The sequence below is a fragment of the Arvicola amphibius genome, chromosome 2 (genome assembly GCF_903992535.2).
Source record: "Arvicola amphibius chromosome 2, mArvAmp1.2, whole genome shotgun sequence".
NCBI lineage: Eukaryota > Metazoa > Chordata > Mammalia > Rodentia > Cricetidae > Arvicola > Arvicola amphibius.
The window spans coordinates 26,274,205-26,346,293 of record NC_052048.2 but is presented as its reverse complement, the minus strand read 5'-3'; the positions used below and the strand labels follow the sequence as shown (position 1 = coordinate 26,346,293).

The window sequence follows — 72,089 nt, the reverse complement described above, 5'->3', positions numbered from 1 at the left end:
CATGTATCTTGTCAGTGGTTGAGGCATGCGCAGTTCCTTTCCCAAAGGCCAGTTTTGCCAAGACGAAAACAAGCTCCAAGTGGAGTGTCTTTGGTGCTCAACATTCTCCTGGGAATAGATCAGTGCTGCCAGGAGCAATTGTGTCTCACTTCAATAGAACCCTAAGTTATTTAAATGCCATATTCTATAGCTCTTTGAAATGGTTGAAGATTACCTATCTATGCAGAATACAATCTTTATGTATCTAAAGAACCTGATTAGTCTATAATTATGACAAACATAGATGACTATTGATCTACAATTCTTAATACCTATATAACTGTAAGACTTCATATTAGAATATTATATAATAAACAACTATGCAACAAGTGAGGACAATGACCTCAAAATGTAAACAATGTATAAGTATCTTGATTAGAGGTATTAATGTACATTGCAATATGATAAATATATATCAACATATAAAAATATTTTAAGCAGAGGTAGAAGCATGTATGCATATAATATTCAATATAATTTAACTTTGATCAATATATAAGAATCTATCAATGTAATTGCCTATAAATAATAACTCACAAGTATTTACTCTATTACTCACTATTATTATTAGTGTGAGTAAGCTCACACTAATCTATTATCCCATTCAATTCCCCCTTTTTTAGAGATCCCTGAGCCTATAAAATTTCTCCCCCAATCCCCACCCTATACTAATTATAATCAACTCCTAAATGATGTCCCTAATCCTGAGGACAAACTTTGTTTGTCTTCTAGAATTACTTCCATCTGTTCTTTTTATGGGATCCTGTGAAAGTAAAATGATGGCTAAGTTCCAAGATTGCTGTCTGGTATTATTGAAAATAGTCTCTGAGTATTTGGTAGGGTTTTTCTGAGGTTTCTATTTTGAAGTCTGTACAGAATGTTGTAAAACAGCACTCCATTTCAGCTAACCAAGTTGGAACCATCTTGAGAAGCTGGCACCCAAAAACAGGTCTTATAGTAATGCTATCAGCATCATGACATCATATCAACCAGTTGGAGTTGTCATTGTGGGACCCCATCTTCTTCCTGGAAACTTCAAAAATTACTGTAGGAAAATTTATTCTTCATTGTGGAAAACTTAAACATTTTTTATACAGACATATATTCAATGAAAGGTACAATGGAGGCAAAAATAGGTACAAAAAGTAAAATTTTTCTAAATTCTTTCTTCTTTCTGATCTTTAAGTATAGTACCTTATAATATTGTTCTCAGAAATATGAGCTTCTGAGATTGCAGGAATGTTACTCATATTTGTATAGCCTTAGTTAATCTTTGTAAATAGTCACTAAAGGGTTCTCTCTGACCCTGTGTAACCCTAATATATGATTCAATTCTCTTTCCTAGTTCCTGAACCCTCTCCCAAGCATTTAAAGCTGCTGTGCTACATAGGGACAAGATGTGTTCATTATAAAGAACCTGACCCTGAGGATCAGAGTAATATCCCTCTCATAGAATTTGATGTTGGGAAATCTCAAGACCTTTTGATTTACCCTATTGTTCTAAAATTTTTGCTTCTTTCTTCTAATAACATTTCCAAAGAAGCTGTGGTCCATTTTCTAGGACAGCTGAGATTAATTGAAGTCAATCTTGTGGTCTTGCTTTGTTGCTTGAAGCCCATGTTTTGACCATTTCCCTAAGAAAGGATGAATGTATTCTGTAATTAACTATTGCTTGTTTCATTTCCTTTAGATCATCCATACATATGGGTTCCCATATATATTCTTTGACTACCTTAGGGTACTTGGTGCCAGATGGTATTTCTGATAATATCACTGGATAGGCAGATAGAACTCTAGGTAAGCTATACTGGAGTTCTGTATGCACTGATGAGGCTATGTCTTTGTACCTTTTGTCTCTGGTCATCAAATTTGATAAATTTCTCAATCTTTTTAGAAATTTTTACCACTGCAGTTCGTAAAGTCTGGATCTCTTGCTCAGTGTTCTGTTCTAATGTCCTCATTGGGGATTCCAAGGTGTGAAGTCTGTCCAGTAAAGATAATGTCTCATCCTTGAATGTAATTTTTATAGCATACATATTACCTTCTTGGAGAGACAGTCTATCCGTCAGTCAATCATAACCATTTGACAGATTCTGATTAATACATTCAACAGTACGAATTCTCTCAGACAATGTCTCAGCACCCTCTGTCATTGACTGGGTTTTGTTCATCAAATTGGTTGTATCCTTCTCCAGAGTGCTGAATTTCCCTTTTAGTTGGTCATTACCACTCTGTAAAGACTGTATCATTTTTAAAAAGTGCCTCATTCTTGGCCCTATTATCAAACAATGTTTTTAAGGAGAAAATATGAAGGACAAAGCTAATCCCTAGAATCAAATAGAGGTATGTAGGAGGGAAATCATACAAACCTTGCATAATATCATACATGGTATAGTAAAAATAAACTTGAATTCTGGTATTGTTAAATTGTCTGTCATCTTGCCCTTTAAATTTTTTAATTTATGACTTTAATTTTAAATTATAAATCTTACCTGTGGTTGAGTTTGAGTAGGTGCAATAACCATAACCTGCCAATAGGTATTGTGGTGCACTTGTAGCCACATGGCTGGCTTTAACCTTATTTTAGTGTTAAATACTGAAAGATATGCTCAAATTAAAAACAGTAATTCAGTGTAAATCACAGACTATGTGCTCAGCGGAGGACCCTGATTGGTCAGCAGCCACAGGAGCACAAGGATAGTAAGGCAGCACCGCCAGCAGAGATACCTGGGGAAGCCCGTGTACAGCCTGAACTTCTGCAGTGCACAAAAGTAGAAGCCAGCTGTGAACCTGGTGCTGCTCCGAGATGTTTAATGAGAAAATATGAAGGATCGTGGGCACGGAAATCCTGCACCCAAATGCACTGCATGGAGCCTGACAACGGCAGGCTAGAGCCACTGGAGACCCGAGCCCCACAATTTGGCGCCAACTGTTGAACTAACCCAGTCAGGAAATAACCAGGCTAGCTTAAAGATAAAACAATTATATTTTTATTTTATTATAAGGGGGAAAATTCATAAAGCAGGAACAAGAGGTCCAAGCTCAGCTGTGCTGTAAGGGAACCACACACAGAGAGAGCACCATTTTTCTCTGGGCCCCAGAAAGCCACACCCTAACTTGGTCCCACCTCTTAAAGATAACTGATTGAGCCGGGCGGTGGTGGCGCACGCCTTTAATCCCAGCACTAGGGAGGCAGAGGCAGGCGGATCTCTGAGTTCGAGGCCAGCCTGGTCTACAAGAGCTAGTTCCAGGACAGGCTCTAGAAACTACAGGGAAACCATGTCTCGAAAAACCAAAAAAAAAAAAAAGATAATTGATTGACAAAGATTCCCCATTGGGGGCGAAAATGTGCACGAGCTTGGGAAATTTCCAAGTCACCATGCTTAGCTCCGCTGTTGTGGGGTTTTACAAAAAAAACACTTAGTAAGTGAAAGCAAGCTAAGCAGGCATGGGTGGGAGACCCTCTGGGCCCTGAACCATTTGGGCCTTTTAGACCAGTCCACTCAGTAGGTGTGGAGTTGGGATCCACGTGGGGTGTCAGATGAAGACGGACTAATGGCTGAAAGATTTCCTACAGAACAGTAGGTGCTATAAAAGCCTGTGTGAGGCACCTTTTCTTGATACTTTGAAAAACAGCTGTAGTTGTGAAATAGTATATATTTCACCTTAGAACTCAATACATAGAATGGCCAAACTGTCTTATAATAATAAATCATTTCAGAGAGTCATAAGCATAGTCAAACAAACTTTCTAGAATTCGTTCTCTGAGATATTGTTAGGGAAATGGTCAAAATGGACTCAAGCAACAAAGCAATGCCACAAGATTGTTAGAAGGGAGGCTATTCTGCCCTTCCTAACAGACAGAGCTATAAAGAAGATTGACAAAATGGCACAGAAAGGTGCCCTCTATATGGAAGCTGCAGAGGCTAAAACTTGAAGCCAGAACTGAACATTCTGCCAGCAAGTCCCTGTAGATTGTAATGGAAAGGGGGAGAAGAACAGAAAGTGATTCAATTTGTTAAGTGAAAGTGTCTAAGAATCCAACTGCTGGACATGGGAAAGGGTGAGTCACCAAGTTAATTCACTCAGTGGCCTTTAGGGAGTTTTCCAAGTTCAGAATCCAGGATCCCCCAGCCTAGGCAGCCAGTCACTTACCACAGTGCCAAAATAGACCCAGTGGGGGCGCCAAGACATGCAAGTGGAATAGTGGCTCTTCCTTTGCCTGACAGAAAATCAATAAGCAGAAGCAGAAGTTTGAACTTTTAAGTTGTGTTTTGTTCATAGGGCCGACAACTGTGGAGGGCTGTGCTAGCCTCTGAGACAAACACTTCAACACCTCACCCAACACTGCTGGTTTATAGACCATGACGAAGGCCAACTAGTCATTAGTGATCTGGCTCACCTTTCTCCCCAGTGGGTGGTTACTACACTGGACCTGTTATCTCCCTTCCAGGCATCTGAATCCCTCTGTCACACGGTATCTGGGTAATATCAGAAGGTATCAGCTTTGCACTCCACCAGGCTCCACTGGGGCTGGAGAGTTAACTCAGAACAAATAAGCCATTAAAAATGTACATATGCATATTTAACTCAAACAAATGTTGCTGGAGGTCATAGGCATATTTCATTCTACAGTGTGCCCTGCAAATGACCTGCCCTTCTCCTCCCCTGTGCAGTTTTTGTAGACAGTTCTCCCTGGTCTTTCAGTTGTTCTTGATGCATCTAGTGAGAAATGAACCAGGTACTGGGGATGAGTGGCTTTTCTTCCCAATGTCCCCTTTTCTCTGTGTTTATAGTCTACCTCAATCAGACCGGAGTGTGTGTATGTTTAAAATGAAGTGAAAATAAATAGGGAAACTGAGGAAAGAAGCCATGCATGAAAAATAATTCTCACCTCAAAGGGAAGAGAGAGATAGAGAGTGACCGTGGCTTGGGAACACAGATTCCAATTATCTTAAGCAACGTACTCTAGGGGTAGAGAGATGGCCCAGCCAATGAAGGCTAGGCTTACAACCAAAATGTCAAATAACATGTTCTAATGAAAAAAAACTATTTTATGAAGTTTTTATAGTTAAACAACAAAAGAAAGATAAAATTAAGGAATCTTTTCCTCAAATGCATAATTGTAAATATGAAGAAAATGGGTTATACCAAATCAAGAAAATTCATATTTTGGATTTTAGATGCTATCTGATGACTTTTTTTTTTTTGCTTTGACATTGATGGAAACTTGAAGCCTCTTAAGTTAAAGCATTCCAAAAGGTTCTGCTTGATAGTCACAAGGATACTAGGTCAGACACAGAGGTGAACAATAAATGGTTGTTAAGGGGACTAAAGCTAGCTCAAGATTATTTGGTTCGGACCTACAACATTCCAGTTCTCTGCATTCATGAAGTTCTAAACAGTCCATCACCGTGTAGGATCTTGCACAGGTGTGACTCTTTTCTGGTGGTGTTGGCAAGGCTCAGGGCTGGGATCTGATAGAGATGAGAATGAATAGGTAGGAAAGCATCCTCCATAAGGGAAATGGTAGTCATGAAGGAAGAAATCCCTGGGTTGCATCAACTGCACTAACCACAGTGATCCAGATCTACTTTCTTTATCTGACATGCATCTACATAAAACATCCATGATGATTCATGTTTGCCTTCTGTCACTGAAATAAGATTTATAGGTAGTATATAATAATAGAAATACCATATCCAAAATTAAATCAGTCAAGAATATAGTATCATCTAAAGAAGTAAAGATGGCAGATGAGGGAAATGGGCATTTTAACTACACGCGACATCACTTTAACCAGACTGACTTTGTGTTTTCAACTGTGTCTACATGTGGTATTACTCCAGAAATAGTTTATGTTTAGGATGTTTGAAATAATTTATCTTTTAATTTTACTTTGTATGCAGTAGTTAATCTTAGAGCTACAACCTCACACAGAGTGATTAATTACAGTTTTAGTAAAGATTAGTCTTAAATAGTTAAAGTTTCATCATTTTAATTTGTTATTAATAATTTAATTTGTCTTCCTATTTTGGTGTTGTATCATTTTCTACTTTGGGGAAAAAAAGTGGATTATGAAATTATCGATAAAATATAGTATCACTTTAAAATTTAAAAATACAGTTGTATTTTTCCCCTTGTTAATGGCAGCGATAAAAACAAGAGGCCAGACTTGGGATTCCCTAAATATTTTTTATATTTTAGAAGTTCATATATGAGCACTTCATATATGAGCACTATGTCACACCCACCCTTCCCTATTCCCCCTCTAATCCCTCCTGCACTCTACTGAGTCCATTTAACATTGCTGGTATGGATTGGACAACTTATGTAGGAGCTGGCCCCCCATAGAATATAGATTCTCTCTCTGTATCTCTGTCTCCCCTTTGATAGTCTGTAGCTCTTCTTCTTTTCCCCCTTCTTCTTCTAGTTCTATTTTTTGAGGCAGAGTTTCTCCGCATAACCCTGGGTGTCCTGGAATTTCTTTGTAGACCAGACAGGCCTTGAACTCAGAGATCTGTCTGACTCTGCCTCCTGACTGCTGGGATTAAAGGTGTGTACCATCCAAACTGTAACTCTTCTAAATGTAGGACCTTGTGCAATTTTCCTTACCCATGTTGACATGTCAGCTGGCAGTGTCACTATATAGGTCTTGTTCAGGTGACCAAATTTTTGAGATTTCCTGGGTGTCATGTCCTCACCATGTCTAGAGGACTCTAGCAGCAGGTGTCATGGTTCTACAGCTCTTAAAAACTCTCTTCCTGTTCATACCCACCTCTGTAGCAAGAAGCCCAGTGAGGTCTCCCTTTTCCTTTTAGATCCCATCCCCCATGAATCACGAAGATATTCTCCCCAATCTTCTTTCTCCCAATTCATCCCCTTATCCAAGTCTCCAACACCAGCAGGCCTTCCCCGAGAACACACCAGCTTAGCAGGACAGGAAAACAGGCCACACACAGCCATCACATACTCAGAAAACCCAGAGGGGAAACAGAATCCCAAGCGGAAAAAAAACACCCACTCAACAAAGACAAATTCAGAAATCATCATCTAGACCTCTGATCATCCCAAACCCAGATGCCTTGATGCCAGCATAAAAACACAATCAACTACAGCCTGGGCAATACGTCTCCATTAGACCCAGCTACTCTACCACAGCAGACCCTGAATATTCCAACATAGATGAAGCGTAAGAAAAAGACCTTGAAACCAACTACGTGAAGATGATCGAGTCCTTAAAAAGAAAATGAATAAATCCCTTAAAGGAAGTCAAGGAAACACAAACAGATGAAGGAATTGAATGAAAGTGCGCACGACCTGAAATGGAAATAGAAGCAATAAGAAAGTACAAACGAGGGGAATTCTGGAAATTAAAAATTTAGGAATTTGAACAGGATCTACAGAGGCAAGCTACACCAACAAAATACAAGGTATGGCAGAGAGAATCTCAAGCATTGAAGATACAATAAAAGAAATAGATGCATTAGTCAAAGAAAATGCTAAATTTAAAATAAACTCCTACTTGATTGTAATGGATAATTTTTTAAATGTGTTCTTGGATTCTGTTTGCCAGAATTTTATTGAGATTTTTTGCATCTATGTTCATGAGTGAGATTGGTCTGTAATTCTCTTTCTTGGTTGCGTCTTTGTGTGGTTTTGGAATCAGGGTGACTGTAGCTTCGTAAAAAGAGTTTGGCAATGACTCTTCTGTTTCTATTATCTGAAGCACATTAAGGAGAACAGGTATCAGCTCTTCTTGGAAGTTCTGATAAAATTCTGCATTAAAACCATCAGGTCCTGGGCTTTTTTTTTTTTTTTTTTTTTTTGGTTAGGAGGCTTTTTATGACAGCTTCTATTTCCTCACGACTTATAGGTCTATTTAATTGTTCACCTGGACTTGATTTAATTTTGGTAAATGGTACTTATCTAAGAACAAGTCCATTTCTTTTACATTTTCCAACTTTGTGGCATATAAGGTTTTGTAGTAAGACCTAATGATTCTCTGGATTTCCTCAGTGTCTGTTGTTATGTCCCTTTTTTCATTTCTGATCTTGTTAATTTGCATGTTCTCTCTCTGCCTTTTGATTGATTTGGATAAAGGTTTGTCAGTCTTGTTAGCTTTCTCAAAGAACCAGCTCTTTGTTTCATTGATTCTTTGGATTGTTTTCTGTGTTTCTATTTTGTTGATTTCAGCCCTCAGTTGATTATTTCCAATCTTCTACTCCTCCTGGGTGCTTCTGCTTCTTTTTTTTTCTAGAACTTTCAACTGTGCTGTTAAGTCTCTAATGTGAGCTTTCTCCGTTTTCTTAATGTGGGCACTCAGAGCTATGAACTTTCCTCTTAGCACTGCTTTCATAGTGCCCCATAAGTTTGGGTATGTTATGTCTTTATTTTTGTTGAATTCAAGGAAGACTTTAATTTCTTTATTTCTTCCCTGACCCAGGGGTGGCTCAGTAGTTGACTGTTCAGCTACCGAGAGTTCATAGGCTTTCTGGGGGTAGAGTTATTGTTAAATTCTAACTTTATTCCATGGTGATCCAGTAAGACACAGGTGGTCACACACTGATTTGACATGTACAAGGTCAAGGAACTGGCAGGAACCAGAGTTTCATACTGCCAATTCAGTGACAGCATATGCCCAAGGGTGTGTTTGTGTTTGTCCTGACCTGTTTATCTTCTGAATATCAGTGCCTGCCAGGCAAAGGGCCAACAAAGATTTTCCCCTCTTGACTGTTTCTGTTCTGTTCTGTAGTGTTTCAACTGAGCTGAGGGCCACCTGGTTGGCCCATACTACCAGATTACTGCTGACGCATGTTAGACCCTAGAAATGGAGTTCTGAGTGCTCCTACATAGCCCAGCCGTGCTGACCTCTGCCATCACATCCTCCCTCCTTTCCACTCATGCTGGTTGGTCTCTTTGCTTCTCAAGCACATACTTCCTGCTACTTTGTTTGTTTGTTTGTTTTTTGAGACAGGGTTTCTCTGTGTAGCTTTGGAGACTGTCCTTTAACTCTCTCTGTAGACCAGACTGGCCTTGAACCCACAGAACTTGCCTTTGCCCCCCCCAAGTGCTGAGATTAAAGGCATGCACCACCACTGCCCGGCCACATTCATTTTTTTTTCACCTCTACTTTAAATCTGTGTAATCTGCTTTCTCCCTCTCTGGAAGGCTGAAAAGTCCTGTCACCGGAATTCTGAACACACAGCTCAGACCAGGACCCCTCTGTATTGTTTGAGAACATTTAGTACGTTCACAAGAAAAAACAAGCATCTTTTCAGTCAGAATTTATTGTCACGTGAAATCACCTTATTTTTTGTCTGCATAGCTTGGCTTGTATTTTTCCACAGGAATGTAAGTGTCCCCGTAGCAGAGACTGACATGGCCTTTGTGCAACACAGAACAGAACTGGGTACACAATGTGCACAAAAATGTTTGTGCACTGACAGGGCAGCATCCTCTGGTTTTGCTCGACTGCTTTGACGGCAACAAACCTTCCAGGTCCTAATGCAGAGCCTCATTTTTGTAGATTCTTGAAAGCTGACTGGGTCACGATATACTTCAGCATCTTGAAATTCTGAATGGGTCCAACTCCTTACTATATACCTCTAAGGGATATCCCCCAGATAAGCCTAGAGTCTGTACATCTAAGAGTCTTCCTCCTCGAATTTGTTAACAAGACCATGCATTCATTTCAGTTAAAACCCGGAAGACATCTCTAACACAGGAAAGAAATATGCACATCTATCTTATGAAGTTTTGAGCACATGAAGTAAAATGAGCCAGACAAAATGCTAATCACAAATGTTTGTCATTTGGGTCAAATGACAGTATCCATAAATATTAACTACCCCAGTATTAGCTTATTCTAAAACCAAAAAAGAAAAAAAAAGATCTCGTCTTTGAAGTCAGGGTATGTTTTACCACCAATATATGCTCATTTATTTAGATGAGACTTTTCTTCTTTCAATAGAACATTAGATAATTGTGTCTTTTATGTTGATTTTATCTTAGGTGTGCCAGAATCATAATTTCTTCTCAAATATATTATTAATGCTGAAATGTTAAGTCATGTCAACTATATTAAAAGTCTGTATTTTTAGCCCCTTCATAATGTAGCTGTAGGTTTGAATCACATTTTCTCACACCTGAACACGCCTCACTCCTCCATGGCCCTTCACTAACACGTATGCCATAGTCTTGCCAGAACAACCATGCTTCTCCCATGCACTAGCTACAAAATTGCCTGAAAAATTAAATCTGAATTATTACTTATGCAGTTCAGGCTCTGGTTCTCTCTTGCTTTATCTCCAAGCCCCAGTCAAGCTTAATCTCCTTTATTCGCAGTTTATCTAACACCTCGTGTTATTTCATAATCCCATCCCTTTGGCCACATTGCCTTATAGCCAGAAATTTCACGTGTGTCTGAGAGTTAACCAGGAATTCTTCTGGCAGCAGACAACAGGAAAGCCACTGCTAGCTGCCTAAACAGACAGAGGTCCATAGACTGATGCTTCAAGGCTGACAGGTTGATGCAATTGCTCAAGGGTGCTAAGGAGGAGTTGGGCCATTGCTGTCTTTTATACGTGCTTAGCGAACAGAACTTTTTGTTCTCATGCTGCTGCTTGAAGTTTTCAAGACAGTTACTGAATTACAGACAGACATCCACTTGCCGTGGAGGAAGCATAAAGAAGGCCGACGTGCACAGTGGGATTCGTGTGTGTGTGTGTGTGTGTGTGTGTGTGTGTGTGTGTGTTTAGAAAGCATAAAGTCCCTGTCCATAAGCCCCACCTAGCAGTTTTCTGGGCCTTGTGTTGGTCCCTGTGCTGGCTAGTTTTATGTCAACAAGACGCAAGCTAGAGTCATTTGGGAAGAATGACTCTCAGTTGAGAAAATACCCTGTGAAAACTGGCCTGAAGGCAGCTTGTGTAGTACATTTTCTCATTTGATGATTGATGTGGAGGCACTCGGTCCATTGTGGGTGGGGCCACCCAGGGGTGGTAGTCCTGGTTCTATAAGAAAGCAGGCTGAGAAAGCCATGGGTAAGCAAGCCAGTAAGCAGCATCCTTCCGTGGCCTCTGCTTCACTTCCTGCCTCCAGGTCCCTGCCTTGAGTTCCTGACCTGATGTTTCTGCATGATGGACTACAAGCAGTAAAATAAAACAAACGCTTTCCTTCCCAAGCTGTCTTTGGTCATACTGTTTATCACAGCAATGGACACCCTAAGACAAACCTCACTGACTAGACTATATCAAATAGTTATAACTAGTTGGAAGGAGGCCAGAGAAAGGATTACTCTCTGAGCATTGGAAAACTATGGGGCATTGGGAAACAACTGAGAAAATGATTTTTTTTCATTTTCTGATGATCATATCAGAAGTTATATCATATATATACTATATTTATAAACTATATATTTCTCTTTCATCATCACATGCATATTTAACAAGCACCTCATGCACAATACATACCACTGAAGGATTCTCACTGAAGTCATAAGGAGAAGAACAAGAAGTGATTGTCTATACATGACTTATTAATTATAATGAAACTATTCACAATAATATATTCTTTTAAAGTAGGTATTTTTATTACACCAGAACTTATCTTCAAAACACATTTAAATAAAAACAGAGAAAACTGTACAATAAAATATTACTTTGAAAATAAAAATCAATTTAGTTTCATGTGGTATCTCAAGGGACCCTACGCAGCCAATTTTGTTCTTTGGAAACAGCTCATACTTCTAAACTTTGCATTATTACAGATGCAGTCATGGAAACAGAGCCATACTGGAATAAAGATGGCTAAATAACTCAGTGGGTACAATACAGTCCAAAAATATACCCTTCCACTATTGCCAAAGGTGCTTTAAAAAGTTCCAAGACTACTAAATAGGGGCAGACATTTCCACAAAAGGAATTTGGAAAAAAAATTAAATATTTAAATTCAAAGAAATAGAGCTAGGCCTTCATGTTATACCAGTTTTAAAATGGAATTAAAAAGTTAAATTTTAAAACAAGACCTAAGTTTATGGAACTTGTAGAAGGAAGCAGTGAAAAGTCCATGGTGTTGGTCTTGGCCATGATTTGTAGGGTCCAGGTGACAAGGTGACTCAAATGCAAAACGTTTACACTCTATTATCTACCTTTCTTCTGGCCTTTCTGCCGCTTGTGCAAAACCACCATGACCAAAGATAACTTCAGAAGAAGTGTATTTGGGCTACAGTTTCAGTGAGAGGATCCACAATGGCAGAGGGGTATGGTGACTGGGGCCAGGGCAAAGCTGAGCGATTACATCAACAACCACAAGTATGAAGCAGAGGGAATGAACCGCTAGCTGGGTGAGCTTGTGAACTCTAAAACCCACCCCCAGCGGCACACGTCCTTCAGCAAAGCCGCACCTTGTAACGATTCTATAACAACTCACAAACAGCACCCGCAACAAGATGCTAATTGCTCAGGTGCCTGAGCCTATGTGGTAACATTTCTCCCCCCAAACACCAGACATTAAATTCAAAAGCAATATGGAATATGAAAAAAATGCTTGCAATATCTAACAAGAGACTAGTATACATACTATATAAAGAACTCCTAGAAATGGACAACAGAAACCAGCCTGAGTTAATTAGTCGACAAGTGTCTTGGATGACACTTCCTCCAGAGATGAGGGTCCATATAACTATGAAGCCTGTGGACAGACCTTAACATTGCTACTTAACAGAGAAATGCAAACCATAGCCACAGTGGGATAACACACCATATCTGGTGAGGGTCAGAGTTTTAAAATGACACAGGAATTAAGAGAGGGGGATGAAAATGCAGGGAAATGGCTCTTGTGCACTGTTTGTTGGGATTATAGAAGTCAGTTCTTGAAAAGAAAATGAAATTTTCTAAAAGAAAAAGAAAAGGGATGTCATGTTTCTTCATTCCCACTTGTAGGTAGACCATCCTTCCCCTGCATCTGTGAGAGCATGATTTTAGGATACCTTCGCCTTCAGACACCAAAGCCCACAGATGGTCAAGTCCTTTATGTAAAATGTTATAGTGTTTGTATATGATCTATGTACACTGTCCTGTACACTAAAAATCACTGTAATCTTAATTAGGTATATATAATACCTAATAACAGAGTTACTGAAGCAGAAGGCAGGTGGTGCTACTGGAAGTTATGGGGAGGGGAAGTAAAAAAAAATTATTGATTAATGAATATAAAAATTTCAAAATCTGAGTGTTAGAGAATTAAGGTTTGGACCTCCCAGCTGCGGCGGCTGCAACACATCAACCAGTCCGGACAGTGAGTGGCTTCAGCTGAGAGGCGACCCACAGCAGCAGCACATGGAGGGACACAAGCAGGTTACCCCAACACACACACACACACACGCACACGCACACACACGCACGCACACACACACACGCACACGCACACACACACACACGCAACCGCACACACACAAACACACACACGCACGCACACGCGTGCGCAACTTCACCATGGTGGACTGTTGTGTATGAACTGCCTGCAGCCAATGTACATCCCTCCATTGTATGCTGACCTTGGCAAAGCTGTCAGAGATATTCTCAACATGGATTTGGATTTGGGTTGGTGAAGCAGGATGTGACAACAATGTCACGCAGTGGTGTGGAACTGTCAACAGCCAGTTCATCCAATACAGACCTGGGAAAGTTCCTGGGACCTTGGAGACCAAGTACAAATGGTGTGAGTGTTGTCTGACTTTTATAGAAAAATGGAACGTCGCTAACACTCTGGGGACAGAGAGTGCCGCTGGAGACCAGGCTTGTTTGAGACTGACATGTGTTGTGATCTGTGCACCTAACACATGTGCAAACCTTGGCTGTGATGTCGACTTTCATTTTGCTGGACCTGCAAATCCCTGCTTCAGCCTGTCTCTGGTTAGTGCTGGGTACTAGCTGACCTATGACAGTGCCCAGTCAAAGCTGACAAGGGGTGACTCTGCAGTAGCTACAGGGACGGGGAACTTCCAGTTACACACTAATGCCAACGATGGAACAGAATTTGGAGAATGAGCTTATCAGACAGTATGTGAAGGTTTTTTTCACACCAGTAAAACTTTGCTTGGACATCGGGTGCTAACAGAACTCATTTTGGCATTGCTGCTAAGATCCCACTGGCTCCTCCTGCTTCCATTGCTGTGAAGGTCAATAACTCTAGTCTAGTCAGAATGGGCTATGCTGTGACTCTGAGGCTTGGAGTGAAACTTACACTGTCTGCTCTGGTAGACTAGAAGAGTTTTAATGCTGGAGGCCACAAATTTGGACTTGCCTTGGAATTGGAGGCTTAATCTAGCTGGAAGAACCTCTGGGAATGGATATCGGAAGGTTAGACCTCAATATAGTTCCATGTGTTCAGCTCCCTCGACTACATCCTCCTAGAAGGTGATCAAATCAAAGGTTGATTAAACAAGAGCTGTATTTAAAATATTTAGACAGGTCCCTATTGGCTGGTGGTCTAGTTATCAATGCTGCAATCATGAAGCCACCTCTACATTATTTAAATGTATTCAACTGTTAAATGTGCTACTCGACAATAACAAAATAGACATTTATAAGAACTGTGCGGAAAAATTAAACATTTCACAACAGTGTTAAATATATGTAACACCACTGAACTCTGTACTTAAAATCATTATGAGTAGGGAAAAAAGAAAAATCCATATGTTCAACATATGGGTGATATTTATAGTTGGAAAATACTTGGGGTAACTCATATCTTATGTTCTGTCAGTAGTCATTTTCTGTAACACTAGCATACATGACTTACTGTTATAACCTAAGTACTATTTGAAAAAGCTAAAAAATATTCGAGTTCTTTTCTTCTCAAAATCTTAGCAGAATTAGGCACACATTTTCAAAAGATTTTTGAAAATATGGCAGAATACAACATATACTATAAAGAACAAAGAAGAGATGAGAAGAAGGGTCGGAGGGGCAGAAGCTTAGTGCGACCGAGAGTGGCCTCTGGCAGTGCCCAGAAATGCCATTCAAGGGCATGTATTAGTTATTCTGACATTTCAAAAGTCTAATGCCTTTTTCCAGCATTACATGTTGCTGATGAGAATAGCTGGGCAAATGGGCACAGTAAATTAGGTCCACCTCTGTCTAGAAAGGGGAAGCAGAAGTAAGCCGAAAGTAAGCTGTGTTAACACGTTGCAAGGATCCACCAGCTGATAGACAAAGCATGGGGCTGTGTTTCATCCTGTGTTGCAGACATGAAGATGGAGCAGGCTGGTACTGATGGGGAATTCCCACATTTGAAGCACTGGGCAGTTTAACAGCCCAGTTTTATATGAAACCTACAGAGCACTTTCTCAGGGGATCTGAATCTCCATGTGGAATAAATCCATACTTGGTAGTCAGATGGCCTCTAGTAAGTTCCTTGTTCTTCTGCAAAAATTAAGAAGCCTATACTGGGACTTCCACTTGGTTCAGAAAGGAGGACCAATAGAGGAAGACTTGAGTATCCATCTCAGAATGTCCTGTCCCATGGGACTGCTCCACAGACTAGATTGTGTCTCAAATGTCAGCTCTAAAGCTATTAATGCACTGAAATGGAGTCCCAGGAGAACATCATATTCTTACATAACATTTGAATGTTTAGTGAACACTTACCAAGTCTGAACTTAAAGCGCTCACAAAATAAGTATAAGTAGTTCACCATTCTTGAAAATGAAATGAGTGAAAATTCTAGGAATGAGTGATTATGGTCAGACAGATTCCAATCCCTTGCGACTTACACTAGAAGCCCAGCCTCTCTCTAAATTACTGTGCGGCTTTCACAACTCGTACACCGATTGTCTCATTGTAACTCTCATCTGTGTTAGTAATAAATGAACTGACCGAATAGAAACACGAAAAAGGATCTCTGTCTTTATATAAAATGGAAGTCCAAAGTCTTAGGAAGGCTCAACAGAAAAGAATCCTCTGAAAATGTTACTGGGGCAAGGGCCAGTGAAATGGCTCAGTGACTAAAGGCACTTCCACCACACCTAATCCCAGGACCAACATGGTAGAAGTCGAGAGCTGGCTCCCGCCTGCAATTTATCCTCTAATCTCCACATGAGTAGTGGTATTGTGTGCATACATGCACACACATGTGCGCATGTGTGCGCACGGGCACACACAGTGAAAATGTCATTAAAATGTTGTTGAAGTCATTCTATCATGTATGCACATTTTAAGTAATGTGCTTTAGACTATATATGTAACAGGAAGGCTGCTTGTTTGTCCCGGCTACCCTGAACCGAAATAATCACACAGAAACCATAATCATTAAAACACTGCTTAGCCCATTAGCTCTAGTTTCTTATTGGCTAACTGTTATTTAACCTATTTCTATTAATCTGTATATCACCACGTGGCAATGGCTTACTGGGTAAAGTTCCCAGGATCTGTCTCCTGTAGCTCCATGGCTTCTTCCTCCAACTCTGCCCTTCCTTCTCCCAGCAATCGGTTCTGTCTTCCCTGCCTACCTAAGTTCTGCCCTATCAACAGGCCAAGGCAGTTTCTTTATTCATTAACCAAGACAGAAGGTTAATTTATTCATTAACCAAGACCTCCCACATCATATTATATATATATATATATAGTATATATTATATACTGTACATATTGATTTATAATTGTCAATTACAATACTAAATTAGAGTGATCTGGAGAGATGACTCAGTAGTTAAGAGCACTTGCTGGCTCTTGCAAAAGACCTAGTCTCCATTCCCAGTACTCAATGGTTTCAACAGGCAGCTAACGCCAGTTCCAGGGCATCAGATACCCTCTTCTGGCCTCTATGGAACCAGGCACACATGCAGTGTGTATATGTATGAGCAGTCAAAACACACACATAAAATAAAATAAATGTCTTTAAAAATAAAGTCAGGCAGGGAGGCACATGCCTATAATTCAACCACACAGGAAGATGAGGCAGGAAACTTAGTTTAAGGACTAGCCTGGGCTATATAGTTTAGACGTACCTAAAAAAATACACAATTTAGATAAATAAATGAATGAATAAAGTGGCCAAGTAGAGTCTTTAGTAGTTATCAGGAGTTCATGAATTTAAACATACTAAATGTATTTAAAAATTAATTGCTCTTCTTCTCTTCATTATGTTTTCAGTGTCTCATCTTTGCAGGTGTAAACCTCCAAAGCTGTCAGTGCAGTCATATTAACACAATCCTAGTAACCATCGAAGCACCCTCTAGCATCATCCTTTGCCATACCCTTTATCAGCATCCTTTAGGAGCATCTTCTCACAGCATCCTCTAGCATCATCCTTTGGCATACCCTTTAGCAGTGTTCTTTAACAGCATCCTGTTTATTTAGTAGAATATGAGGTTCATTTTGCAGTTCCTACAAAAAATGCCCTTGAATTAGGCCTAGAATAAATAGCTACCCATTTTAAGACAAGGTGTAAAATATCTATGAAAGTCTTTATTCCAGTTCCTGCACAGCAAGAAAAACTCAAGTTCTAGAAAATGTCACTGTATTGAGCATATGTTTCATATAAGAAAACACCATACCAGGCTAAATGATAAAGCTTAAAAGCTATTATAAAGTTACAGGTTATGCCAACAAGAAACATTTAAATTATTTCCCCCAATAAACATTTTCTCTTTGACACAAAATTAAAATGCATTAACTTTAAAAAGACATTATAATGTTTAACCAATTAATGGAATTATTTCTTATTATAGCCTCAGAGGATGATGCATGACATATGCCTCATGTTCATCTGCTTTATAAATAACTCGTAATTTCCTTCACATGGCACACCGCTATTTTCAAGTTTTATAAGCATACTTAATTATAATTTGCTATAAAAATACATGAAGTATGTGAATTATGCCATTTATTTTTGACAGATTCATCTTAACATACCCTTCTCCTCTGATTAGGAAGAAGGACTTTCTAATAAGAAAATAAAATCTAAGTCAAGCTAAGCCATAAGTGGCAGACATGGCTCCTGGAAGTGGCAATGATACCAAGCAGCTCAGAGACCACAGACTTCAAAGGGAAGAGTATGTGCCCTGCCCTTCCATAAACTGATTACATTTTTAAAGATTACTTGTCTTTTATACAGCTGACAGGAGAGAGATTATATTCTGAATAGATGACATGAAAGTGTGTGTAAGATATTTTACAAGACTCTACTTTTAGCAAACATTATACAAACACATTAACTAAAATCTGTCCGCAGGGTCCTGGAGAGATGACTCAGTGGTTAAGATCTCTGACTGCCCTTCCAAAGGCCCTAAGTTGATTTCCAGCTCCCACATGGCAGCTGAGAACCATCTGAAATCCACTCCAAGGGATCTGTTATCTTCCCTTGACCTTTGCAGGGTACCAGGTGTGCAATAGTGCACAGAAGATACATGCGGGCCCAACATGCACACTCATAAAAGTAATAAAACAAATATAAAATCAGAGCAAAAAACACATCTGCAAGACTTCCAAAATGTGTGTAGTGTGGTGGCGGAGATGGGGGGGGGTGGAATTTATTGCTCATATTAAATTGGTTTGTCTGGTCACTAATTCCTCCATATCTCAGTAGTGGTGTCTGGCTGTGGGTGCCAGTTGTCTCAGAAACCTAAGGGAGCAATAGAATTTAGTGAGCAGGCAAAAACGTTCTAAACTTTTGCTACCCTTGGGAACATTCACAGCAAGGACTTTGTTATAGAAATGTCTGGGAACTGTTCTGCTTTATCTCACTGAAGTTGGGGGAGGCCTGAGATCACAAAAACAAAATGTGCTTAGTCCTGAGAGCCTCATCGTGGACACGTGCTGCCCTGGCCTTCCTGGCTCCAGGCCTGCACGATTTCTGAACTGGCAAATGTGGCTTGACACCTACTAACGTCCTCGTTTGAAGGTGGTTAATGTATAAACGGCTGAAATAGTCTCACCATTGCAGGGACAGAAGACACACCTGTTTCCCACGTTCTCCTGTCTTGGGTAATGTTAGCTAGTGCACACTGAGCCCAGACACAGAACTTTCTAGTCCCTATTAAGTACTTTTGCAAGGTGAGGGAACGTTTTTCTTACTAATGTTTATTAGAGGCCTGTCTCCTAATCTTGCTTTTCCCCCCTAACTCCCAAATTACCCCTTGGTGTTATGCAGTCCTTTCTTTCTGTTCCATGACTGCTTTCTTATTTCTCTCTTTCTATCTGTAAACACTCGCTACATTCTTCCAAGATGTGTAAAACCCATCCAGGCTGTGTGCTCCCTTTCCCATGAGGCATTGTCTATGCAGGTAAAGCAACTTGTGTTTTTTTCCTGGAAGTAGTGTTGGACACTGTTCCCATGGTGAAACCCACAAAAGATATAAACAATCTCTTTTCAGACATGAAGATTTAAAATGTAGAGATTAATTTTTGCTAGTGTGATAAGGTTTGCAGCTTGAAGATTATAGTATCTGGTCTACATTAATTCCATTCATCTGACAGCACAGATGTTGGTGCTTCCAACTCACTGGCAAGGCAGCTGAGGTGCAGAGCAGTTACCCAGCTGGCCGTGACCGACCTCATGGTTCATTCAGAACCGAGACTACGGTGACCTAGAGACTGACTGCTCCACCCACCTGTCAACTTTTTCTTCTCAAGTTCTTCACCCCAAGTGAAATGGGTTTGGAAAACGTTTCCTCTTTGTAAATGAGTATGTGGCAATGGGATATATGGGGAGAATGAACTTCCACCAGGAGGTGACGAATCTCTCTATATATAGCCTTTACTTTTTTAGTCAGCATTCCCACTCATGCACACAGTGTGCACAGATCAATTCCAACTTCCCCTTGTCCTTCTCAGCTCTAGTATTTATAGTTCTACTCCCTTTGACTTCTGTGGTCTTCTGGTGTCTGGCTTGTTTCCCTTAGCACAGTATTCTGGAGTTCCATCATAGACTGCAAAGGACAGCATTTCATTACGGTTTACAACTGAATGCTGCTCCACTGGGATGCACATTTATAGTACATCGGCTCGTCGTGTCCTCGGAGTGTCCCTGTGCGATGATTCCTTCTCTACACAAGTGGAAGATTCTTAGCCGTGGCCATGGCAAAACCAGCCTAAAGGAGAACATTCATTCTGGCTCGACGTTTAGGTGTACAACATGGTGGGAAATTCAAAGCAGTTGGATACATCATATCTACAGTCAAAGTCGACCATGAGTGTGAACTAAGCATGCAGACCAGTGTTCCGTTGGCTTCCTTCATTTTCACACTGTCCAAGGAATTGTACCGCCCACAAGAGGTGGGTCTTCCAACCTCAGCCAAGGTAACCAAGATAATGGGGGATGTCCAGAGGCCCATGCCCTAGGTCATTCTCAGTTCTGACAAGTTGACATTCACTGTAGCCATCAGACAGATGTTCCAGACCTCTGCTCTTCCTTTCCTTCTGCATCTCTAACAGACATACACTGTAGCTATCAGCAGATGTTCCAGACTCCCCCCAGCTCTTCCTTTCCTTCTGCATCTCTGGCAGACATACACTGTAGCCATCAGACAGATGTTCCAGACTCCTCCCCATCCTTTCCTTCTGCATCTGTAGCAGACATTCACTGTAGCCATCAGACAGATGTTCCAGGCTCCCCCCCCCCCAGCCCTTCCTTTCCTTCTGCATCTCTAGCAGACATTCACTGACATTTTCTCACTCTTAGATCAACTACAAATGTCTCTCCTGTTTATCATGTTCCCTCCATGTCTGTGCAAAGCTTCTGCCCCACACAAACACGGAGACAGATGGTTCTCAAGGCTGTCATTCCTAATCTAGATGAATAGTTGTCATTCTATAATTTAATGTCACAGTGACATAACTTGCCAGTAGTGACCTTCACTGTTTAACTTCACAATTTACGATGAGAGAGCAAGTAAATTTTATTAACTTTTGTCCATCCTGTCTTAAGAAATCATCCTTGGAAATGTTTGTTTCTAGCATCCAAAAAAAGTCTCAAATTCTGTTACAGATTGAATCAAGGTATTATAAAGTAAGTCCTTTGTATTTTTAATTTTGAATGCTATTGTTACAGATGCCTTGGCATAAGTTCACAATCACGCTAATCTAGTAAATTACTTTTTCGGTAGAAGGGTCCTTTTCTTGAGACTCAGAGACCCCCTCACTCTCCTGAGATTCCTGATTTTGCTCTATTTGACTGCCTCTGCCTCTCACTTAGACAAGTGTTTCTTGGGCCCTTGTCTTGGGCTCTTGACTTTTTCATCAGCATCTTCTGAGCATTGGCATTTGTTCCCATCGCCTGCACAAGCAGGTGAATCTAGGGACCTCCGGTATCCAGGCAGTTTAACTTTAGCATAAGGTGAGAAATAGTGTATTTTCATGATGCTGCCCACAATGAAATAATATAATCCCAGTTTCGTATTATGACCCAGGACATGGACAGTTAAGGATAGAGGTGATTCACACATAAGTAATGGCACACAAGGATGGGGCACAGACTTTACTCCTAGAACAAAGAGACCAAGGACAGAAAGAATACTTGGATGCCACACCCAAACTGCCTAAAACTATGTGTTCTTTCAGCTCAACCCTCTGTCCTTGCCTCTGCTCCTGCCTGTCTGTTCTCTGTCTTTCTCAGTCAAAGGCGGCTTAATTCACTCACCGACTAGCTAGGAAATTAAAACAAACAAGGCTTTTTATTCCCTGTAATCTTATCTCTCAAACACGCTGTCACTCGGCAACCTCTTTCCAGTTCCATCGTGAGTGCCCTGGTGTAGAACCCACTCCGCTCACTCCGCCCAAGGATTGTTTCCTTGTCCGCTCCATATTTCAGTAAGATTGAGCTTCTCAAGGAACAGATCTGAACTTTAATGTTGCCAAGGTTCTTCTCTGATTTAAAGCCAACTATCTTCGCCACCCTTCTAATCGGTCAGCCATTTCTTTCAGGACAAATACATTTATTTTGTTTTATCAAGAGCATCATTACTGCTCTCCCCTCCTGAGCATATGTATGTCATTCAAAAGCTTAGGATGTACCTCCCCCACCCCCTTCCTCGGGCTAACCACTACTCACACTTCACAGCCTACTTTCAGACATTTGCTTCCTCTCAAATTGTTTCCAAGAGCCCCTGCTGGACTTGGTGCCCTCGGGGAGTCTTCAGCTTCTCTAAAGATAATGGTTGGCTACTTCATTTATCTGGCTGGTACAATCTATCCTATGCCCTGCCCCATGAGAATGTTAGAATTTTTGTTCATTCTTGCTTCTACTTGTCTGACATTCTATCGCTAGGTTCTGGCCAGGGAGGATCAATAAATGGTTAGGAATAACCAAGGAGCTGCAAGAACGAGTGGATGGACACACCAATTAATAAAAATTGTCTCTAGGACGTAGAGATTAGAGAAGGGAGTGTCATACGAAAATGTTGGATGGCAAAGACGATTAGGATCTTGGTTGGGAACAGTAGAGGGGGGTTATTTGAAACTTGTTACTTTCCACTTCCTTAGACTAGAAATGTATGGGTGTGAAGGCTCCGGTCAAGGCTATGCTATATTGAGACTTAGAAATTTACTGTTTAGGCTAGACTGGCTGGCCAGCAAGCTCAGGATACTCCTGTCTCCTGTCCTCCAGCACTTGGATTACAGCTGAACATTAGGAAACTTAAGAACAATCATTTTTTTCTGAACCTGACGCTTCCTTTGCAACCTAGTATATAATACCTCTACAATCAAAACCTACTTGCTAGTTTGATTGAAAATCCTTTTCACAGAAGGCTGCTGAACGTGGGCCTCACGTTAAAGACAGGCTTTATGTGGCCCGGAACTTGTTGGCACACTCGTTTGGAGTGAACTATTCAAGCCTCCCTAGCTCCGCTTAAGCTGCTCCCTCCTTGCCAACTATCCAGGCAGGAGCCCAGAGCATCAAGAAAAAGCACTGCGGGAGGCTACGGGGGTGGAGAAACCGATTATCCGCTTTACTGGACAAACCAGAAAAAGTGAGCAGTAACTGAAAAGTGGTTAATCCTTCTGGGAATTTTGGCTAAGCGGCCAGGAATTAACCTTGGCAGTAATTAGGCCATCAATGACCTTTTCAGAGACTGCTCAGAGACCTCAGCTTTGTTTAGAGAACTTCTGTGGGTGGAACCAGCTGTTTGCATAAAGAGCAGCATAAAGCCCGGCTGCTCCGCAGCACATTCAGGACCAGATCTCCGGCGGGTGCAGGGTGCAAGACCGCGGGGTCTCCAGTCGGTCCTGTGGCATGGGGAAGCTCAGGCTCCCACACCCAAGCGTGGCCGTGCTGCTGCCACTGCTGCTGCTGCTTCTGCTGCCCACAGATGCCGTCACATCACAAAAACCGTGAGTTCCAAAGAACGCGAGAAGCTTGGCTTTTGGGTCTTGGTTTTTCGTTCCTTTCTGCTAACCATCTCCTTCTTTCTCACCTCTGAAGTTCCTCCCAGCTCCGCGATGTCCCAAATCCCGCTCATTCATTCGTCCACCTTCACTCACCCTTTAAACATTTCTGAGCTCTCTGGATTTCGGAACATGCAGATCCCCTTGTGATGCACCATCTTTCTGGATGCTTGAAGTAACAGTCGGTCTTTGGGACCGCGAGACCCTGTGGTCTTTACATTCTTCACCTCCTTTGATTAAATAAAGACACACCTCTCCAGAGTGGCGCTTTGTCTGGAGAGTCACAAATCCCTAAGAATGGCTAGCAGTGTGTATGTTGATGCTGAGAAAGTAAAGGACCCAGTGACCAGACAAGACTTTTGTGCAAATTAGCTAGTGATTAGGTCTGTGTTTCAAAGAAACAAGAGCAGACAGACAGACAGACAGACAGACAGACAGACAGAACAATATTTGGGAGCACTGGCTCTAGGTAATTAAGGGAAGATCATACAAGAGGATGTGCAAGAAACTATTATATACCATTTACTTACTCATGTTGGAGACTGTTTTTCTTAGTGCTTGTATTTATTTAAAAGAAGAATGTTATTTGTTTTCATGAGGAATATCCAACCACACATCATCAGTGTTCACTGGGGGGGGTAGGGGTAGGGGTAGGGGTGGCGCAATTCTCAATAAAGATATGCTTTGCAAGTGTTTCAATTTTAAATCTATTGTGTATAAATCACCATTTGTATATTTTTGGTAAGTTGTGTACTATAACTTCTGAAAATAATTCAGTCATAAGAAATTTTTGACACAAATTTTAGTCACACATTTAAAAGAAGAGCTACCGTTATATTTTCATACCCATAGATTGGGTATATCAAATATCCGTGTTGGGTAGACCACAGACATATAAATTTCATGCGTAAGTATAATGTGTTAATAAAAATTATGTTGTTCATGAGATATTTTGACGCATAAGGAAATCATAGTATAAACTTCTAGGGAGTTAGGAGCACAGAAATTAGAATTTTTGACCATTACAGAAAGAACGTTCCCGTACACTTATTTATTTATTTACTTACATACTCATTTACTTACTTATTTATTTTGGACACAGGATCTTGCTACGTAGGCCTGGCAGGCCTCTTGGTGATCCCCCTGGCTCGGCTTCCCAAGTCATGTGCCACCATACCTCTCAACGCATATTTCTAGTTAGGTGATAGTACTTATAAAATTTAAGATTCTATGGAGAAGTTGAAAGCTAATTTAAGAGAAAAATTAAGTCTATTTTAGAGTGTCAAAAAGGTATGTTTGCTCGTGTTTAAAAAATACAATAACAATAGAAGTTCACTTGAGAGGATGTAAGATGGACATGCCATTTAAAAGCGGTCTTGAGAGTCGCTGCTTGAAGCTGGCGTGGTTTTACTCGTATGTTTACGGTGTTTGAGAAACTCTCTGCCCCTCTCCTGAGTTACCAGAGGATGGGCTTGTGTCGAATGGAGCTTTCCCTACTTTGGCAAGGGCAAATACAATATGGTGCAAACAAATTGTTGGTGTGTGAGTTTTACAAGTTTGCTGGATACATGCATATGCCTATCTATATGTCTGTCTGTCTGTCTGTCTGTCATTGTTTGTGAGGTTTGGGTTTCATATTTGTAAAACAGAAACAAGTTGTTGGTGTGTGAGTTTTACAAGCTTGCTGGATACATGCACACACCTATCTATCATCTATCTATCTATCTCTATCTAGCATCTATCTCTTGATAAAGATGGTCTCTACAATGGCCTGGGAGCAAAGGGGGTGGCTAATTTTTACTCCATTCATGGCAGTTCGGTGTCTGTCTTCTCTTACTATGTAGCTAAGGATGAGGGATGGTCATGTGGGACTGTGATGGGACATAGTAACATGGACAGCAACAACTCCCTCACTCTCCTCTAACCCCTCCATCCCCAGAATCTACATGGTGTTGGTTCCCTCCCTGCTCCACACAGGCGTCCCTGAGAAGGGCTGCCTCCTCCTCAGCCACCTAAATGAGACGGTATCAGTGAGTGCTTTCATAGAGTCTGTCCAGGGAAACCAAAGCCTCTTCACTGACCTCGTGGTCGACAGGGACTTGTTCCAATGTGTCTCCTTCACCGTGAGTACAGCCCCTTGGCTTACTTGACTCGGTTAGAATAGGGATCTGGTGTTGACAAGGCAAAGCGTCGAGAAACTGGGTGGAGGCAGTGGAGCTGGTTGCGGGGAGTGTCCAATAAAGAATCTGAAGCTAGCAACCCGGTGTAGAGATCCAGTATCCACTCATCAGTTTCACCTACATATTATAGGCATATTGAAAGTAAGTTCAAAGATCAAAGAACAATTCTAATAGTCTAAAAAAAAAAAAAAAACCAACAGCATGCAGTAGAGAAGGGGAAGCGTGAATTTTACTTAAAATCATTTTTTAAAGTTTATAAAGCAAACTAGGTCAACGTTAATCATATTCTCCCAAGAGTAAAAAGCTACACAGAGAAACCCTGTCTCGAAAAACCTATAAGTAAATAAGTAAGTAAGTAAGTAAGTAAGTAAGTAAATCTGTAGAAAGCATCCTGAGCATCTGTAGAAAGCACCCTGGGCATCTGTAGAAGCCACCCTGGGCATGTGTCCAAAATCTCTTCAGGGCTGGATGCACATGAGATACTTGCAATCTAGTACCAACAAAACACCTTCTTTTTCCCAGTGTTGAGACCCCGAATAGCAGGTCCTACAATTTCCTGCTAGTGGATAACTATGCAGTGTGTGACTGAGTCCAGACTTCACTGTATTTTCCATATAGATCCAGATGAGATCCTCAGTCTCGGATTTTCTCATGTTCAGGTCTTCCCATTTGTAAAATGTCAGAATTCCGGCCTCTGCCAACTTCCCGGATGAGAACAAGGGAGCGAAATTAAGTAAAAAGGACAAGATCTCCATAGAGATGTAGAACAGGGAGAGGAGGAGGCTGGAGAGACGCACTGGGTTTCAGACTCTTCCATATTTCAGGTCCTACCGGCTTTGTTCAATGAGATGATGTTCCTCACTGTCCAAGTAAAAGGACCAACTCATGAATTCAAGAAGAAGAAAACAGTGCTGATTAAGAATAAATGAGAGTTTGATCTTTGTCCAGACTGACAATCCATCTACACACACAGGGCAGACAGGTATGGTGAGATCCACAGTCAGGACAGCATCAAGAAGGAAGCTCCTCTCCTCCTGCCTGACCCCCATAGTCCCTGTGATCCTGGTTCCTTAATAGTTGGATTGCCCACCTATAGGACTGGTCAGGGGCTCACCAAAAATTTCTCTATTTCAGTGAAATTTCGTGTTGTCTCATTGGATGAAAATTTTTACCCCCTTAATGAACTGGTAAGTCTCCTATTATTTGCATAAAACCGTTGTTATTGGTATAAACTGGCTAGGCCCCTGTTTTGGTTACTGAGGGAGGAAACACTGGACAGCACTAACAGTGATTCCTCATGCTGCAGTAGTACAGGGTCCTCATTTGAAACAGGATCCCAGGTCAAACAGTAGGGAACACGTTCTGCCACTACTGTGACAGATCTGGCACTCAGTCGCTTGTTAACATAATTAAACTTAGCCGGGTGGTGGTGGCGCATGCCTTTAATCCCAGCACTCGGGAGGCAGAGGCAGGCGATCTCTGAGTTCGAGGCCAGCCTGGTCTACAAGAGCTAGTTCCAGGACAGGCACCAACGCTACAGAGAAACCCTGTCTTGAAAAACACCAAAAAAAAAAAAAAACCATAATTAAACTTACTCTTTAGTTTCTAACTAGGAAGAAAATAAACAATGGACATCCGTCCAAAAATCTAAGGGCAAGTATTTCTTAGAAATTTAAATCTTTTTCAAACACACCAAAATCTCTGCCGTGAAAGAAGTTGCGAGTATTAAATTTTTTTTTTTTTTTTTTGGTTTTTCGAGACAGGGTTTCTCTGCAGCTTTTTTAGAGCCTGTCCTGGAACTAGCTCTTGTAGACCAGGCTGGCCTCGAACTCACAGAGATCCGCCTGCCTCTGCCTCCCGAGTGCTGGGATTAAAGGCGTGCGCCACCTCCGCCCGGCGCGAGTATTAAATTTATTCCTTTGTGAGGATTCACAACTCTTTCTACTGCAATGTGGACATCAGATCAACTCTCCAACCTCAGCTAGCTTTCTACTGTATCTTCTCCTCTTCAAAAGAATCGATGCTCTTTTAACCCCAAAGGCAAAAGGAAATTCCATGGCCCTGGCTTCTTCATCTCACACATCTATATCTAGTTCACACAAAATTGTGTTGGTTAGAAAAATATTACTTCTTATTACCTGAATTGTTACAACTTGGCCAACATCTGTAAACAAGACTGATGTGGGATTCTCTTCTGTATACTGTGAATATGTTTTATTACCATGGTTAACAAAGAAGCTACTTTGGCCTATGACAGGGCAGAATAGAGCTAGGCAGGAAAACTAAACTGAATGCTGGGAGAAAGAAGGTGGAGCCAGGTAGATAGCATGTAACTGCTGAAGGAGAAAGATGCTGGAAACCTTACCAGTAGATTAATAGAGATGGGTTAATTTAGGTTGTAATTTAAGATGTAAGAGCTCACTAGAAATATGCCTGAGCCATCAGCCAAACAGTGTTGTAATTAATATAGTTTTGGGTTCATTATTCGGGTCTGAGTGGCCAGGACACTAAAGCACAGTCTCCATTTACAGACCCATCACAGTAACCTTGATATTTGTCTCTCAGCTTCTATTTTTCACTCTACCTAAAATCAAATATAATATCCACCACTCTGTCAAGCTAACATGTATGAGCAACATATATGTCACAGGCATACACATATATCAAACCATATATATACACATATATTATATGTATATATATGATGTCATCATGTGTGTGTTTTCTCTTTCTGTCCATTCTTTTAGAATGAGGACAGACAGACATATTGTTCTTTTCTATTCTCAGCATCTAGAATGACACACAATATATAAGTAGATATGGAATAAATATTAGTTTGTAAGTGAATAGACCTGGGTGGTAGAGGAGCTGTTCTCAATCTTTTCTCTTTCTTAGCAGCACCTAGTGGCTAGTATTAATAATTGGGTTCAAGAGTAGTTACTTCCAGAGGCAAGTATTTATTTTTCAGCCTGTAAAGTTGCATAACAAGGGAATGTTCTTGACTAGGATGCTACAAGCTTTTAGACATTATTGCAGTATTGGTAAACTCTATTCCTAACAATAGCACACTATATAGAGATAGAGAGAGAGATAGAGAGATGTAGAGATATAGATATAGATAGATATATCCATTATATATAGGTATATACATAATGATCTCTCTAGATAGATAGATAGATAGATAGATAGATAGATAGATAGATAGATAGATAGATATCCATCACCCATGGCAACTAAGTTTTTAATATCACCTATTAATCGTTTGAAATGAATTAATTAAATTTGAGTAAAATTTAATTTGGTAGTATATATAGATAGATATGTGTGTATGTATTTGAGTTATTCAATGTATTTGAGAACATTATACAATTCTCTCTTTTCTTTCAGATTCCTCTTCTGTACATTAAGGTAAGCAATGTGAATAGTTTACAATCAGGAGAAAAGCAGTCATCTGTCATTTCATGGGAAATCTTCTGTGGGAACTTCTTACAATCATATGCCAGAGACTTTGGAGAAGGAAGAAGCTTCACCTGCCCTCTGAGCCCTTCTCGTGTACCCTCTTTATGGATAACGTGGAAGCTTCCATAGATTTCTTTCATAACCTTTGATGTTCTCTGTCTTTTTATGAATTATGGTTTATTTATTACAGGACCCCAAAGGAAATCACATACAACAGTGGCAGAGTTTCAAGTTAGAGAGTGGCCTCAAACAGTTGTCCTTCCCCCTCTCCTCGGAGCCTCCTCATGGCTCCTACAAGGTGGTGATACGGACAGAAACAGGCAGGATCATAGAGCACTCCTTCTTCGTAGAGGAATTTGGTATGGATGGTAGAAAATCATAGAATGTTGTCTTTTATAACTGAGATCTCTAGAGCTCATAGTTTGAGTATATAGAGTCCTTTGGTTTCCTGTGGATGATTTTGGGCTTAGAGTTGTCAGAGGCTGCTTGTTTGATTCCCATCTGCCAGGACCCAAAATAATCACACAGAAACTATATTAATTAAATCACTGCTTGGCCTATTAGCTCTAGTTTCTTATTGACTAGCTCTTACATCTTAAATTAACCCATTTCTATTATTTTATATTTTACCACGAGGCTCATGGTTTATGAGCAAGGTTCTGGCATATCTGTCTCCTGCGGCAGCTACATGGCTTCTCTCTGACTCTGCCTACTTTCTCTCAACATTCAGTTTAGTTTTCCTGACTAGCTCTATTCTGCCCTATCACAAGCCAAAGCAGCTTCTTTATTCATTAACCAATAAAAGCAACACATAAACAGAAGGTCTTTCCACAGCATAGAGTAAAATCAATTACATCTAAATCCAATGGGGCATCGGTGCTTTGTGAATGAAATTTAGTTTGCTTTTTGAAACAATACTGAATGACCAAAATAAAATATTGTTTCAATAGTGAGATGGGGAGGGAGTAAGAGAAAGTAAGGGAAGTGGGGGTGGGGAAGAGACTCTTCAGTGGTATAGTGAACTGTCATAGTTCCTTAATCAAAATCTTTACTTGAGAATGAAGTTAAGTGTGGATAAATTGGAGAATGGAGTTACCTTTACAAAATACTGGAATATCGTTAGAGAATTGTTACAAAGAAGTAGACAATATTAAAGCCTTTGACTCTGCAGTGTGACCACTAACCTCCTTGCTTGCGGTTCACAGTGCTGCCCAAGTTTGAAGTGAAGGTGGCACTGCCAGAGACGATCACCATTATGGAAGAAGAGATGAGCGTGTCGGTGTGTGGCATGTGAGTTGATTAACACAACAGCAACAGCCCTTTGAGGCAGACTCACCATCTAAGATACTTTGACGTGGGAAATTTGGAGTGTTCTCATAGGTCACGCTTATCCTGCTCCTTTTTTTATGGGTGTGTTTCCTTCTTATTTTCCTTTCTATCATCTCTATCAACATTTCTATAACTATCATGAGGTGGGGACCATTTATAAAAGGCCATGCGGCTGGGATTGACGCAACAAGTGAGAAAAGTGAACACACGCACACTCGCATACACTCACGCGCACATTCAAGTGTACTGAAGGATGCTGGTTTTCCCTTAGCCATAAGTGATACCAATGCACTAAGGAGGGAGAAAAGTAATGCCCGCAAATAGAGGAATTTCAGTCAGTAACAGGTCACTTATCTGACCTTGCAAGCAGTGGGTAAAGAAAGTAGATTCAGAATCAAAATCATCCTTAACTCATCAGGCTGTCTGAGCTGCCACCTCCGTCTCTGCACTGCCATTTTCACCGAGAGACTACGCATGCTCTTTCAGGGTGAATCCTTTGAATCCAGAGATGTCTGAAGGACCTTAGGCCCCCAAGAGACCTGCAGTGGCCCTAACAGACCAGAAAACAAAAAGACGGGTGCTGCCTTGAGCTCATGCAAGTGGCACACACACTGTCAGCTCCTTTGGAGCCATGGCCACCGAGTCCCCTGTGACTAGTGATCAATGTTTTTGCAAAGAGAAGAAGGGGATACTTCAGATTTCCAAATTGGGAAGGAAACAAAGCAATCACATGTGACATTAATGCTACAACTCTACTTCTTTTATAAAAAGTAAACAAACACATACATAGAGGTGTACACTGAGAACACATTTTGGTAGTTTGGACTCTTTAGTCATTTTAAAAAGTGTTTGCTGTTTCTATTAAGCGTATTTTGTGTCTGTAGGTATTACTGTTCTTTTAAGAATGTAAAGGCACACATCCTCTCTCACCTATGGACCTTAGCTTGTAATGCTCTTATGAGTGCGTACAAGTAGGGGTGGATATGGGTACACTCTGTGAGATCAGGAGACCATTGGAAGGGAAGAGAAGAGAAAGGTGGTATGTGTGGCCCCAAAGTGGAGAAGGGAGATGAAGGGACTGGGCAAGAAGAGTCGGGGGAAAATTTAAAAAATGCTTTTTTTTAGTTTTTTTATATTTTTTTTAATTATTTTTTTATAAAAAATTTCCATCTCCCCTCCTTCCTCCCCCTTCCCGCACCTCCCTTCCACCCATACCCCCACTCCCTCCCTCTCCAAGCCAAAGAGCCATCAGGGTTCCCTTCACTATGTTAAGTCCAAGGTCCTCCCAGCTCCCCCTAAGTCCAGGAAGGTGAGCAACCAAACTGACAAGGCTCACAATGAGCTTGTCCATGCTGTAGAGTTCAAGCTCATCACCGTTGTTGTCCTTGGTTTCTCAGTCCTCCTCCACCGTCAGCCACATTCAGAGAGTCCGGTTTGGTCCCCTGTTCCATCAGTCCCATTCCAACTGGACTTGGTGATCTCCCGTTAGATCTGTCCCACCGTCTCAATGGGTAAATGCACTCCTCACGGTCCTGACTTCCTTGCTCATGATCTCCCTCCTTTTGCTCCTCATCAGGACCTTGGGAGCTCAGTCCGGTGCTCCTATGTGGGGCTTTGTCATTTTCTCCATCCAATGCCAGGTGAAGGCTCTATGGTGATATGCAAGATATTCATGAGTATGGCAATAGGATCTGAACATTTCTGGCACCCTCTCCTCAGCTGCCCAGAGAACTAGCTGGGGGCATCTTCCTGGACACCTGGGAACCCCTCTAGAGTCAAGTCTCTGCTAACACTAGAATGGCTCCCTTAATTAAGATATATAATTCCTTGTTCCCATATCCACCCTTCCTATATCCCAACCATCCTATTCCCCCAAGCTCTTCCCATCCTCCACTTCACACTTTTCTCTCCCCATCCTCCCATCCCCCCATCCCACCCCGCCCCCAAGTTCCCATTTTTTGTCCGGCAATCTTGTCTACTTCCAATAACCAGGAGGATAACTATATGTTTTTCTTTGGATTCACCTTCTTATTTAGCTTCTCTAGGATTTTTTTACGAATTATAGGCTCGATATCCTTTATTTATGGCTAGAAACCGATTATGAGTGAGTACATCCTATGTTCATCTTTTTGGGCCTGGGTTACCTCACTCAGGATGGTGTTTTCTATTTCCATCCATTTGCATGCAAAATTCAAGATGTCATTGTTTTTTACCGCCGAGTAGTACTCTAATGTGTATATATTCCACACTTTCTTCATCCATTCTTCCACTGAAGGGCATCTAGGTTGTTTCCAGGATCTGGCTATTACAAATAATGCTGCTATGAACATAGTTGAGCAAATGCTTTTGTAGTATGATTGGGCATCTCTTGGGTAGATTCCCAAGAGTGGAATTGCTGGGTCTTGGGGTAGGTTGATCCCGAATTTCCTGAGAAACCACCACACTGCTTTCCAAAGTGGTTGCACAAGTGTGCATTCACACCAGCAATGGATGAGTGTACCCTTACCCCACAACCTCTCCAGCAAAGGTTATCATTGTTGTTTTTGATTTTAGCCAATCTGACAGGTTTAAGGTGGTATCTCAAAGTTATTTTGATTTGCATTTCCCTGATAGATAAGGAGGTTGAGCATGACCTTAAGTGTCTTTTGGCCATTTGAAATTCTTCTGTTGAGAATTCTCTGTTCAGGTGACGCTTCTCTGATTTCTTTCTCTGCTTCCTTATCCTTTGTATATAGGAGGGCAACTGATTTTTTTTGGAGTTGATCTTGTATCCCGCCATGATACTAAAGGAGTTTATCAGCTGTAGGAGTTCTTTGGTGGGTCGCTTATGTACACTATCATATCATCTGCAAATAACGAAAGTTTAACTTCTTCCTTTCCAATTCGAATCCCCTTGATCCCCTTGTGTTGTCTTATTGTTATTGCTAGAACTTCAAGCACTATATTGAAGAGATAAGGAGAGAGTGGACAGCCTTGTCGTGTTCCTGAATTTAGTGGGATGGCCTTGAGTTTCTCTCCATTTAATTTGATGTTAGCTGTCGGCTTGCTGTAAATAGCCTTTATTATATTTAGGAATGACCCTTGTATCCCTAATCTCTCCAAGACCTTTATCATAAAGGGGTGTTGAATTTTGTCAAATGCTACCCCCCCCCCGCTTCATCCTCTCGTCTTTGGGGCCAAAAAATGCTTTTGAAAATGTCATAAAGAAACCTAATACTGTGAGTTCTAATTTAATTTTTTTGATAAAACAATCTATTTACCCTTTGTAACAAAGCACCATTATTTAGATTATACTGAGATTTAAAAGTAAAACACTGAATATGGTGGTATATGCCTGTCATCTCAACACAATGGAAGCCAAGGCAGGAGGATGGTGAGTTCAAGGCTACCCCAGGCTCTAAAGCTGTCTCAAAATAAATTAACTTATAATAATAATTTTAAAAAAAAACAAGATTAACAAAAATACCTGACAAAAGAAGAATGAGGTGAGTTCCAGCACATGCTGTGGAGGATTTTCTGAGTCCAGTCAGTTTGTCAGCTTCCAGTGTGTAATGAGTGACCTTAGCACAGGGCAGAAGGAAACACTGAGGACAGATGTGCTGTAGCTGAAGGGGATCGCGGAAGAAAGGAACGGGGGTGTCCAGTGCTGCTTTGAATCATGTGGCTACGTTCTCATGGCAGATACACCTACGGGAAGCCTGTTCCGGGACATGTGGCTGTGAGCATTTGCAGGAATTACAGTCATCCTTCTAACTGCTTTGATGATGAGTCATTGGCTTTCTGTGAGAATTTCAGTGAACAGGTAGGCTCAGAGCTGTGCCTTCTGGGAGCTACCAACAAACTCGTTGTTTGTTAGCAGGAACATGATGTTAAGCTGGGGGACGGTCTATAATACCTTTAAGAAACTTTTTTTTTTTTTTTTTTTTACAGTTATCATAGCTTGGTTTCTTTATTTTTTTTTTTTTCTCATGGTTTATTTTTTTTTATATTTAAAAATTTCCATCTCCTTCCCTCCTCCTCCCCCCTCCCTCCCCTCCTTCTCCCCTTTCTCTCCCCAAAAACATGATTTAGCTAAAAAAATAATTACTTGTCTTTTGTGATTGCCCAATGTACATGTTCCAGAACAACAAGTCGAACCATCCAAAGCCGTCTCAGGTGTCTTGTGTAAAAGCAGAAGACACGCCACACATCTTTTAAATCACTTTGATCCTGAACTGTGTCAGTTCTGTTTTCTTTCTAGAAGCAAGAACCTATTACAGTGCCCTATCTAGATGTCAGGGAGGTGAAATAGTCATCAGATAGATGACCAGTTACAAGCTGCCTGCCGTGGGGGCGGGGACCCAGCATTCAGAGAAGTTTTAGCTCTGTTGCAGTTAGATAACCTAAACCATTAGCATATATCTCACTTATTCTTTCTAGCGAATATCAGTCAGCGAGGAATTATATCTGTCAATTATACACAAGATATCATTAGAAAATTATCCATAAGTAATCCCTGGATAGTGCATAATGTGTCATAATATGATACAGTATGCCTAGATTACTTTATCATTCCCCCTAAATTCTGACAGATTAACTGATCCATCCAGTATAATCTGCATTATGTTTTTGTGTTTTGTTTTCTCCCGTATTAGCTAGACAACCAGGGCTGCTTCTCGCACGTATTGAAAACCAAGCCTTTCCAGCTAAAGAGGGAAGAGTATGAGATGCAGCTTGAAGTGAACGCCAAGATCCGAGAGCAAGGAACAGGTTGTGTGTCACATGGGCATGGGAGAAGAAAAGGACATGGATTTCTTGCTTGGGCCAAATTAGGAACTAGAAAAAAGAGGTAATGATGTAAGGAATTCATGGCCATTGGCCATCAGCCATCAAAGAACATCTCCCCTCTGTTTCAGATGTGGAAGGAACTGGAAAAGGGTCCATCAAAATTACAAGAACCTTGAGCAGCCTGTCCTTTGTGAACGTGAACTCATACTTCAGACAAGGGATCCCATTTGTTGGACAGGTGGAGTACTTTTCCATTCATCAAGCCATGTGCTATCAGAATTCACATCCGGGTACAATTTCTGCTAAAACTGTGCTTTGCTGGTGCTCTCAATTGATGTAGCCAAAGGGGAAACATATAACCAAATGTCTATTACCAAAAGTTATGATGTATAAAAATATACATGCTTTTGACTTAAAGTTGAATCTGAAGTCGCTAAAATTATCTAAAAGCTTATCAAGTTGTTAAGTTTTTATCGTTTTTAGAACAGCGTTGTTTAAAATCAATAAGTCTTTTCATGGTCCACTTAGCAGATTTTATAATGTTATCCCCTAGCCCTGTCAAAATTCATAATGACAAGTTACATTACCCTTCTAATATCAACTCCATGTAAAAATGGATATAGAGGTTGTTTTTCCTTTGTGCCTAGGGTTTTTCATAAATATTATATTATCATTAGTTTTCTGTAAGAACAAATACATATTTTTTCTTTTGTCTTTTCTCTCGTCTTTCTCTGTGTGTGTGTGTGTGTGCGCGCGCGCGTGTGTGCGTGTGTGTGCGTGCATGTGTGTGTCAGAGGGGGCAGAGATATTATTCCTCCTCGGGTGCTATCACTTTTTAAAAGTTGTTTTTATTGAGCCATATATTTTTCTCTGTTCCCCTCCCTTCCTCTCCTCTCCTTCTTCTGCCTCCCCCCATGATCTCCACGCTCTCAATTTACTCAGGAGGTCTTGATTTTTTTTTCTACTTCCCATGTAGATTAGATTCATACATGTCTTTCTTAGGGTCCTCTTTGTTGTCTAGGTTCTCTGGGATTGTGAATTGTAGGCTGATTTTTATTTGCTGTATGTCTAAAAGCCACTTATGGGTGAGTAATATTATATTTAGTTTTCTGGATCTGGGTTACCTCACTCAATATGTTTTCTAGATCCATCCATTTGCTCACAAATTTCAAGATGTCATTATTTTTTCCACTGTATAGTACTCCATTGTATAAATGTACCACATCTTCTGTATCTATTCTTCAGCTGAGGGGCAACTACATAATTTTAGACAGCCCTAAATATAGAGATAAAGCCCTGTTTGAGGCTTCTACCCTTTCACAATGGCCGTTCTTGCAGACCTGTGACAACTTTCTTTTACGATTTTTCTAGTGTAAGCAGATGTACAAATGACCTTTGTGACTCCAGGACTTTGAGGAGACCGTTGTGTCCGGCTCAGTGTGTACTGTGTGTTGTGCAGAACATATTCAGAAACCTTAACCATTTCCTAAAATCAAAGTGTAGTCCATTTAAAACTTCTCAAAGGTCTCGTGCAGTGTTTCTAATTTAATGCTGGGAAATTGCTATCTGTCACGAGACCCTCTCAGCAAATGACAGAAGAGTGACGTTGTGTGCCATTCTTGTGCGTGCTCATGAAGCTACAGTTTCTTAATAAACCTAGATTTTACTGGTAATTAGGAATACTGATACATGCCAGCCTGTTTTGTTTTCTGCTACCCAATACATGAGGCAAGTGATATGCCCATTGTCTTGATCTCATCATTATACACGGTTTGCATGTGTATTGAAATTTCACATTGGCTTTTATAAATAGATACTATGTGTCAATTAAAAATAAAAACATTTCAAAGTGAGACTGGAGAGACAGTTCAGCTGTTAAAAGCTAGGCTCAGAACAGCAACAAAAAATTCAAAGTAGCTTACAGCTTAAAAGAAGTCATAAACTTTATAATATGGACTGGGTTGTTTCTTCTATCTGTCTGTCTTTCTTGTCTATCTATCTGTCTTATCTATCTTTCATCCATTTTTCTGAGTTCAGTATTAACAACAGCTAGGTTTTAAAGCCTGATTTACCGCTAAGTGTGCCTCCTCCGTTTTACGCTTTGTCCTATGGAAGCACACCCTCATGTCTGCCTATTTTCCAGAAGGCTAACCATCTAGGGTGAGAAACAGGGGTATATGTAAGTCAGCTGGAGAAGCACACGGGACCTGTATTAGCATTCTTTGCTTGCATACACAATGACACGCCGTGGCACTAAGCCACAGGGAGTTATCCTGTCCTCCACAGGATGAATATCTGAGGCTCAAATAACTTGACTCCTGGACTAAATTCTCTACCACCCTGTAACGCTTGCCTTCTAGAGCTCCCTGTGTGTTGTGTGGCACATACTCTATGTGAATAAGCCACAACACATCCGCTAAGCCACTCCTGTTTCTCCTTGTTGCTTTGTCTCTCCTCAGACTCTCACTTTACTTCCTGGGGTTAATTACTGCTCCCCAAGTATGCATTAGTGGTATACTTACCTAGCATCTGTCTCTTTTACTGCCTCGTCGCCCCTTGATGATATCCACAACCCTGGGACTGTGTGCATGCGACACCTAAGGATAGACATTGGCTTTGAATCTGCAGGTGCTCTTGGTCGATGGAAAAGGCACCCCTCTTCCTTCTGAAATGATCTTCATCGAGGCAAATGAAGCTAACCATCGCTCAAATGCTACCACTGATAAGAACGGCCTGGCGTGGTTCTCCATCGACACCAATGACATCCAGGGAACCTCCCTCTCCATCAGGGTGAGTGTGGGAAAGGGGTTGCGAATGGCGTTGCCTAAGTCTTGACAGCAGCAGTGCAGCCTAAGGAGATGAAATCTCCAAACTCTGGTTTAGTTCCATGGAGCGAAAACAGCCCTATACCTGGCAGACAGTGTAAGAACAAGCTGTAAGAGCTGTAATTAGAAGGCTATGGTGAAATATGGGAGCTCTGCTTTGTCAGATGGTGCATACACTGTGGAAAAATATTATTCTGGTTTCTCAAAAAAAAAGTACATTAAAATAAAAACAACTGGGGGTCTCTATAAAATTTAGCACCCTCACTATTATGTGCATTATTGCTCACCCTGCTGCTCAGTTGCACGGCCATAGCTAATGATAATGGATTGCATGTTTCAAAAAGCTAAAAGAAAGTATTTTAATGTTTTTTACCATAAAAAAAGAATAAAATATTTCTATTCTATTGTGTAGCCCTGGCTGTCCTAGAACTCACTCTGTCGAGCAGGCTGGCCTCAAACTCACAGAGATCCACTTCCCTCTGCCTCCCGAGTGCTGGTTTAGAAGTGTGCACCACCACCACTCAGCTTTCTTTTAAATATTTTTTTAATGTTTATGTTAACAAATAGGAAATTTAATCTGAATTAGATGCTATGAAATTCAGAACTATGGACTGCATTCACCACACACCTGAGACAGGCCTGGGAAAGATATCGGCTAACTTTCCAACTCAGCTCTAGCCAGTGGTTTCTGCAGTCGTGTTTCTCGAATCCCTAAGTTTACGCCATTTCATTTCCTCATAAAACCCAGTTGGCTATGATTCCAAAGATGTGACTCCGTTGAGAAGCAGCTACTGATGGTTACTCTCCCTGGTGAGGTTTTGTAGCTCCAGTGTCAATCTGCATGGCAAAGCAGCAAAGGGACCTGCAAGCCAGCTAGTCGCAAGACACGCAGCTCTTGGTGCTCTCTTGCAAGACGTAAATATCAAACTCAGCGTGTTCTGTGGTGGAAAGGGTATACAAGGCAGATAAAATAAGGGCTTCTCTGACATCTACTCTAGAGGGAAAGACTTCCAGCTACGGTTGAGGAGGGGTAGCAAACTTCCAGAGCATGGTGAGGACCATGGCGTACCATCTGGTGGCATAACATTGTTTCTCTAATTCACTAGGCCAAGTACACGGACAGCCTCGTCTGCTATGGATTCGGATGGTTGACAGGAGAGCATGTGGAGGCATGGCACATGGCCAACGCGGTTTTCTCACCAAGCAAAAGCTTTGTACACCTGGAATCCAGGCCTAGCAAGCTGTCCTGCGAGCAAACACTGAAGGTCCAGGCGCATTATATCCTCAATGGAGAGGGTGTGCAGGAGCTGAAGGAGCTGGTCTTCTATTACCTGGTGAGAAGGGAGGTTACTGCGTTACTGCCTACAGACGAAGCCCTCTGTGGACATCATAGCTTTTCCCTTCCTTTGAAAGCTTATTGTTTTCATGTATATGTGTACCTGTGACCGTATGCCATGTGTGTGGGTGCCTGTGGAGGCCAGAAAAGAACATCCAGTCCCCTACAGCTGGAGTTACAGGCGGCAGTGAGCTGCCCAGCATGGTACTGGGAGTGGAATCTGGGTCCTTTAGAAGAGCCGCACAGCTTTTGACTGCTGAGCCGTCTTTCCAGCCCCTGGCTTCTTACTCTTGTTTCTTTCTAAAGCCTAACTTCTCATGGGGCTAATTACTTTCAGCAGGGCCTCAATAAGACAAGCCTGTAAACTGGAAAGTAGGTTAAGGTCTCTGTTGGAAAAAAATGTTAATTTCTCGTTGCAGATAATGGCAAAGGGAGGCATTGCTCGATCGGGGACTCACACACTGCCCATGGACCAGGGAGACAGTGAGTATGGTATTATCTCCACAGTTCTGCTCCATGCTGACCACCCAGCCTCATTGCCTGTCAGGGATGCTCCCAAAAGGTCTCTCCCCCATCAAGTCACAACAAAGAGGCAGTCAGGGAGAAAGGCAATGTTCTTTTTGTCATTCTTTATCAAATAGTTTCTTTTTTTCCCCCAGTATATTTTGTTTGGGTTCCTTAAGCTGTTGATAGGGTCATGAGAATATTGTACTTATTTCAGAATTTCCAGCTGGAATTATTTGTGGGCTGTTACGTCAATGTGAAGGACATTTGAGAGCTGTATAAACTTTGAGTGCTTTCTACTTAGTAGGTTTTGTGCTAAACTCTCTCTCTCTCTCTCTTTCTCTGCCTCCCTCCCCGCCTTGTGTGTGTGTGTGTGTGTGTGTGTGTGTGTGTGTTTCTCCCCTGAACTTAGTAATGATTTACCAAAGTTTAGTTGGGCATTTCAAGTATGCAATGGGACTCTGCTTAGGAAAAATAGAATAATAAACATCTGAAGGCTCCCCTGTGCTGATGGGGTCTAAACACTGATTTACTAGAAAACTATGAGCAAGCACCTTTTCCTCTATTGGTGCCAAAATGGAGGCGCTGCAACTGACGCAAGAACATTTAATGCAGACACGACGGCATCCAAAGGCATCAAAGCCGACTTCGGCAGGAGTGTAGGCTTCCTCTGTCGGAGAAAAGGACACCACTATATGTTTCACAGAGGGGAAGAGGACATAAGTATAAATACAGTGTGTTAACCTCTCAGCATTGGGCCTCGTGACTTCCTTTCTCTCCTAACAGGAGGAGCCAAGAATAAATGATGGTGAAGTCGATACCTCCACTCTCTTAGGTAGCATTTGAGGCTAGGGTCAGCCAGCTAAAGCTCAAAAGTGATAAGAAAAAATATATATGATTTATATAGGAGAGAGGATTTCATGTAACTGCTTCTCTAGAGCCAGGGTTCTACGAGGTAGCCATGCATTTGTTATGTGGGCTGTTCATGTCCACTAATCGGAGCTGTCATTGGCTAGGCCAGGGGCTCAGACCAGCTCTGTGCGATGAAGTGACTCTCATTTTCACTCGCATGTGTCTAACCCATGGTTGCCACCTCTCGTTCTCTCTGCTCCAGAGAAAGGCCATTTCTCCATACTAATCCCAGTGGAGTCAGACCTGGCTCCTATGGCTCGATTGCTGCTTTATATCATTCTGCCTAGTGGTGAAGTTGTTGCAGATACTGTCAAATATGAGATTGGAAACTGTCTGGTCAATAAGGTGGGTGCTTCCTAAATCAAATTTCTACATTTAGGACTCGAAGTCCCTGTTGCTAGCCATTCTTTTATACATGTGTGGATTGTCCCAGCGACGTCCTATGAGGTCTCAACAGAGTCACATTAAGAAATAATGTTATTGCCTTGTTTTCAAAATTCTCTGTGCATATGGCCTAGCTCTCAATGCCTTCTTCCTCTCTCTGTGATGGAATATGAGGAAGTACACAAGCAAGTTTAAAAGCCACATGAAGCCCGAACAAAAACGCTTAAAGCGTTTTGCAGGCCACAAATCCAGAGTTAATGAGCTTTCACTGTATATCTGAGATACAAGACTGACACTTCAAACCTGACTGGTTAGAAGATTCTGTAGAGACCATCATAATGGTCTAATCAATCTTGAGAACCAGAGCAAATTCCAAGGCGCGACAAAGCCTTTCTCACATAGGGTAACACCAACCACTGGGAAAGCAACCAAAGTTGTTACATGCTGGAGGTGAGGAACACCTTGGAAATGTAAGTGACCCTGGGTAGAATGTACAGAAATTGGTTTTTCTGAACTTTCTTTTCTATATGCCAGGTGGATTTGAGCTTCAGTCCAAACAATGGCCTTCCAGCCACTCGTACCCTCCTCAAAGTCACAGCTTCTCCTCAGTCCCTCTGTGCCCTGCGAGCCGTGGACCAAAGTGTGCTGCTCATGAAGCCCGAGGCTGAGCTCTCTGCATCCTCGGTGAGTCCTTGTCAGCCTTGCACATGAGAGACAACCGTGTGCTGTGAGGGCCTTGAAGCAAGGGGAAATGCCCGAGCGATGTAAGACCCTATTGAAACTATGGTGAGGCTGGGGGAAGGGACAGAATACAATCGAAATCTATTACAGGGAATTCTCAAAGAGTAAATAAAAACACAAAAACAGCTACAGTTCCCCATAGGTTAATAGTTTTGAAGTCTTTGACAGGCCCCTTGCTCAGTGAGGAAGATGCTTGCACACAATCTCTCCTACTTCCTGTTTCCTCATCACACTCCCAGCTTCTGCGAATGAACCAACCAACCAAACAAACAAACAAAAAACCCCAAAACAAAACAACAACAACAACAACAAACTCAGGTGTTTTGCTCAGTATACTCATCCAGAAAACCAGTGTTTTGAAAATGTAAAAACACAATACAAATTATCCAGAAAGACACAAGATTCAAGTATCAAGTATCATTATCATGTCTTGCTCCAGATCACATGGCCATGGGAACCCAGCTGGGACTGTGTTGAGCCACCACACTCAGCAGTGCTGGGGAGCGTACAAAGCAGGCTGCAAAAGTTCTACAAGAGAGCTACAGATGTGTAAACTAAAAACGATTACTTCTGACTGTAGAACCAGGAAGGTCTTGATAAAGTATATTTGTGTAAAAAGAGAGCCGAGTGCCTGGAACCCATCTCTGCCAAATCAATGATATTTGTTTTCAAACTAGTTTTAGCATTGTGGGAAGCTTAGTGAAGATCATTACCTCATGAGGCGGGTCTGGGTGGTCTATGTGCCTACACTGAGGCTGCAGAGCACGATAATATTTCAGATTTCCGTTTTCATAAGGATGGTGTTCACTAAAATAAGGGACGTCACAAAGTGAACATCATTATTGAAAAAATTTGTATTGATGAATAAAAAACGAGAATGTAAATCATCGGATGATAAGAGACATTGAGAAATAAAATACTTGAAAGCAGGACGTAACGAAAGGGTGCACCATTGCCTAGAGCCACTCACTGGGGAATACAGCTGTAGTTGGCTCAACGTTTCCCATTTCAGTAGGAGGCCAACAGGAATATGTTCTGGCCAAAGTATTTATGGAAGCTTACGAAATGAAATAATAGACTTTTATTTCAATAATAATGTAATTATAGTATTGAGAAGGCTCAGTGAGTAAAGGAACTTGCTGCCGGGTCTGACAATTTGTGTCCAATCCCCAGGCCCGCATGGTGGAAGGACAGAATCACTCCCACAGGCTGCTCTCTGCCTTCCACGCAGACACAGATACAGACACTGACAAACACGGACACACACATAGACACACACACACACACACACACACACTTTAAAAAGGACAGTGTGGTATGCCCCTTTAATCTCAGCACTCAGGAGACAAAGCCAGGAGGATCTGTTTGAGTTCAAGGTCAGCCTGGTCTACACAGCAAATTCCAGGACAACTAAGACTATTTAGAGAGACCCTGTCCCAAACAAACAAACTAGCAAACAAGATTTTAAAAAGGAAGTAGAAGTAGAAGAAAATATAACTTCTTGGTCTTTAATTTTTACTTTATGTCATTGCTGTGTGTTTATGACATGTGTGGATGTGTGAACGCTACAGCGTAGATCACAGGTTGAGAACAACTTTCCAGTGTCAACTCTGCCCTTGCACAGTGTGCTCTGGGGACTGAACTCGGGTCCTCGCGTTTGTGTGGCAAACATACCCGCTGAACCATCTCGTCAGTCCACGCTGCTTGGTCTTTTCAAGTGGTATTTTAATAGAAAGTGTTAAAATATATATTTAAAGGACATGTTAAGTGCATTTGAATAAACAGAACAATAGCCCTGGTTTGTGTATGTGTGATGTGATTTTTGTGTTTGTCAGAGCTCTGAAAGGCCAGCAGCGCTAATGGACCCAGAGAGTAGACAGCTAGTGCGTCTATAATTGTGAAGAAGGAGCGTTTGGGCCTTTGTAACAGGACATGAGCTCCTTTCAGGCCTTTGTTAGTATTTTCCTAATAAAATAGTTTCACCTGGTGGTCGTCCACTGAGCATGCTCTTAACACCTACTGTGTTCTCGGGCTGTGTAAATGCTGGGACCTAGTTGGGAGCTATGAAAATTCAGATATTTGTGTCCTACAGAATTTACATTCTTGTAACTGAAATGGACCATCTATGTTTGGGAGAAAAATCAAAGCAGGGGAAGTAAGTTGCAGGGGCGGGGTTGGGGAGGCGTGGCTTGTGAGGATCACCACACACTCCCAGGCCAGTCTTTCCTGGCCACGGTCTCTTCTCCTTGAAAGCACACCCGTCATCTCTCAGCACTGGCTGTCTGTTTTACTTGTCTCCCCTGAATGGATTGAAGGCGTTGTGTCCAGAAGGTCAGAGGTCAGCCCTAGGGACTGCGTGAATACCCGGAGCATTTTGTCTCTGTTCCCTCCCACAACGGAAGATGTTTACAGTCCTTGTTCTGTCTGGGATATGTGCCCTTCGTTCTGTGCAGAGTCTGTTGCTAACTACAAGGTGGCGACAGAAATGTCACTTCATGCCTTCTCCCCAGAATGTTGTGCCACCCACAGCACAACTCTGTCTCTCCATATGAAGGCACATCTCAGTGCTCGAGGGAAAGTTGGTACGGATGCTCTTGGTTTTGTGTTCTGTTCTGTTTGAATAAAAAGCCACATCAAGCTAGCCCTGCCTGCTTGTATTTCTGCAGATTTATGATCTGCTCCCAGTGAAAGACCTCACTGGCTTCCCTGAGGGTGCGAATCTGGAGGAAGAAGACAGCAAAGACTGTATCAAGCATAGCAATGTCTACATTAATGGCATCCTCTATTCCCCAGTGCAGAATACAAATGAGGAGGACATGTATAGCTTCCTAAAGGTAAGCTCCTTACCTTAGAGACAGCTCGAGGGCTCTTAAAGTATCCTGTGTGGAAAAGTGTCTTCTTGTCACTGTTGAAACTAACAGAATAAAGGAGCCAAGTGACCTCTCTGAGCTGACCAACAGGAGCAGATCTGCCGAATGCAGCGACTTCAGGACCAATTTTAATGACTAATGTTTTCTTTTATTGAAATTTATTGTTTTGTGATATTTCTAAGTATCACATATAAAATCATGACTGTCGTGGGTGGGGGGGTGTTAAGGGACCAAATCAGCAACCATGAACGTGCTAATGTTCCCACGAGCGTGCTAATGTTCCTGCTTTAAATACACACATGGGAAGTTTAATTCAGATGGAAGGACGTGTGTATGGCTGTGCACTGATCAGCTGATCATCTCCTTTGTAGGACATGGGGTTGAAGGTATTCACCAACTCAGATATCCGTAAACCCAAGGTCTGTAGATGGTCCGGAAACAGCAGAGAAGGTTAGTGCCAAAAACATTGAAGCAAACGACATAAATTTTTAAAAACAAAATGTGATCAAAATTAACAAAAGACATGATTCAGATGTATGGAGTCCATTGCATAATGTTCAACGATATAAGCTCAAGTCAAATATTGTCGCCCGCCCCCCCCCCCCCCCCCGCGAAGTGCAGAGCACGGGAGGCCCGATTGTCTCCAGCGGCCTAAGAGAAGTGCAGATCCAACGCAGGCACAAAGTAAAGAAAGGAAGGGCTCTGAGGAGCCAGGAAACCTCTCTGTCTTTGCCGATGGAGATGAGGGGGCGGAAGGAAAAGGGATGGTGCCCAGAAGCTCAGCTAAGCAGGCTGCCTTCTCTCAGTCAAGCAAAGACGTTGCTCCACGGCCCTAAAGTATCAGCGAAGACTCTTCGCTGTGCTGGGGGATGCCAGCTGGGTCTTTGCTGAGTCACAGTTGGCAGCATGGGTTTAGTATTAAATTGTTAACTAATGACTGACCATATTAAGTATGGAGAAAAGGAAAAGTCTAGGGAAACATTCCATGAGAATTCCTTTTCTGTGAGACATTTACTACAGAGAATCGGATGTCTTTATTTATGAATTGTAGACTCCTTTATTATTATAGGCAATATAGATGTATGATCTGCCTGTGTATCTACTGTCTATCAGTATGTCCCTCTGCATACATTTCTCTGAAGGGAGTGGCTGTCATGTTCACGGTATGGGAGAGCGGACTGACATTCGGACTCACTATGGAGTACAGAGCTTTTTCTAGCCCTGCTTCCTCCATTGCCATAAACTCTTTTTCAAAACCGCTACCACATTTTTTTAATTTGCTCCCACAGACGAACATGTCAACGGCAACCTAGGCTTCTACACACCCCACCCCCTGGCACCCTAGGTCTCTTCGTGGGGCACAATGGGCAGTAGCTTCCTGGGATTCCAGAAGGCCCTCCCGTCCTTTTGTATACAATCCAAGGCTTTCTGCCTTGCTTTTTTTATCCCATGCTTGGGATTTTCTTCCCCTGGTTCAGTTTGTTCTAATGCCTCAGAATTCAGATGAAATGCCTCTTCCTCTGAGAAGCCCTCCTGATTGTCGATATGTTTTTCCCGATCTTTCTGTGGTGGCGCTTTGGTAACACAACATCTCCTGACCTCATTCTTGGCATTTATTGCCCCTATCTCCTCTCTCCTACCACAGGACCAGTTGCATATCAGCTCTTAAGCCAAAGCCCCAAGGAGAATTTCCTAAAGGCTTCTGAGTCTCCCAAGGAGATTATACGGAAATACTTCCCTGAGACATGGATCTGGGATTTGGTGGTTGTGGAGTAAGTAACTTATTTTTATGTAAGATGCAGAAATATAGAGCCATGACAGTTTTTCAACTGTAGTGGGTTTTCCCTTCTTAATGTATCTTTTGAGGACTGTGTAACACGTGTCTCACTTTCACTGTGGCGGCATCCCTACAGTTGAGCGATGTAAAGCCTCCTAGGTTAAATTGATTTCTAAGTATTTATTTTATCATAAATGGCATCATGATCTTTATTTATTTTCCAGATAGCTTCTTACTGGTCTAGAAGTGCAAACATACTTTCATATATTGATTTTGTACCGAACAGCATCGTTGAGTTTATTGATTATTGATTAGGTTTTTTTTTAATGAACATTTGAGATTTTCTTCATTTGGGACCAGCTAATCTGTAAACAGGAATGATCTTCGTCGTTTCCAGCTTGGATACTCTTGACTTCTCTTCCCCCTCTAATGAATTATTCTCGACAGTACTCGGTTGAACAAGAGTGGGAAGGGGCTCCTGGTCTTGTGCTGGATATTATAGGCAGAGCTTTCAGGTTTGCTCCACTGGGTACAGTGTCTGGGGCTCCCAGAAATAGTCTGTGTTACCTGGAGAGAATTCCTGTCTGTACCATCAGGAAGGGATGTTGGCTTTTTGCTCTGTACCTGTTAAGATAATGGGTTCGACTGTCATCAGCTAATGTGGTGTGCCACACTGATGACACTGTTTCTCATTCTGTGCTCACCGCATCATCTCTTTAATGTCCCATGGGGCTTAGTTAGCTATTATTCTATTAGGGATTGTGTCTTGGTTTATTTAAGATATTGGCTTACAGACTGATTTTCTTGTGGGCGTCTCATCCAGCTTGGCTATCTGATTGAGGTTGGTCTCTATTTCCATTTTTTAATGTCCTTAAAAGGCTGATATTAATTCTTCCTTTAAATTAGGGCAATTGAGGAATGAAGCAACCTCGTCAGAAAAGATACACAAAATTGTTTTGTGCTTTTTAACATTGTTGAGACTTGTTTCTTGACCCAGCCTGTGATCTACCCTGGAGAGTACCCACTGTGTGCCTGTTATTGTCCCTGAAAGTTCTAGATAGGTCTGTTTGGTTGATGGTTTTTCAAGTTTATTATTACTTCATGGAATCTGTCTGCACATTGTGGCTTTGGTTGAACGTGAGATATTAGGATCTCCCAGTATTTAAGAGGCACCTCACCAGTCAGCCAAGCCAGAGATTCTAGATGCTTCTCGGATCTTTGTGCTCATTCGCACCACCTACTTGTCATTGTAGTCACCAGGAACTTAACAGTTGCCAGGATCTGTCAGCTCCTTGACACACATGAGATAGAAACTGGCCCGCCGAGACATGGCTAGAAATCGTTTGCATGTTAACTGTTTGTACCAATCCTTCATTATTCTTGGAGAGCCCAGGAACTGGGTTCACACCGTGCAAAGCCGAGGTCTGTGACAATGGCTCCACTGTTGATCATATTGCACATGTTTCTATTCATCCTTTCAGTCCCTATGTCCAGGGGCCAACCTTGTCCTCTTGCTTCCAGAGACAGGCGAGCTGTTTGGGACACTTTGCTCTATGTCTGGAGCCATCCAGAACAGCAGAAGGAGCAGTAGAAAAGGCCCATGCAGCTGTTTGGGTTCCCAGAAGACTATGAGTTCATTAAAGGCCTGACCCCTAGAGAAAACAGTGTCAATGAGTGTGGCTAAAGTTATTCCAGGCCACAGCCAGGAGCTGGATGCTTGTCACCTGCTCTCTTTGTGCTGAGCCCTGGGAGAAAGGCACTGGTCACAAGCACACATCCGTGGCACATGTTCTCTTTGTTCTCCATGGAGTCAGAGGTCTTGAGAATGCAAGCGCCATTCCTCTCCCGAGATGGGTGATTTAGGAGGCAGACCAGACCCATGGAGAGAACTACAAAAGCTGAGATGCCTGCTGCACTGACAAATTCCTTCCAGGAGAAGCCAGGAGCTAATTTTGTCACTGAAGCAAAAGCCTGGGGTAAAGTAGTAGGAAGTGCCCACCTTTCTATCCAGGTTTTTCTCAGTCTTCTGGGAGACCTCCCCTTCTCTACAGTTAGCTAATGAGGAGACCAACTCTCAGAGGGCAATGAGGCTTAATGAGTCTCTTCTAGGAGAAACTAAAAACTCTTACTTCATTTTTCAGTTCCCACTTGTAAGCTCCATTCCTGTTTTGGGGAGAAGTTACCGTGTTACCTATATCTTTTGAGTCAGAAGCAAGACTTTCTAGAAGATTTAAATTATAAGATTCTAAAAATAGGAGCATAAAGAACAAATGTAAGCAAGTACCATACATATTAAAAAAAAACAATATGCTCCTCTACTGATAAGCAAGAAAAGTCAAGCTTAGAATATTTCTGGCCAAACAAACACAGTAGTGGCAGAAGTGAGATCTGTAGACCCACCCTAGTGGGATCAGGTTTTATAACAGAAATTGAGAAAAATATCAATCCATGCACAGTCTATAATTATGTTTTTCTGTAAGAGATTAGATCTAGTTATCAGGAGGTAATTGTAAAATGGACTTAATTGAAGACAGAAGAAAATCTCACCATTTCCCCACAGGAAGACTTGGCGTCGCTCTTCAATTACCAATATTTCTATTGAGTGCATTTAGATTATGGCCACAGAATCATTTGCAGGGCTCTCTTTCCAAAGGGGATTTATGTAGCCTCTCACCTCCTTCACTTCACATCTTTCTCCCGCCCGCAGCTCAACAGGAAAAACTGAAAAGGAACTGACGGCCCCTGACACCATCACTGAGTGGAAGGCCGGAGCCCTCTGCCTGTCCAATGACACTGGCCTTGGCCTCTCTCCTGTGGTGTCTTTCCAAGCCTTCCAGCCCTTCTTCGTGGAGCTCACGATGCCCTACTCTGTGATCCGTGGAGAAACCTTCACGCTCAAGGCCACGGTGCTGAACTACCTCCAAAAGTGCATCCGGGTAGAGATTTATTTTCTCAATTAAGCATAAACAGATTAAAAGAAAGTTACATTCTTTTTCTTTTGTTTTGCTTTTGTTTGTTTTTGTTTTGTTTTTTGAGACAGGGTTTCACTATGTCGCTTTGATGCCTGTCCTGGAACTAGCTCTGTAAACTAGGTTGGCCTTGAACTCACAGAGATCCACCTGCCTCTTCCTCCCAAGTGCTGGGATTAAAGGCGTGCGCCACCTGGATGAAAGTTGTATTCTTATAAATACCAAAAAGTTTTTTTTTTTTTTTAAAAAAAAAAAAACAAGTAAACCTATGTCTTGTCTACAAATATGGTCAATAGAAAAAACTATCATGCACGTGTTCATAGGCTATGAAAATGGATATCTCTAAGAATCAACCAATAAAGACAAGTTTCTGACATTGATCACAATCCTTTAAGGTCAAGTCGTTTGTACAGTAGAAAGATTTCTGACCCCAGCAAGCATCGCCCTACCCCGTCTCATGTTTTAGAGTTTGTGCATTCAGCTTCTCTCTTCTTACATGTTAGTTCTTAGTGCGCTCATTATACATAGTTTCATTTAAAAAGCTGTCTTGTACATCTTGCCTCTGCCCAAACCAGAACTACTTAAAGACTTTTATGTAGTGACTGAGCTGGGGAGTAGTCACACATGAGTCCCAGAAAGAGCGCTCACCCAGGCAACAGCCCTTCCTTATCTTTCTTCTGGCTCCACCCTATAAGACCAAGCAATCCTCCAAGGGCTGAGGTTCATCTGTGAGGTGCTAATGAAGGCAGCACAGCCCCACGTCTTTATCTGCCTCGTTGATGTCAGGCAACATGAAGTCTAACCATCTCCAGGTATGCTTCAGTTTAAAGTTGGTCTCCCTATCTTTAATTTTGCTTCTTGTGTGTTTCTAGGTTGCTGTGCAGCTGGAGGCGTCTCCTGATTTCCTAACTGCCCCTGTGGAGAAGGAGCAAAAGTCTCACTGCATCTGTTTGAACGAGCGTCACACTGTGTCCTGGGTAGTAACTCCAAAGTCATTAGGTGAGCCAAGGAGTCCCAGAGGATCAGGAGTCACAGCGGAAGCCGTGCTCCTTTTCCCAGACAAAGACCCCCATGCAGGAGGACTTTTTTTCTTTGACTTGTATTCCAGAATGCCAAACACTGCCAGGTTTACTGGTGCACACCTTTGGGCCAGCCCTTAGAAGGCTGAGACAGGGTCAACCATGAGTTCAAGGCCAACCAGGGTCAATCAGGAGTTCAAGGCCAGTCAGGGTCATTCATGAGTTCAAGGCCAGTCTTGCCCACACCACATATAAAATAAAACACCAACCACAGCAAAAAGAAGTCTTTTCTTGTAAGATAAGGGTACAGTGCAAGGGACCCTCAGTTCCTCACCTCTACCTCTAGTGTCACTGGCCTCAAGTGAATGTTGCTGCCATTTCAGGTCCCGCATTTTTACTAATCTAAAGCAAACCCTTGCAAATTCTGAGCTTGATAGCATGGAGGAAGGGGGAATGTACTCATCTCTACTTGGCTTTTTTTTTTCCTGCAAGGAAATGTGAATTTCACTGTGAGTGCAGAGGCTCTCAACTCTCAGAAGCGTTGTGGGAATGAGGTACCAGTGGTCCCTGAACGTGGAAAGAAAGACACAATCATCAAGTCCCTGTTGGTTGAAGTAAGCAAACCTGCCTCCCTGAGAGAACACACTGAGTCACAGAAGAGTGGAATCAGTTGGGGGTCTGACTATTTTTAGGGTTTCAACTCTTCAACTCTTCAATTTCTTCTTCTAATGTTAAATAATGCACAGTGCATAATAAGGTTCATAATAACATAAATATGTAGCTACTGTCATAACACTAATATACGTATGTTTCACAATATTTTCCTCTCTCTATTTATCACCCATTCATCCACCTATCTGTCTATCTACTTATCATCTATCATCATAATTTTCTTTCTTTAATTAATTGCATTAATCTTCACTCATTTGTATTTATTTATTAATATATGTATATAATGCATAAATCCTTCCCTTAACTATAAGGAGCTCTGTCCTGAAACAACAACACACAGATCCCTAAGGTCAATGCATTTTATCTTAACTTTTCTTTTCTTTACCTACAGCCTGAAGGTCTAGAGAATGAAGTGGCATTCAACAGTTTGCATTGTCCAACCGGTAAAGCCTCAACCACTAGAGTTAAGCTCACTTTGACTAAGACTTGTATAATATTGGAAATTCAAAGATCTTTTTCACATTTTCCATGGGCTAAAACCCAAAGTGTCATCAGCACGTGTGACAGATGAGCTAGAAAGTAGTTCCTAAAGTGGTCAGGGTGCGTTGGTGCGCGCCTATAATCCCAGCACTTGGGGTGCCAAGACAGGGAATCCAAAACAAACAAAAACATCCATCCTAACCAAAGAATGCTTCCAAAAAGACAAGGAGGCAGTTCTTCTTGTGTTCAGACCACTGTCTGGTTCTCTTGGCACTCACATTTGAAGACTCTCCTTTTCTCACTCTATTCTTTGCTCTTCATTGAAAGAGTTGTCTATACATATGTGGATTCGCTTCTCATGTCTCTATACTTTTACAGCGGTCTCTATGTATATTTTAATGCAAATATGTGATTTAAATCATGTCAGTTTTGTAATGTACTTACATACAGTGTAACACCTTGAGTTCTGTTCTTTTTGGCCGTGATTACCTTTGCTATTTTTTTCTGCTCCCACATCTATTTTAAGGTTGTCTTTTCAATTTCTATGAAAAATAATCATGAAATTTTGAAAGAGTTGTATTAAATTTATAGATTGATTTGGGTTGTACAAGCATTTTCACAATATTTTTCTAATCGATGGACATGGGATATCTTTCTATTATTGTTTTATTTTTAATTTTTTTCAATGTTTCATAATTCCCAGCATGTCTTTTTCAAAATCTCTTATCTTAGTTAAATTTATTTCTACACATTTTTCCCCAAAGCAACTACAAACGGGATTGTTATTGAGATTTCTTTTAGATCCTGAATCCTATTTTGATTTAATGTGTGAGAGTGTTTTGCCTGTATGTGTGTTTGTGAGCCACAGGCTTGCATGGTATTTATGAATCAAGAAGAGGGCATTGGATCCCTAAAACTGGAGTTAGGGATGGTTGTGAGCCACTATTAGGGCTCAACTCCAGGTCCTCTGGAAGAGCAGCCACCACTGAGTCATCTCTTCAGTCCCTGATTCAATTTCTCTTACAGTAACAGTAATCTGCAAAGGTGAAAGTAATTCTTTTACAGATTTTTGTGTGTTGATTTTGTGCCCTGTTCATTTACTGCTTGCAATGACTTTAGAGTGGAGGTTTCCTGCAATCATCACACCAGAGTGACTGACATCTTTCTTTATGCTTTGGTCTTCTTCTTGTTGTTGTTGTTCTTTTTCTTGTTCTTTTTCTTGTTCTTCTTCTTGTTCTTCTTCTTGTTCTTCTTCTTCTTGTTGTTCTTGTTGTTGTTGTTGTTGTTGTTGTTCTTCTTCTTCTTCTTCTTCTTGTTCTTCTTCTTCTTGTTCTTCTTCTTCTTGTTCTTGTTCTTCTTCTTCTTCTTCTTCTTCTTCTTCTTCTTCTTCTTCTTCTTCTTCTTCTTCTTCTTCTTCTTCTTCTTCGTCCTCGTCGTCTTCTTCTTTTTTTGTGTCTGATTGTTCTTGGCAATTCCAGCCCTGTAAGTAGAAGTGGAAAAAGTAGGGCGTCCCATCTTGTTCCAGATCATAGAGAAAAGGTTTTCAAGTTTTCTCTGTTGAGTAAGTGTTGCCTTTGGTGTGTTAAGATATATTCCTCTTTACCTAATTTGGTGAGGGATTTTTATCAGGAAAGTGTTTTGAATTTTGTCCAATTGTTTTTCTCCATGCAACGAAGCAGCAACGCTTTCATCCCTCATTTAGTCACTGTGGTATGTGACAGTGACTGGCCTGTGGTGAACCACTCTTGTATCCAGAGGACTGATCCCAGTTGATCATGGTGTATGATCCATTATATGTGGCATTGAATTTAGCTTGCTGTCATATTGCTGGCTGTTGTTAAATCTGTTTTTGTAAAGACACTGGCCTGCAATTTTCTTTTCTTATAATGCCTTTGCCAGGCAAGGCTAATCTCACAAAAATTATTTGGAAATATTCCCTCTTTAATGTTTCTGAAAGATTCAGAAAGATTGGTGTTATTTCGTTAGCTAGTTCATTGAATTCAACAGTACAGTCATTAGGTTCTAGATTTTTCTTTAATGGAGATTTTAATACCGAGTCAGTATTCTGATTTATTTTTGGTCTGTTATAATTTCCTATTTTTTGATGAAGTATTGATTGACTTCAGATCTCCAGAAATGTGCCCATTCCTTCTAAATAATCTATTTGTTACTGAATAATTATATCTTTTCTACCAGTTTGTGGTAGCTTATCTAGTTCTAATTGGTAATGAAGAATATTAGTCTTGAGATCTTCCTGCTGTTTGGGTTTGGACACTTAATACATTTTCCTCTTAGAACTGCTTTGTCTGTGGCTTGTAGATTTGGATATTTTGTGTTTCCCTTTTCATTTGTCCCATGATGTTTTTAATTGGATCTCAATTTCTCCATCAAGACACTGGTTCTTCGGGTGCTGGCTACATAATATGCACAGAATCATGATTTTTTTCCCGAGATTCTCCCTGTTGTTATTTCATAATATACTGACAAAAAGGTGATTTCATATTGTTTGATCCTGTGGCCTAACGTATAACCTACCCCGAATAACATTTCATGCATTTCTGAAGAATGGGCAGTCAGGAAGAGCTAGGTCTCCCCAGAAGAGAGCCCTAGAACCTCCTTCAGCTGCCTAGGCTCCTGCAGGTGGTCGGGTTTCCCTTTCTGCAGCTTCCCTGATGTGAGCCCCAGGAATGGTCGTTTTAGAAAGGTCTTTAGTGTTATTTACCTCTCCTGTACTCCACACTCTATCCTACCGTCCACTTCTGACCCAGTTTAACCCTTCCTCTTCCGTTATTCCCCTTTACCCTTACCAGCTCAGCCTGTCTCCCCTCCCTTGGACAGCCCTCCTCAGGGCCCCTTGGTCATTTATTGATGTCTCTGGTTATTCCAAATGAAACATACATTATGAAGATTCAGATCTAATGTCCTCCGATGAGAGGAAGCATGTGTCATTTGTCTTGCTGGATCTTGACGGCGTCAGAGTGACTGTTTCTAACTCCAGGCACCTACCTTCAGGATTTCATCTCAAACAGTTAATAAGGTTGCACTGTGAACATGTACCACATTTCATTATCCAGTCTTCAGCTGGATATCTAGGCTGTCTCCATTCCCTGGATATCAGAGCATCAGTGAACATGGATGAGCAAGAATCTCTAGGGTAGAACTCTATGGAGTCCTTTGAGTATATAAACAAGATTGGTATAGCTAGGCCATATGAAAGACCTAGTTTTAGCTTTTGGAGGAACACCCACGGTGATTTCCATAGTGGTTGGACCAATTTGCCTTTCTAATGGCAGTAGATAAATATTGTCCTCTCTCCACATCCTTTTCAGCATTTGTCATTATTCATTTTTTTTTTAAATCTTAGCCATTCTGAGTCAGGTGAGATAAAATCCCAAAGTAGACTTATTGTTGTGGCCATAGATCAATGTATTCCTCAACCCTCATCAGAGAAGATTCTATTTGCGATTAACACAGAGACCCATAACAGGTCAGTGTGCAGGGAATGAGAGACTACAGAATGCTCATCCTGAAAGGGAACATCTATAGTTCACCACCCCCCAGAATCTCCGAGATCATTGTGGAAGAGGGGACAGAAAAAGTGTAAGTGACAGAGGTAGCGGATGACTACAGGGAGACAGTGTCATGGCAGAGCAGAGGACAAAGCAGGGAAGCTGCATGTATGAACTCACAACAGACACAAAACCTGTGTAAGTTGACACCAGACCAAAGCCCAGCACGGGAAAGGGTGTCGGCATGTGAGTTCACCCCTAGCCATCAAGCAAATGGCAGGTTTTAGCTGCTGAGAGAGGAGCCGGTTTTCTCTACAGTTTTGCCCCCAAGTGAAATTGAACTTGTTTTTATGTTTGTTTGCTTGTTTGTTTGTTTAGGGCTTGTTTATAAAATCCTGTCCTAAAATTTGACCACATGTGTTTGAGTATTTTGTCTTTTTTGACCTGAGTTGAGTAACTCTGATTGTTTGAGGAACACACTGGGTTTTCTTTCAACCTTACCTAAGGCATCTGACTTCTTATGTAACTCAACATTAATTTTATGAGAAAGAGATGATAAATACCACAATTCTTTCATTTGCCTTTTCATATGTTCCTCAAGATTGAAGTGGCAGCATATATTTATCCATCAATTATTATTACTCTATTTCAAGCAAATCAAAATCTTTTAATTGTTATTACTTTATTTTAAGCAAGTCAAAGTATTTTCTTCCACTTGGTTACTTTTAGGTTTGCTTAGAGTATTTGTTTTCTTGCAAAAATTTTGATGATAGCTTTATGAAAAGGATACATAGGAAATAACTATATACTTTTCTATTTTATTTTATTGTTAATGAGTCAGGTACTATTCATTTTCTTACTCCTATTTTAGAAGTCTTCCATTAAAATATACTATATTCATATCTAAAAGAAAGATCACAACTTGTAGAATTTAGGACTATTTAAGGAGTTTTTCTTTGCTTATTTGAACACACGAATGTTTGCCGGATTTTCCCCTCGTGACTGTTGAGAGAGAGTTGTGAAGGCATGCGCTAAAATAGGTCCTGTTGTCCTGAGCACACCATGCAGGCTTGGGATGACTGCAACCGAGCCTCTGCTTCAGCCTCGCTGACCGGGAGCCTTCTTTGGAAATGCTACTTCACTTCTGGGGAGAACAGATGGTTTGGGATGAATTATGACAATCTCCAAATTCCAGAAACCCCTAATATCAGAACAAAAACTTGTTTCATTTTTAAAATGGAACAACTCTCCCGAAGTAGCTTATGTGTAAGGCACAATTCTAGTTCCCCAGCCATCGACGTCACTGAAAGACACGGTGCGGAAAGTCCTTTCCTGGTGATGATGTGCTTCTTGCCCTAGGTGCTGGGGTGTCTGAACAGATAACCTTGAAGCTGCCGCCAGACGTAGTCAAGGACTCTGCCCGAGCCTCTGTCACTGTTTTGGGTGAGTTCACTCCTTAGGGAATTTGTATGTTAACTTCTGCTGAATTTCTTTTTCATTAATATATACATAGATAGATGATATGTAGAGATAGATAGTAGAAATAGATGATAGATAGATAGATAGATAGATAGATAGATAGATAGATAGATAGATAGGAATAGGAAGATAGAAACAGAAGTTATTTGTATTTACCCAGCAAAATTGTTGTACTTTATAATTTTCAACTTTTTAAATTAAAATTTAAACCCCTTCCAACCCCTCTCAGGTACCCCCTTGCACTCTCTTCTAAATTATTACGCCTTAAAAAATTTTTGTTTTATACACACACACACACACTTCTAAATATATTAATACAACTGCTCAGCATATACAGTGTTACTTTTCTATAAATACTTTTTCAAAGCAAACAAAAACAACAACAATGTGGTAAGACGCACCTACAATGCCAACACCTGAGAGCTCGAAGCAGAGAGATACAAAGTTTGTGGCCAGCCTGGGTTTCACAGCAATGCTTTGTCTTAAATACATACATACATACACACATACATACACACATACATACACACATACACACATACATACACAATACATACACACACATACATACATACACACATACACACATACATACACACATACGTACATACACACACACATACACACATACACAATACATACACACATACATACATGCACAGATACACACATACATACACACATACGTACATACACACATACACACATACATACACACACATACGTACATACACACATACATACACACACATACATACACACACATACGTACATACACACATACATACACAATACATACATACACATACGTACATACACAGATACGTACATACACACATACGTACATACACACATACACACATACATACATACACACATACATACATACACACATACATACACACACATACAAACATACTTACACACATACATGAAAATGATACTTTCAACGTCTACTCCTCTTTGAATTGTTTATTGTTTCCAGTAATTCTTCTGTCCCTGAAATGCACCCTTTGCAAAATTATTCATTTTTTAACGTGGCTTGTTACTCATTTCTTTTCAGTATTTCAGATATAATCTTAAATTTCATTATTTCCCATCTCTGCCACTCTCTAGGAGATATATTGGGTTCTGCCATGCAAAACACACAGGATCTCCTTAGGATGCCCTATGGCTGTGGAGAACAGAATATGGTTCTGTTTGCTCCTAATATCTATGTCCTGGATTATCTGAATGAAACCCAGCAGCTGACCCAGAAGGTCAAGGACAAGGCCATTGACTATCTCAATATGGGTGAGTACGGGATGAGGGACTGAAAGTCGGCAGCATAGTGTCAGTTGGATTGAGTTAATTATCATTACGATCACATATTATCCTGCCATCGTGGCTACCATAATAGAAAACATTAGCGTGATTTATTTCAAAGGAACTATCTACTTTCCAAACTCCAATAAAACATTCCAAACTCAGAACATACTATATATGGACAAAAAATAAGAAAAATCAGAAGAGATGGCAAACACTTTAATCATCCTTCTGGCTTCCATGGGCATTCAACCTGTCATGTTGTTTCACCATTGCAGGGTACCAAAGACAGTTAAACTACAAGCACCAGGACGGCTCCTACAGCACCTTTGGGGATAAACCCGGCACTAACGGTGCCAGTACCTGGTAAGAAACCAATTTCCTGAGCTCTTGTTTTGAACCAGCTCTTTATAAAATGTACTTTAGCTATAATAACAGCGACTCTGTCAAGTCATACATTGTTAGATCTAGAGTGAATTATGCTACACAAATGCACCAGTATTAGTGAGTTTAATCTGCTATCCAAGGACATGCATGCTAAATATGTTCCCAAAAGCCATCCTGGCCATGTTATACCAACATAGTCTCTTCTAAACCAGCTCCCCTAACCCAGAAAGAGATATTGTGAGCCTATCATTTGACTTCTACATAAGCCATATCAACTTTAGCTTATATCATCTTTCTCAGGTCATGAGAAAGGATGAATTTTCTTATCATGAGAGAGGATGAATTCATTGGGGGAAAAGAATTAAGAATGGTGCAAAATCTTATTTTTACATTCCTAAGTAAAAACAGACTTAATGTTACTGCATAGGAGGGTAGGGCATGAGAGGATTCTGCCATCTCTAGGAAGACACCTTTCAAGAGAAGGGTCTAGGACCATCTCATGCTGTTTTCTCTTCAGACCATATAAACCTTTTGCCTTTTAAAGGGGCCTTCCTCAAAGAACTAAGAAAAACAACTGGGCTAGAAATCTACAGATTCTTTATGGCTAAGGCAATTTCTAGGTCTAAAGTCTTCTCCATGAGGCTAAAGGAGAGGGCATCTCCAGAGCACACAGATTTCCATTGGATACTTCTTCCGTGTAAGGAGGTAATTCATAGAGCATGCTGATGGGAAGTAGTTCTAAAGTCATTGTAATGGCGAATGTACAATCACTTCCCCCTCACCCAGGCTCACAGCCTTTGTGCTGAAGAGTTTTGCTCATGCCCGAAAATATATCTTCATCCATGAAACACATATCACGCAAGCCCTCCTCTGGCTCTCCCATCAGCAGAAGGACAATGGCTGTTTCAGGAGCTCCGGGTCCCTGTTCAACAATGCAATAAAGGTGAGCCATTCCAGAGCTAGTTTTGATTTATTTCTTATAAGATCTGTGAGGACAGAGAGAAGATGATATATGGTAGAAATTACCAAGAGGTCCATCAAAGAACAATAAGACCTAGACATTACCAAAAAAGAGAGGATAGAGTTCATTCTTAATGTGATATAAAGACTGGGGGATGGGTATAAAAAAGTGATAGGTTCCACAACACAACATAGTGAGAATAACGAATTAATAGAATCCTTAGAACTACTCTGATCTCTTTCTCTTGCCCATTCATAGGGAGGAGTAGATGATGAAGTCACCTTGTCGGCCTACATCACCATTGCTCTCCTGGAGATGTCTCTCCCTGTCACTGTGGGTACCACTTCATTCCCTGTGAAAAGGTGGCTCTGGGTGCAGCAAAACCCTGGCCCATTGTCTGAGACTTGAGCTTCCTATCACCAAAGTCAGCTTCCCTTCTATGCAGTACAAATGTTTTATGGATCCTCTTGCTCAATCGAAGAAGAAAGGTTTACATTTTCTCAGGGAGGCTTCTATGCTGTTTCTCTCCCATGACCATCTCCACTTACCAAAGAATCCTAAAGATATGATTGATACCAGACTAATGATTGATAATAGATTACTTTTTCTTTCCTTTTCAGAAATACATGTATTTATGCAGTAACATGCAATCATACCTCCCGTATTTCCTCCCTCAAAGTCCCCTCCATTTCCTCATCAACCCATCCCTTCCCAACTTCATGGCTTTTTTGAAAAATACAACCCACAAAGTCCAGTTGGTGCTGCTCCTGTGTTCATGAGTGTGTGGCCATCCCCGAAGCATGGGACTTTGACCAGGGATTGGGCTCTTGAAAATGCATGATCCTCTCTCCCTCCAGAGACTACTAAGTACCAAGAATGCCTCAGTAGGGGGTATAATCTGGAGAGCACCTACCCCATCTATGCCAGAATTTTGTCTGGCTTGATCGTGTGTGGGTCTTGTGTTGGTAGCCCTCGCTACTGGAAGCTCATAGTCTGCTGGCCATGCCGTATTCAGAAGCGAGCCTTTCACAGCACTCCTCCCTATCCTGACATCCTTTCTGTCTCCTCTTGTGTGATACCCTGAGCCTGGGTTAGGTGCGATTCCTTCTATGTATAAGAATGAACTGGAAACACGTTTTTTATCTCTAGTGACGTGTTCTACTTTGTGTGCTTCCCTGGGAAGGCCAGTACCTTTGTTCACATAGCTGCTTCCTTTCTGCCTGCCTTTCTCAGCAAACTGTTGTCCGCAATGCCCTCTTTTGCCTGGACACAGCCTGGAAGTCAGCAAAGGAAGGAGCCCATGGTAGCAATGTCTACACTAAGGCGCTGCTGGCCTACGCATTTGCCCTCGCTGGGAACCAGGCCATGAGGACAGAGATACTGAAATCACTTAGTGGGGAATCTGTGAAAGAAGGTGAGAGCATGTCTGAGATCTTTCTCCTGCCAACATTCCGGGCACCAAAAAAAATGCATGGTGGATTGTCCCTACGCTGCGTCTTGTGACCTCTGTCCTCTCCACTACCTGCTGTCTATCATCTAGTTACCTACATATTCCATATAATTTTTTAAATCTATGATTTTAAAAATGAAATCACACATCAAAAAATAAGAAGCGTCAAAGAATAAGAACAGCTTGAAGCTCAGACTTAGAGACTCACTCCAAAGAAACTATTTGTGTGAAGCTGGGTAAGCTTCTTCTGTAAACAAGGATAAGGTTTGCCCTGCAGGGTTGTTGCATTAAGTGAATAATAAATGTAAACACTTAGTGGAATGGGTGGCACATGGTAAATGTTATAGAAATACCAGCTGCCATTACTTATTATTAAGACTGCAGTCCCCAATCCACATCTGACCCTTCCTTGGTGACCTCATGAGAAAGTTCTGACATTTTGTCTCATTACAGAATTCAGTCATGTTGACCAATCTTTTTGTTTTCAGGTGATATTTTACATACATCACAGTTTATGTGAGAAGTTAAAGAAAAAGAAAATACAATACACATACTCAATAACATTAACCATATCATCTTTGATAGTGTTATGAAATGTTCTTAATATGTTGAGAAATACTTCAGATAATGCAAAGGGCATAAAGAATAGTTAGAAAATACTGGGTAGGGGCTGGAGAGATGGCTCAGTGGTTAAGAGCACTGGCTGTTCTTCCAGAGGTATTGAGTTCAATTCCCAGCAACCACATGGTGGCTCACAACCATCTGTAATGAGATCTGGCATCCTCTTCTGGCATGCGGGCATACATGGAGGCAGAATGTTGTATACATAATAAATAAATAAATTCTTTAAAAAAAGAAAAGAAAATACTGGGTAACTCATTGCCAGAATAAGAAATAAAGTATTCCCAATGCACACAAAAAATTCCATGTTTCATTTCCAACTTCAAAGGTTAACATTATCTTCAGTTCATTATTACAATACATACATGTGTATTTGTTGCATTTGTCCATAAGTAATACATTAATTTTATAAATTTTTCATCTTTGCATCTGCAGGAGCATATATGTTGATATTTCTTCTGCTTCTCTTCTGTTTAATTTTTAAGTTGAAGATTATGCAGATAAATCTCCCTATCAACACCTGTAGCTTTAGCTTGTTAATTGTCATTCCTATTTATTTTTGAGACAAAATCTTGCAAGGTAGCCTAAGTTAGCCTCAAACTCACAATCCTCCTGCCTCTGTCTCCCAAGTCCTGGGGTGACAGATGTGTGCTGCTATGTCAGACCCCTTGTTGAACAACCACAGTGGCTACACGGGTTCCTGTCTCTGCACATGACAGCTTCTCCAAGCTATCCTTCTAGAACCGTAATGACTCACTATAGACCTGACACTTTTTGCTTCGCTGAATGTTGCCAAGTTGCTCGCCAGCATAAACTCACTTTCCACAGCAGTCCTTGCCAGTTCCATCCCTTAAACAGGCACGTCCACTTTGGGTATTTTAAAGACGGTAAGAGTTCCTGCAATCTAATGACTCCTACGCTTCTGTTATTTCAGATGCTCTGTGACACTCACAAGAGACTTCTCGGGAAAGGTTTTATTAGAGATCCACTACAGTCTAGTTAAGCTTAAGATCACACCATAAACAGACTGCCCACGGCCAGTGAGAAAACTTTCTCCCAGGGCACAACCGCAGTGGCCCTTTGAAGTCACAAGTAGTTAAGGGTCCTGTGACTCTACCAACAGCCCCTGCCTTGACGGGACAGGAACGTCCAGTTCACATTTCTACCAAAGGGACATAATTCTCTAAGGTTTGAAAGATTACCTCTGAAGTGCAGTCTTCACTTCAGCTCTGCCCTGGTTACTTTCAAACAGCGATATAAATATTTAGTCACTGGTGGATATCTTTTTCTCACCTCCAGACATTTCCATCCACTGGGCCAGTCCTCAGAAACCCATGGTGCCAGAGGGTCTTTCGTACCAACCTCGGGCTCCCTCCGCTGAGGTAGAGATGAGTGCCTACGTGCTCCTGGCCTATCTCACGGCCCAGCCTGCTCCCACCCAAGAGGACTTAACTGCTGCCACGCTCATCGTCAAGTGGCTCACGAAGCAGCAGAATTCGCACGGTGGCTTCTCCTCTACTCAGGTCAGATATGGGTCAGAACCTTTCACTTCACCTTCGCCTGGCGAAAGACTTGCTAACTATGAACACACACGAGAACAAAAGAGTGCCGGTGACCTGAAGGATTATAATCTACAAAGATAATGGGGAGAAATTCAAAGACAGCTAGAAAAGTATTCTTAGCCGACGGCACCCCACCCCGTCCCTGTATTCCCGTAGTCTCCTGGTTTCAATAACAAATCCACGTGCCTACAACAGTCCTAAGGCACCAGAAGAAGGAAGGGAAAATTACCTGCCATTCTTCTTGCAGGCAGAGGCTCTCTTTTGAACTGTTAGTGGGAACCCTAACAACATTCTCTCCTTACAGATGTGTCCATTGGTAGGTCTATGTTTAAACTAGACAGTTTTGATGTTCCTCAGATACCTCTTGGTACACAAAAATATGTGTACTAGGACTGTCTTTACCCACCCAGTCTCTCAAGCAAAGCTATGGATTCCTGCATCTAACAATTCATCAGCACGTGCCCAGCAAGAAGCTTCATTTTCAGAAAGAGTAGATGTTAGCATACATCTTCTCTCAGAGTAAAGAGGATGTGGAGAAATACAAACTTGCCCTTTTCTATTCCATTAAAAATAAGGTCTTTTTCCACAAGAATGAAAAAAAATTATTTGATTAAAAATTATTTTCACTGATTTCTTAGAAATGTATCATTTAAATGTGCCCTCCCAGCTCAGTGTCAATGGCATTGAGACTATAGCATGGCCAGGAGGAAGTGAACACAGGTGGTATTCTGATGAAAAGGGAGAGCCAAGAAAGAAGAGCACCACAGCAGGGGGATGTTCCTAATAAGCTCCCTGCTTCCTGTAGAGAAACTGAGGCCTGACTCTGAGCAGGTATAAAAGACTTTGGCTCCTCATCAGCACAGGAGAAGTTTAATTTGGAAAGGGAACCAGACAACGCTCTGACTGGGGCACAGCAGATAGGATCATAATGGTCCACAGGGCTTCCGTAAATAATTAGCTGATGCTAATAAAGCATCCCATTCCCATTTACATATGTTTTCTACATACCATACCACACACGTTTATATAGGGAGACAGAGAGAGATCAGTTTACTGTAGGGCACACAACCCAAGGCATTTTGTGATGTTATTATCCCATTATCCACCCGGAAGTTGTGATCAGTCTTTAAAACTTAAATAAATAAAGAGAATATAAAACTAGGAAACCTAAAACCCTGTGACTGCTAACAGGACTTTGGGAAATCAGAGTTTTCCTATCTATATTAGCGCTCCTTTCATTCCATAACAAAATATCGGAGAGTAAACCCACAAAGAACGGAGGCTGATTTAGCTTCCAGGTTTTGATACTGAAAGCCCAGAGGATGCGCAAACATGTGTAAGAAGGCTCTGGCGCAGGTTGCCCTGCCTGCTGGCTTCCTCACCTTGTGGAGAGTCGCAGTCAAGGGAATATATGTGGGAAGATGATACTCTGTTTTAAAACAGGAAGCCAGAGATCTGTGTAGGCCAGAGTTGTTCTTTTTATAGCAATGAACTAGCAAGAACTCCCTTGGATACTCACCAGAACATAATTCCTCCCAGGAGCAATGCGGCCAGTGTGTTAAGGTCCTCTGTATTAGTTATGATCCTGTTGCTATGATATAGCTATTATCAAGGAGACTGAGAGAAGGAAGGGTTTATTTGGCTTATGGTCCCGGAGGAATAAGAATCTGCCATGGCAAGGAAGTCTGGCAGCAAGAGGCTGACTTGGTGGCAGGAACCCAACACTGAGAGCTCACTCGTAATGTCAAGCATGAACCGGGGAGCAAAGTGGTAATAATGTAAGACTTTTAACTCTCAAAATCCACCCCAATGGCGTTCTTTCCTCCAACAAGGCCACACCAACAGTAAAATTCCATCCCCCAAAACAGTGTCACCAACAGGGGAACAGACACATGTTCAAATGTGGGAGCCTCTGTGGGACATTTTCGTTCAAACCAGAACAGCCTCCTACTTGCTTCGGTTCCCCTCCAATAGCACCGTTATAGAGAGTGAGCTTCAGACTTGGGAGCAACAGATTGCTTCCAAACATAACAATCCTTGAGTGAGTGGTGCCATTCCTCTTTCAGGACACAGTGGTAGCTCTCCATGCTTTGTCCAAATATGGAGCAGCTACTTTCACAAGAGCTAAGAAAGATGCACAAGTGACCATCTATTCTTCAAATCTATTTTCTACAAAATTCCAAGTGAACAATGACAACCAATTATTACTGCAGACGGTCAAGTTGCCGACCGTGCCTGGGGAGTACACCGCATCCGTGACAGGAGAAGGATGTGTTTACCTCCAGGTGAGACTTGGGCCGAAGAGAAGGGTCCCCGGAATTGTTCTCCTGGTAAAATCATAACCCAGCAAGCAAATGACCAAGTTGGAGAAAAAGTCAAGGCAGCTGAGGGGAATTTCAAGGATAGGACAAAAACCGATTCCTTTCTTAAATGTTCCATAGACATCCTTGAAATACAATGTCTTCCCGGGAGAGAAGAAGGCCCCGTTTGCTTTACGGGTGCAGACTCTACCTCAGACGAGTGATGATTGCAAAGTCTACACCAGCTTCCAGATCATACTTAGCATCAGGTAAGACTCGTTTTCATAATTCAAGGTCAGGGGGAACAACCCATCTTCCCATTGGAACTTCTCACTCAGCAGAATTGTTGGACAGTAAATATTTGGATCTGTTTTAAAAATAAGGTATTCTTTTAAGTTGGTAAAACTGAGTTTCTCAGTAATGGAGCTTATGTTGCCTGCCCTCTTCCTTCCGAAGTTAATTCCCTCAAATAATTACTTACTCCTGGTAATAAATAAACAAACAATATCACCTTTGTCTATTACTTGAATTCCTTCTATATGATGAAATTTTATAGTAATCTTGGTCTTCACGGAAGAAAAAATTCTTAGAAGATTTAAATAAAAGGAAGTAGTGACTCTTCCATTGTAATTCCGCTGTTAATAAGTAAATCCAGTCATATATAGTATAATGTTTGGAAAACAGCGTACATATCCACAGCAATAGTCAAGTGCCACAGGACTTACAAAAACTACCCACAGGACCCTTGTGAGTTGACTGACTGCTCTACTTAGGGAACTGTGGAGGTAAAGTGTGAATAACAAAATCCCAGTATAGATTGGGGCCTCGAGGGCATGTCACCTGCCAAACTTCCTTAAAACACAGGGCAGGTGAGTTCACAAACCTGAAGTTTCGTTACAGACCTGGTCTCTATGGATTTACTAAGTTCTAAACAAATTCTAACACAGAGCAGGCTTTTCAGGGTCCTTGGAAAATCTTATGTATACTTTGTAGAACCATGGAATAGTCAACATATAGACATAGGAAAAGAATATTAAATAATACAGGAAAACCCAAGTCTTTCTTCCCTCAATCTTCAGCTACACCGGCAGCCGTTCTGACTCCAACATGGCAATTGTTGATGTGAAGATGGTGTCTGGCTTCATCCCCTTGAAACCAACAGCGGAGATGGTATGTTCACAATAAGCCCAAGATAGCTATTTTGCATCTGCAGACCAAGATAGTATTTACTAAAATACTATTACATTAAGTCATAAAGAGTTATGCCTTCTCCAAATGAAGTGTGTTTGTGCATGTTGTGTGTGTTTAGACATCATGGCTACCAGGGAAACTTGCAAACATGTTATCTTTCCCCCCTCTTTATTTTCTTATTTTAATTCAAATTTAGTTAACGTCTTTTTCCTTTCCCTTTCTTTCTTCCAACCTCCCCACATTTCCTTTTTACTCTCTCTCTCAAATTCACGGCTTCTTTTTCTTTGTTATCTTTGCATATGTGTGTGTCTACATGTGGTAGATAAGCAGTTATGGGGGCTCTCCCCTGAGAAATATCTATTGTTCTTTTCAACAGTTGTCTAATTGCATATCTAATTGACCAATCCTTTTGTTTTATGTGATATTTTACATACATCACAGTTTATGTGAGAAGTTTAAGAAAAAGAAAATACAATACACATACTCAATAGCATTAACTATATCATCTTTGATAGTGTTATGAAATGTTCTTAATATGTTGAGAAATACTTCAGATAATGCAAAGAGCATAAAGAGCAGTTAGAAAATACTGGGTAACTCATTCCCAGATAAGAAATAAAGCATTCCCAATGCACACAAAAAATTCCATGTTTCATTTCCGTCTTAACATCTTAAGGGGATAAAGCATAAGAAGATCAGCCGGTGAAATAATAAGAAAATGACTGAGCATAAACTTCTTAGTGAAAATGAGATTGTTTGAGGTTAGAAGGAAAAAAACAAGGGAAAAAAAATCTCCTTTATGAATGTTACTTGAACCTTGAAAAATGAGTAACTCTCCTTTCTTCTGATACACCAGCTCTACAAGTGCACCATATACCATACTGATACATCAGCTCTACAAGTGCACCATATGCCATACTAATAGCATGCCCTTCATCCAAGTTACCTTTCATTTTTATTTTTACTTTTTTGTTTATACAGGACCTTTGAAGACCTTCTACCCTCAGGGTCTTTTGATGATAAAACAATTTCATTTCCCCTGGATTCTCCAGGGCTTAAATCTATTTATTAACGTTTGTGGCATCTCTATTTTCTTCAGGTTGAGAGCTCTGTGAATGTGAGCCGGACAGAAGTCAGCAATAACCACGTCTTGATTTACTTGGATAAGGTGAGTGCCCTGACTGATGCAAAACACATAGAAAAATAACCCTGAAGGAACTGTTTGGAAAGTGAGCATTTGTATTTTAGAGTCATCGCCTCAATGCTAGAGACATGTGACTTCTAGCATTACAGTGGCTGCCCTCTCCTTGTAGATATTTTACCCGAGATTATGAGTAGAAATGCCACACTTGACCACTGGGGCATGAATACTTCCAGGCACCTGTAAGACATTCTCCATAACAGTTTTCATTAAGTCAGCCAGTGAGCTTGGAGATGCTGAATGATGCAGGGAAGTGGTTATTGTGATCAATCAGTCATCATCATCTTCATCAACAGAGTAGAGGAGAAGATACCATCAATCTCAGCTGGCACTTGAACCACACAATAGTAAAACACCAGTGGTATAGGACGTCCTTCTGTCCGTGTGTTAAGACGTCCTTCTGTCCGTGTGTCGCTTTCACTGGTTGAATAAAGAAACTGCCTTGGCCTGTTGATAGGGCAGAACTTAGGTAGGCAGAGAAGACGCAACTAAATTCTGGGAGAAAGAAAGCAGGGTCAGAGAGAGCTGCCATGGAGATGCCAGGTCAGACATGCTAAATCTTTCCTGGTAAGCCACAACCTTGTGGTGAACAGAGATTAATAGAAATGGGTTAAATCAAGATATGAGAATTAGCCAATACGAGGTTAGAACTAATGGGCTAGGCAGTGTTTAAATGAATACAATTTCTGTGTAGTTATTTCGGATGTAAGCTAGCTGGGCGGCTGGGACCAAGGGACCTTCTCTCCATCAACACACCAGTCCACCCACAGACTAATAGAAAAGATAGGTGCAACAGCATAGCTACATAGACCTCTATTGATAGGAATTTCAATAGTGGCTCATCCTTTATAGACTTCTTTGGGTCTCTATCTGCATTTTTTATAGGATGGTAAGACAAAATTGTACTAAACCTCTGAAGTTTAAAAGATGATGTAATAGGTAGTCAACAGAAAAGGAGTACACACATGTGCGCTCACACGTGCATGTGTGTCTGCACACGTGTGCACACACACCACCAACAGAGCCATGTACTGGCATTGATTAACATAGGGGTTCTCAACCTGAGGGTCACAACCCCTTTGGAGGTCACATATCAACTATCCTGCATATCAGATATTTACATTATGGCTTATAACAGTAGCAAAATTACAGTAATGAAGTAACAATGGAATAATTGTATGTTTTGGGGTCACTATAACCTGAAGAACTGTATTAAAGAGTTACAACATTAAGAAGGTGGGGAGTCACTGGACTGAGGCCTGTGTAGTGATGAAGTTACATTGAATATATAAGAAGTAATTTTTCTCATTTACTCTGAGGGCTTTCTACACCATGCACCATGCTGTTAACAGATAAAGCCTCCACCCCCCACCTCAAACCCCAATTAACACTATCTATCTAGTCAAAGGGAGAAGAAAGCTTCCAGGAAAGTCATTGATCTCTTTTTGATTTCCAGGTGTCAAATCAGAACATAAGCTTGTCGTTCACCGTTCAGCAAGATATTCTAATAAAAGACCTGAAGCCTGCCATAGTGAAAGTCTACGATTACTATGAGAAAGGTGAGTGTGAACCGCCCGAGCAGACATCCAACTCCCGATCACAGAACTTAGGAAGGCGTTGGGTGACCGGTTATCACTGGCATCTCATCACTTAGTGCTGTCTCCATCAGGCTGGATACCTGACTTTTCATCTCCTTACTTCTATGAGAGAAAGCACATTTTAAGTGTATCAACCAGCAAAACAAAATAGCTGCACAGGTAACTTTCTGTCAGATAAACCAATTGTAGGGCAATCTGAGATTTAAGGATGTACCACAGTGGCCTGTCAAGAATCTGGAGTAAAGGGAAAATGTGGATCATTGTCCCCGGAAGGATGCTCCAGGCAGCAAGCAGGGCATCAGGGGAATGACCCGGGCACTTCTGATGCAATCACAGATGCTCATCGTGATGTCACATAATGGTGTTTGTTTCCATTTCCTTTTCTCTCAGATGAGTTTGCAGTCGCTCAGTACAGTGCTCCTTGCAGCAAAGGTAACTAGTTCACATTCCTTTACAGGATCGCCAGAATTCTTCTGGCTTGTCTCCCAAATTTCATTCTCCAAAAAGTTCTATGTAAACATTCTTCTTAGGAATTATTTTGCTTATATCAAATATTATTATAGAAAAACATGTGTGTTGGAGAGGCCTGATGCCTCTTCAACCCTCAGCTAGTTTGCAGCACTGGTTTTTGAGTAATTATCTATAATGGGTCTCATTTTCTACTGTATTCATTGCACTACCTTGGACACTATGCTGTTTGTACTTACAGGCAGAGGCATAGTTTGCTTATGGAAACCCAAGCCCATCTTAATTTTCTTTTCTTTTTACTGCTACAGGTTATAAAAATGCCTGAGGATCCATGAATAAAAAATGTTTTACTGGAGCCCTGTTCTTAGGACTTCATAAGAAAAGCAGTGGTTTTGTATTTCTAGATATTTGATAAATAAAACATTTTTCATATCTATTAGTCACATTCTATCAATCATCATTTTTTAAATTTCCATGCTTTCAGATCTAATACCCAATAAAGACTGAGAAAAATCAAGAGTGGAAGGAATTCAGAATACCAAACAGTGATACAGTGATATTGGTTTGAATAGGCTTCATGGGGTGGGGATGGCACAAAAAGTATCGGGTCAAAGCTAGGAGAAAGTAGAACATGTTTGGTTGTGGGAATGCCTTAAGGAAGAGCCAAAGAGTCTATTTTTATGAGCTAATAAAAGATTCACTTGATCAGAAATACAAAATTGAATATGTTTTATTGGAAAATAGCCTCACTGCTTGGGGTTTACATGTTCCACGAAAGGATAAACTCTGCCAAGGGGTAGTGAGGGTAACCCATCCATTAACTTTGATGCTCAGGTTTTGCAGTAGATGACTTCTGAGACTCAAGCTGTGATCTGTGCAGACGCGAGTATCTCAGAAGGAAGACTATCTGTGACTCAAGCCCAGTTGGGGGAGGGGTGATGTGCTTGAGCGCCTGCAGCCCCTGGGTCATAGAGTGGGGTGAAAGGACGGAGACAGCATCAAGGGGGCGTTAGACGCAGAAAGCAGATCCCTCACGTGATCTAGTCTCGAATGCCACACTCCTTCCCTTCCTTATTTTATTTTTCTTGCATTCGATATTTAAACCACCCTTTATGTGATGTCATACACAGAAGATCCCTGAGATTTGCAGAGGAAAGCCGAAGGAAATTGAAGACAGAAGAATCCAGAGGGAAGACACAAGAGGCAATCCTGGCCACCCTTGCCTCCATTTGGCAAGAAAGTGGCAGGGTTTACTCTGTCAGGGGGTAAGTGGAGGTGGTATAAGCTGACACTATGGAAGGACTTTGAAATGTAATCAATCCTTACTTCTGTTTCCTGGGTGAACACACAAAAAAAGGCAGTCATGTTTAGTGGTAAATTATCCCGTGAGCACCTCACAGCTCTAGGCCCTTCCTCTTTGTCTGTGAGGGACTCATAGTGGAAAACATGTTTTCAGAGAGTCCTTGTGGTGATTCATTAGCCGTCACACCCAGTCTAAAATGCCAGCTGTTGGCTTCACATCTGCAAAGCACAAGATTATCCTATAGCCTACACTGCAGTAAGCATAGCTGCATGTGTTTTAAAGTCAGACTCAGAAAGGCAAATATCACAGAGGGGAGGAGGGGTTTTCTCCTTCTCTGCCCATGACTTGCTGCGATACTCTGTCTTCCATTTAAGCCATTTTATCGATGAGGCTTCATATTAAGATTTCTTTTTGTTTGGTTTACTCGGTTGTTCATATGCAAAATTTCAATTTTATTATTTCCAGTATTTCTGCCTCTTAATCTTGCTCCTCTTTTATGTACTGTATTGTCTTCTTTGTTTCATTTAGCTGTTATTGCAGTCAGAAGGCTGAAGTAAGGGATACCACGCACCTCAGGCCAGTATGTGCCATATGGCAAGAACGCAGAGACAGAGAAGGAAGGAGGGAAAGAGTGGGAGGAAGGGAGGGAGCAAAAAGCTTGCTGCTAATCTCGAGGAACAAAAGCAACAAGACAGAAGGGGGCAGAGGCAAAAGAAAGAAAACACCATGAACACTGGGCTCATCACTGAGTGGATTCGCATACAAGCAGGAATTCTGGAGTACCTATAACATAAAGAACTGCCAGGAAACTTTCCCCTTCTCTGTCTTCAACCAGAGCAGCTGCAGAAGACCTTTTTGAAGAAGTCACTGCTACTCAATAGCTCTGCATTTCTAGAGTTGAAGGTCCATTCCCCCTCCCTTCACTGCCCATTCTGAGGAGGTAGGGCATAGAGACAGACTTTGAACTTTGTCCAAGAGAAAAACTAACCTGCAGAATAGGAAACTAGTACTATTTTTTATTAAGAATGTTTTTTTATTTATTCTTTGGTAATTTCATATATGTGTAGTGTTTCTGATCCTATGCACTTACAACTCTCATTTTTTACT

At 41.3% G+C, this 72,089-nt stretch overlaps 1 protein-coding gene and 1 pseudogene across 1 annotated transcript; both read left to right on the top strand.

Annotated features, from left to right (window-relative positions):
• The first annotated feature begins 13,532 nt into the window (after positions 1-13,532).
• Positions 13,533-14,362, top strand: LOC119808279 (annotated as a pseudogene).
• An 8,909-nt stretch (positions 14,363-23,271) lies between these two features.
• A2m (alpha-2-macroglobulin) lies at positions 23,272-69,651 on the top strand. Its single transcript, XM_038319273.2, is given in 36 exon segments — positions 23,272-23,369; positions 25,363-25,546; positions 26,428-26,529; positions 26,531-26,585; positions 26,738-26,790; positions 28,991-29,011; positions 29,253-29,421; positions 30,268-30,352; positions 34,073-34,193; positions 35,026-35,140; positions 35,287-35,396; positions 37,787-37,948; positions 39,090-39,317; positions 39,739-39,802; positions 40,938-41,080; positions 41,654-41,803; positions 44,527-44,694; positions 45,102-45,180; positions 46,376-46,502; positions 49,215-49,443; positions 50,349-50,475; positions 50,988-51,109; positions 51,559-51,610; positions 56,516-56,599; positions 57,752-57,928; positions 58,219-58,306; positions 59,114-59,270; positions 59,547-59,621; positions 60,522-60,702; positions 62,659-62,882; positions 64,988-65,206; positions 65,363-65,490; positions 66,301-66,391; positions 67,512-67,580; positions 69,070-69,172; positions 69,602-69,651. Coding segments are annotated over 36 exon segments (4,410 nt in total).
• Positions 69,652-72,089: the final 2,438 nt, after the last annotated feature.